General features: G+C 48.3%; 1 protein-coding gene across 11 annotated transcripts; it reads right to left on the reverse strand.

The window, feature by feature from the left end:
- Nucleotides 1–1,356: 1,356 nt before the first annotated feature.
- Nucleotides 1,357–38,301, reverse strand: ANKDD1A (ankyrin repeat and death domain containing 1A). Of its 11 annotated transcripts, none has more exons than XM_032297158.1 (15): nucleotides 37,857–38,301; nucleotides 33,160–33,263; nucleotides 31,242–31,340; nucleotides 25,440–25,538; nucleotides 20,800–20,904; nucleotides 19,997–20,095; nucleotides 16,107–16,205; nucleotides 15,455–15,553; nucleotides 12,503–12,601; nucleotides 11,481–11,579; nucleotides 10,156–10,254; nucleotides 9,039–9,134; nucleotides 5,439–5,643; nucleotides 2,740–2,871; nucleotides 1,357–1,753 (listed from the first exon to the last, which is right to left on the reverse strand). In XM_032297158.1, exons 2-15 carry the CDS (start codon nucleotides 33,205–33,207, stop codon nucleotides 1,692–1,694), a joined length of 1,440 nt encoding a protein of 479 aa, XP_032153049.1. In that variant the 5' UTR covers nucleotides 33,208–33,263; nucleotides 37,857–38,301; the 3' UTR covers nucleotides 1,357–1,691. The 11 variants fall into 11 exon arrangements, with proteins under 11 accessions (XP_032153049.1, XP_032153048.1, XP_032153047.1 ...); XM_032297157.1 differs by lacking the exon at nucleotides 37,857–38,301 and adding an exon at nucleotides 37,530–37,743 and having other exon boundaries at nucleotides 11,481–11,576; XM_032297156.1 differs by lacking the exon at nucleotides 37,857–38,301 and adding an exon at nucleotides 37,530–37,738.
- Between the last annotated feature and the right edge of the window lie 32,707 nt (nucleotides 38,302–71,008).

Here is a 71,008-nt window from a genome sequence, read left to right on the forward strand (position 1 = left end):
TACAGACGTGAGCCACCATGCCTGGCCAATTTTTTGTATTTTTAGTAGAGAGGGGTTTCACCATGTTAGCCAGCAGGATGGTCTCAATCTCCTGACCTTGTGATCTGCCCACCTCGGCCTCCCAAAGTGCTAGGATTACAGGTGTGAGTCACCATGCCCAGCCCCTATATCTTCTTTTTTTTTAAATTGTAATTATTCTTTTAATAAAATTCTTCACTGAGAGCAGGGAGGTCGCTTTACTTTTCCAGAAGTCACACAATACATGGTAGTATCAAAGAAATATCTGCTGAGAGAAATACTATTTTGGGAAATAGTTAATCATTTTACAATACACAGTAGAAGCAGACACATGAACAACTACAACGTGGGATACAAGTTTCGTCAAATAATCAGGAGAAAAAAGAATAAAAATTGCACTGGTAAATGGTTGTCCAAATTTTCCAAGTCCAATTTTATAGTGCTGTGAAGAAAAGTATAAATATGAGACTCTCAGTAAACATTTGTACATCCGTGAACATTTATTTAGGTTTAAAGATAAAATTTTGGAAAACTAAAAATAATTTTTGTAATTTCAAAGTAAAATAACCTTTGAGAAAACACATTGTAATTGTGATAAACTATAGCATTTATTCATATGTGTAAGGTAATAACACACATTATTCTCTTGTTACTTAAGGTGGGAGGAGGAATAATTGTGAAATTATGTTTCAATTTTCCAGCCTGGCCAAAATGCAAAACCCTATCTCTGATACATATACAAAAATTAGCCAGGTGTGATGGTGTGCCCCGTAATCCCAGCTACTCAGGAGGCTGAGGCACAAGAATCACTTGAACCCGGGAGGCGGAGGTTGAAGTGAGCTAAGATCTCGACACTATACTCCAGCCTGGGTGAGAGAGCAAGACGTGGTCTCGAAAAAAAAACAAAACAATTTTCATGCTTAAAGTGTAGCTCAGAAGGATTTAGAGTAAGAGCATATATTTTGCTCACAGCATATATGTTAGGAAACAAAAGATGCTAATTAAATATAAATTAGCGGTAAAGTTGTCTATTTTTTCCCCTATCATGTCTCATGAGGTAATAGATCACAAATATGTTTTAGAATTTTTCTTAAGTTTTAAGAATCCAAAAGATGGCCAAGTACAGTGGCTCACACCTGTAATCGCAGCACTTTGGGAGGCCAAGGCAGGTGGACCACCTGAGGTCAGGAGTTCAAGACCAGCCTGGCCAACATGGTGAAACCCTATCTCTACTGAAAATACAAAATCAGCCGGGCATGGTAGCGCATGCCTTTAATCCCAGCTACTCGGGAGGCTGAGGCAGGAGGATCGCCTGAGCCCAGGAGGCAGAAGTTGCAGTGAGCCGAGATTGCACCACTGTACTCCAGCCTGGCGACAGAGTGAGACTCCTTCTCAAAAAAAAAAAAAGAAGTGAGCCAAGAGCTCCAAAGGACCATACCTGTGTGATGGGATTACCCACGAAACCTGAAACAGCCCCTGGACCCATCCTCATGAAAAATATTACTATACAAAACATTTGCCTGCTTGGCTCTGCATGACTGTGCATTTCAGTAGAATCAGTTGCAGGTCTGTTAACAGTGATTTTTTTTAAAAGCTCTTAAATGGTGGTCATCTTCTGTTCACATGGCTCCACACTCTGAGGTCCCACATCCCTGAAGGTCCGGCCCCTCTGGTTACATGGCTGTGCACCTCTTGGGGGCACTCGGGGCCGCGTTTACTTTCTTCCTGATGTTTTCTGTTAAAAACAAGAATCTTATTGCCTCTGTCACCTAAGCTCTGCCTCACAGGGCTGGTTTTATGTTTTAATTGCCTGCCAGATTTTGTGTTAAAAGAAGATGCAACAACTATATTTAAGAACATTTTGGGAAAAGAAAGGTAGCGTCCCTAATCCCTCTACCCTGAAATGACTCTTAGCTTTTCCACCTTGCCTACAGTAGTTGCAGGGTGGTGGGCGGGGAGGGGGGTTCCTTTTTTCCCTCAATAATATGCTAGAAATATTTCCCTCAGTAATATGCTAGAAATATGTCAGAAATGGTTTTCTTTGTTGCTTCATAACTAATGGAGCCTTCACAACTATCAGTGACTGCCTAGTAGCCCTTCTGTGGTTGCCCCATTATGTACTATGTCAATGGATATCACAGCGTTTAAGGCTTTTTCATCACGAACTGATTTTGTTTTTAGCAAGGGCTTAGTACTAGAACCTTCTATCATGCTTGTCTGATGGTTCCACAGAACACTCTGAATCCCAAATCAGGCTTTTGGGATTGGCATACTCAAATAAGTTTTAATGACCTCAGGAGGTTTATTTGACCAGATTTGACTGGTTCAACTCATGTTAAGTCAGTTTTGGCTCCTATGTCTTGATGTTTGTGAAAAAGAAGTCTGAAGATAGTTCCAGGCTTATTCCAAAATGGAAAAAAAATATCGAGGTATAGAAGGCTAGTAAGGAAGAGATTATGGATAGCCATCACTGGTTCGGGGGCTGTGACGGTCATAGGGTTCAGTTTGGGTCAACACCCTCATTGCACAAATGGGGAAACCAGAGCCAGGAGGCACTGTCACTTGCCCAAGGGAAAAGAGGGCAGGGCTCGGAGGAGGAATCTGGAAGGCCCAGAGCCAACATCACAGCATGCTTGTCTGAGCAGCCCTTGGAGGGCCCTGCTGCATTCCAGTGGGGGCCAGCCAGCTCCTGAGAAGAAGCCCAGCAGAGTACACTCTTACCAGCCAGGCTCCTCCTGCCAATGGCCACAAGGCCCTCGAACAGCGCTTTGCTGGGGTTCTCACCAGCTGTGGCCACGCCATGCAGCCAAATGAGCAGCATTCGGTGGCCATGCTCCTGGTAGCTCCTGGTGCCTGAGGACAATGAGGAAGGAGAGAGAGAGGGGGAGAAGGAGCCCATGGGGCCCCTTAACCAGAGCACCTGTCTATGCCACCCTGTACCACCTCCTGAGCATGCCCAGGTGGGACAGGGGCCAAAAGCCTCCAAGGCCCTTCTCCATGCTCCAGCCAAGCTCAGCCTGGAGATGGGTAAGGGGAGTGGAGGAGCAGCTTCTCAGATAGGGTGGGAAGGGTTTGTGTCTTGGTCCCTAGAACCTCCCCAGCCACAGGCCTTCTCCTGAACACCCACTATACACTCTGTGGGTGTTACTCTGAATGAAGAAAGAACTGACATTCATTGCTGTGACAGCACAAATTGTACACTTCACCTCTCTGGCTGCTCAAAATAATCTGTGCCCTGCATGCTAGTGGCCTAATTTACAGATGAGAATACAGCTTAGTCAGAGACAGAGCTGGCTGCACCAATGGTTCTCAGACTCAGCTGCTCCTTGGAAACACCCAGGGCCCATGTCATTCCCAGAGATTCTGATGTACCTGGGTCTGGGTGCAGCCTAGGCATTTAACGGTTTTAAAGCTTCCCAGATGGTTCCAACATACAACCATGTTTAGAAAATAACTGCCCACACTATTCAGTGTTGACATGGGGTTAACATGGTATTAAATCCTGTGATTCAGCTGGCTCTCCTGTGTTGGGGGAACAGACAGATGCTGGACCACACCCATCAGGTCCAGATCACTCTGTTCGCCCCTCTGACCTTCCGTGTCCCTCTTGGGCCCCTCAGCAGGCATGTCCTCACAGTGCTGCCCCTGGTATGGTGGCACTTCTGCTTGACCCAGCCATCTCAACACCATTTATTCAATATCTCTGCCCCCACCACTGTGTACAAGGGCTTCTTTATCATGTATGAAAGTTCTTATCTATAGCAGGGTTTACTTTTGGACTCTCTGCTCTATTCCACTGATCAATTTGCAAATTTTGGTGTCAGATACCTTTTTTTCTTTTTTCTTTGGGAGACAGAGTCTCACTGTATCCCCCAGGCTGGAGTGCAGTGGCATGATCTCGGCTCACTGCAACCTCCGCCTCCCGGGTTCAAGCCATTCTCATGCCTCAGCCTTCGGAGTAGCTGGGACTACAGGTGTATGCTGCCACGCCCAGCTAATTTTTGGTATTTTTAGTAGAGGCAGGGCTTCGCCATGTTGGCCACGCTGGTCTCAAACTCCTGACCTCACGTGATCCGCCCACCTCGGCCTCCCAAAGTGCTGGGGTTATAGGTGTGAGCCACAGCTCCTGGCCCAGGTATCTCTTTATGTTAATTTTATTTGGGCTTTATAAAAGGCTGAGTCTGCCTGGCTTAGATCCACTTTATTTTTCCCCCCAGAATATTCACTTATATATCCCTGTTTATTGTTTCAGACAAATTATAGAATACTTCAGTCAAGTTTCAAAAACCTCCTATTTCGATTAAAACTGGATCAAAGTTTTAATCTAATTGGGGAAAAACCTGATATCTATATGATAATTTTTCTTGCCATAAATACAGAATGTCATTCCGTTTACACAAATCATCTTTTATAGTTGAACCATTATTGTTTTATTCATATGTGTCATCTATATTTGTCTTTTAGTTTTCCAGATAAAACATACACACCATTGTAAATGGAATCTCTTTTAAAAGATTCTATATCTATATATTTGCCCATTTAGCAATGGTGTGTAGAATTTCTGTGGTGTTAGTATATTTTCTATATTTAGCCATTTCCTTGAATTATTTGATTCTTAGATTTTTTTTTTTTTTTTTAGTTGATTCCTCTGGACGTCCTATGTATATAAGTATACCATGTGAGGCCGGGCGCGGTGGCTCAAGCCTGTAATCCCAGCACTTTGGGAGGCCGAGGCGGGTGGATCACGAGGTCAAGAGATCGAGATCATCCTGGTCAACATGGTGAAACCCCGTCTCTACTAAAAATACAAAAAAAAATTAGCTGGGCATGGTGGTGTGTGCCTGTAATCCCAGCTACTCAGGAGGCTGGGGCAGGAGAATTGCCTGAACCCAGGAGGCGGAGGTTGCGGTGAGCCGAGATTGCGCCATTGCACTCCAGCCTGGGTAACATAAGTGAAACTCCGTCTCAAAAAAATAAAAAATAAAAAAATAAGTATACCATGTGAAATTAATAAGTCTCTCTCTTCCTTTCCAATATTAACCTTCCTTATTTCTATTTCTTTTTCAAACCTTAGTACCAGGGCTAAAATTTCCACATAGATGTTGAATAATAGTGACAACAGCAGGCCCCCTTCTTTTTACCAAGAATGACTTTAGTTTAGGTGTAAACAGTGGGTATCAGTTTGGGCTGATTGGTGAAGAATGTGAAATTCACAATCAGTGGGGAGGGAGGGGCAGAGTGTGCAGCCTGTGCAGAGGCCTGGAGGAGGGACAGAGCACCAGGTGTATTGGACGGTGTGAGAACAGGCTGTGGGTTGCACAGGCTCTTTCCCCAGAAGCACAGAAAACTGAACACACTTCAGGTGCCCCCCCACCCCTCTGCCCACTGGTTGCTTGGGGTGAGGAGAGGCAAGGTGGTACCTGTCCACTGTTGCTCGATGGCATAGACATGCGCCTCTGTGAACTCCCAGGAATATGCCAGCTTCTTCCACTCGTGGGGCTGCAGAAATCTAGAGGCCAGCTGCCACAGCACAGAGCGGAGCTGCTGTGTTTCCTGCCGATGGTCCTGCTTAAAGGACAAGCTCTTCCCAGAGGGGTCACTGGAGTCGTTGCATGAAAGGTGGTCCTGTGGGACAGATCCCAAAAGTGCAGAAGCTGTCCCTCATGATCCTGGACAGAGGCAATGCAGAGCCAAGGCCCTATGACCCTACCACCTCTGCTGGCCTAGGAGCTGGAGTCAGCAAGGGCTGGAGACTTAACATCCTCTCTCCTGGTTTCTCACTCCATGCTCTGCCTTGATCTCTGGAACCCAAGTTGCTGCCACTGTTCTTCCTCCCGGAATTCCTCTGCTCACCTTCCTGACTCTCAACCTCACTGTCATGGTCAAAAGACACCCAAGTGCCACTTCCAGGGAGCCTTTCCAAATTCCTCCAGTCAGGTGCCTCTCTTTCCTGTGTTTTGTTTGTTTGTTTTTGAGATGGAGTTTCGCTCTTATTGCCTGGGCTAGAGTACAGTGGTCTGATCTCAGCTAACTGCAACCTCTGCCTCCCGGGTTCAAGTGATTCTCCTGCCCCAGCCTAGTAGCTGGGATTACAGGAACCTACACCTACACCATGACCGGGTCATTTTTGTGTGTGTGTGTATTTTTTTTTTTTTTTTTTTTTTTTTTGAGACAGAGTTTCACTCTGTTGTCAGGTGCCTGGCTAGAGTGCAGTGGAACAATCTCGGCTCACTGCAACCTCCACCTCCCAGGTTCAAGCAATTCTCCTGCCTCAGCTTCCCGAGTACCTTGGACTACAGGTGCACGCCACCATGCCCAGCTAATTTTTGTATTTTCAGTAGAGACGGGGTTTCACCATGTTGGCCAAGATGGTCTCAATCTCTTGACCTCATGATCTGCCCACCTCGGCCTCCCAAAGTGCTGGGATTACAGGCTTGAGCCACCGCGCCCGGCCTTTTTTTTTGCATTTTTAATAGAGATGGGATTTCATCATGTTGGCCAGGCTTGTTCTTGAACTCCTAACCCCAGGTGATCCACCCGCCTCGGCCTCCCTAAGTGCTACTGGGATTACAGGCATGAACCACTGTGCCCAGCCTCTTTCCTGTGTTCTTTTTTTTTTAATTTTTTATTTTTTAAAGATGGGGTTTCACCATGTTGGTCAGGCTGGTCTTGAACTCCCGACCTCAGGTGATCCACCCGCCTTGGCCTCCAAAGTGCTTGGATTACAGGCATGAGCCACCACGCCTGGCTCCTGTATTCTTATAGCATGGGCATCAGCAGAAGGACTCCGAAGCTTTGGCCAAAACTAGCAGGGCAAGAATCAGATTTGCTGAACTGCAATGGTGAGTAAAGGGTGGGATTACAAAATCCTTTCTAGCAAAGCAGGCAATGAAATTAGAGGTTACGAAGGAATTCTATCATAGCATAAATGAAGCCCACAAAAGCCTAAGCCCATCTAAAGGGAATGGATGCAGAGTTCTGGTTGTTAAATTCAGGGTGAAGAAAATCACCCTGGTGTCTGCAATTTCAAAGTTTACATCATGGTCAACAGTCTCTAGCAATCAATGTGAGGTGAAGCTTGGTCCTCACCTGGGGTATTAAAAACTGGTCCCCTGGGGCAGTGTTTTTAGCCCCGTTTGCACATTGAGATCATCTGGGAGCTTTAAGAACCACTGATGCCTGGCCCCCAGCTCAGAGATTCTACCTGAATTGCTCTGGGGGCCCAGGGGGGATTTGTGATTCTGATATGCAGCCACTGCCTTAGTGGTGAGGAACTGTAAAGCCTGAAGTGGCTTAGTAATCAGCAGAGAGATGAGTCAGTTAGTAAAACCCTCAGTATTAACATTTTGGGATTTTATTTAGGAATAATCTGTTATATATAAAGGGGTTGTAATGTTTAAGAGAATCTAGCATATCAGTGAGAGAACATCTTATGATTCCTAAATTTATCCACCAATTGATTTTGAAACAGTAATTTTTATTTAAAAGGGATAAAAGAAGTTTACTAAGTTTGTAAACCACATTGAAATGTTTAAGATATTTGAGATTATTTATAAGTTTAAATTAATGGTCATATTAGAATAAGAATTTAAGAAGCATTTGAAGTGCTTAAAAAGAAAATCTATTATATTAAATTTATTCGTTCCATTTAAATGTTTAAGGTAGTTTAACTACGTTTAAACACGGGACCCAACATTAATCAAAAGACTTCCTTGAAACTGCCTGGAAAAATTTACTAGTTGTATAAATAGAATAATAAGATTTATAAAATGGATTTTAAAGTTTAAGAAAAACTAGGTTTTAAAATTTGTAATTTACCACATTCAATACAGATGCCCCTCTACTTATGATGGGGTTATGTTTCGATACAAATATAAGTTGGTTGGGTGCAGTGGCTCATACCTGTAATTCCAGCTCTTTGGGAGGCTGAGGCAGGTGGATCACGAGGTCAGGAGATCAAGACCATCCTGGCTAACATGGTGAAACCCTGTCTCTACTAAAAATACAAAAAATTAGCCGGGCTTGGTGGCACGGGCCTGTAGTCCCAGCTACTCAGGAGGCTGAGGCAGAAGAATTGCTTGAACCCAGAAAGCAGAGGTTGTAATGAGCCAAGATTTTGCCACTGCACTCCAGCCTGGGTGACAGAGAGAGACTCCGTTTCAAAAAAAAAAAAAAAAAAAAAAAATCATAAGTTTAAAATGCACTGAATCCCTCTAACCTACAGACCATCATAGCTTAGCTTAACCTACATGTTCTCGGTACACTTACATTAGCTCATAGTGGACCAAATCATCTAACACAAAGCTGATTTTATAATAAAGTGCTGAATATCTCACATAATTTATTGAATACTGAAGTGAAAAGCAGCATGGCTGCATGGGTACTTAAAGTATGGTTTCTATTTAATGTGTATCGCTTTTGTGCCATCATGAAGTACATAAGCCAAACCATTGTGATTGGGGACCATCTGTATTAACTTTGAAAAGTGAAGTAAATACAAACTTATTTTCGGTATATAAAAACAACCCAAGGACACCAAAAAAACTCCCTACCCCCATTTGCTAACTGGATTAGCAAACATTCTGCCAATCTTCTGTCCCAAGTCCACAGCATACATTGCTAATCAATCCCAGCACACTTACTTCTGGCTCAGAAAGTGGCCCGAGCATAACATCCCAAGCAGCAGTTCCAATCACCTGGAGATGGCATGAGATGGAATCTGCCATCTCTTTTTCACACATGTCTGTATATATTCACACATGCATTTTCATCAGCCAGAAGCTACAGCAGTGTCTGGCAGTATCTCCACGCTGGCATGGACCTCAGTCTGCCTTGTTTCAGTGTGTTTGGACACTTGCCCATCACCAGATCCTCACAAACAACTGTGATAGCATACAAGGTGATGATTTTCACCCACATGGAGACTGAGAGACCCAGAATTGGTCAGGGCTGGGGTTCAAATACAGCTCCATCTGGAGCCAGAATCACTCCCTTTAAGATAAAGCATGGGGCCTCCATACCTTCTCCCATCTGTAGAAACGATCAGCTTTTATGATCATGTCCACCAGGCTGATATGGTTGCTGCGGGCGGCCACTGCCAGGGCAGTTTTTCCCTGCTGCAATTAAGAGGCAAGAAGAGAAGCCAGAGTTTCTACAGGAGGGGGTGCACGAGGGCCTCTAATACTAAGGACAAACCCTCCTGCCCACAGGAAGCAGTTTCCAGCAGTCTACGCTGACAGCAGAAAGGTTTTCTGGTTTTCTGGGTATGATGGGGAAATGGAAAAGTTACAAATAGAATAAAGGAACAGCAATACATAATTCCAATGACCACCTCTTGTGTTTCTTTAGAAATTAGGAAGCTTTAGCGCTTATGAAACTCAGCCCTCATTACTTCTTCAACATCCTCTGTGAAAAAGGGGTTCCAACCCACTTTTCAGATAAAGAAACCAGAGCCCAGAGATGGGGGCGTGGGCTGATCATGTCACCTTTGCCCACCTCCAATCAGGCCCCCTTTTCTCCAGGCCTCCACAGACCTGCAGTGAGATGGGAAGCTCCTCTCTACATCTGACCAGCTGCCCAGGGCCTAGCTCAAAGCAGGGAGTCCCCTCCTAGGTCCAGCTTCAGGGTCTGATCCTGGCCCCCAGCTCTACCCACACCATCACAGGCTGACCTCGCTTAGTCACATGTGCAAGTGCCCTTCCCCTCATATGCCTGTGACCTCCCAGCCTCATACCAAGTCTTCGGCTCTTCTGAGACCACCAGCGCCTGCAGAAGTAGCTGTCCCAGAGGTACAATGAGCTGGAAAACTTCCCCAAACCCTGTCTCACATGTGGGGGTTGTTAGGCAGTGCTGTGGTATTCTACTCCCCCACCCCACCAGGTGACTCAGGAGCTTGCAGTCTGATGGGGGCCATAAAGAAGAAAGCAATCATTTCACAGGCCTATACCAGAGACGGGGGGGACCTCAGTAGAGACAGGGGAAGGTGGTAGAGGAGGAGGCTGCATTTGAGCTGGTATAGAAAGGATGGCAGTCCTTGAACACCCTGAGAGGGAGGAGGGAGGAGGCATTTGTAGCAGGGTCTTTGGCAAAGGGGGAGCCATGAAAGCCTGAAGTGAGGTGGGTTGTAAGCAGAGGTACCTTATCTCTCAGGTTTAAGTCAACCCCAGCAATGAGGAGCATCTCTGCTATGTCCTGCCACGCATGCTCTGCAGCCAGGTGAAGGGGCGTCTGCTGCCTCTAGGAGAGAAGCCAAGGGAACAGGTGAGTGAAAAGCATATAGGGGTGGCCTGCCATCCTAAGTCAACCCCCACAATGATCCTAGTATATTTCTTCTACTCTTTTCTTTAACGCAGAATGTTTTTAGCTTGTTGGTTTTACATACATGAGATCATCCTATATGTATGTACATTTTGCATCTTATTTTTTTACCCCAACATAACACTTTTTATGTACTATAAACTCTGATAAACACCATTTTGATAACTCCATAATAGTCTGTTTATGCCATAATTTACCTAACTGCTTCCCTATTTCCCTATGATTAAATATTTAGGCCATTTTCTTTTTTTTTTTTTTTTTTTTTGAGACAGAGTTTTGCTCTTGTTGCCCGGGCTGGAGTGCAGTGGTGCAATCTCGGCTCACTACAGCCTCCACCTCCCAGGTTCAAGCGATTCTCTGCTTCAGCCTCCTGAGTAGCTGGGATTACAGGCGCCCACCATCATGCCCAGCTAATTTTGTATTTTTAGTAGAGACAGGGTTTCTCCATGTTAACCAGGATGGTCTTGATCTCCTGACCTTGTGATCCACCCACCTCAGCCTCCCAAAGTGCTGGGATTACAGGCGTGAGCCACTATGCCTGCCTAGGCCATTTTCAAATTGAAGACTGATAAACAATACTGCAATGAATATCTCTATGCATGAGCTTTTAATATGTTTCTCAAGGCTCAGTTCCCAGCAGTGCTAATGCATATCATTTAAAGATATATGATATATTCTGTCAAATTGCTTTTGACTCCCAGTGGCTCTGTGTGCCATGCCCTTGCTGGTATTGAGAATTATATGGCTGGTGGGTAGATTGTGTAGACAGGATTTAAAAGGGCTCTTTACTGATCACAGCTTCAGGACTCAGAGGCCTCTTGTTACACAAGACTGCCTCCGTCACCCCTGCCCTGGAAATTTTCCCTAAGGAAAAAAAAGCAATGAAAGGAAAAGATTGAACGTAAAAAGATGTTCACTGCAATGTTATAGATCATGGCCAAAACTTGGGAACACCCAAAATATTCAAAAGAGGGGAATGAAGAACAAAATGATATTTCCTTCAACAACTATTCAAATTACCTTTTAAGAGCTAAAAGAGCAATTCCTCAACTCTGGGCCATGCTAGGAGACCACAGCCAAGCCCTGCCAGCCTGGGAGGTTTCCAGAAGCTCCCTGGGGCCCGGATGGTCTCTGTAGCCACTTACATTGTCCATGGCATTCAAGTCACTGTCAGAGTTCATGAAGAGCCGGACCAAGGCAGGGAAGTTGTGCCTGACAGCGAGATGCATAGGAGAGGCGCCCTGCTGTGGGAGGAGATACACGAATCAATCAATGAGTCCGTCCCAGGACTGCCCAGCTGGAGGCTGGTGCTGGAGACAGAAGGAGGGAAGGGTACAGTGTTTCTGGGTTTGGCCCTTTTAGCTTCTTGGATGACATGGGTGGCCTTAGGCAATTATGGTCGCAAAGCTTGAATTCCTCGAGCCCAAAACTGAGCCCCTAGGTGGGTGAGGGTGAGGGTCTGAAGACACAAGGGCAAGACCCCTGCTATGTCAGAAACTCACTATGTGACCTTGGGCAAATCATTTCCCTTCTCTGCTACTCTTCATCTGTCAAGTGACGTTTGCCGTGGTCCCTCCTAGAAACGATACCTTAAGATTCTCAGCCGGCCACCGTGGCTCATGCCTGTAATCCCAGCACTTTGGCAGGCCGAGGCAGGCGGATCACCTGAGGTCAGGAGTTCAAGACCAGCCTGGCCAACATGGAGAAACCCTGTCCCTATTAAAAATACAAAAATGAGCCAGGCATGGTGGCAGGCACCTGTAGTCCCAGCTACTCAGGAGGCTGAGGCAGGAGAATTGCTTGAACCTGGGAGGTGGAGGTTGTAGTAAGCCAAGATCTCGCCACTGCATTCCAGCCTGGGCAAGAGAGCCAGACTCTCTCTCAAAAAAAAACAAAAAACAACAACAACAAAAAAAAAAAACCCCAATGCATAAATGAGCAGAAAACACAAGCTGATAATTCATTTAAGAGGAATTGTGAGCTTAGCTTCTGATCCTATTCCAGCTACAACAGTATTTGACTTTCCTAAGTGCTGCCAGCTCCCCTACTCCTGGCCCGCATCCCAACCCCAAGGGTCTGATGTGCCCATTTCCCCCTGTGCTTCATCAGTGTGCTCATGGAAGGCTTTGCAAAGGAGACTCCCTTCAACCCTTGTACCCACACTTACATGATCAGCTACATTGGTGCAGCCTCCTGCGTGGATGAGGGCCCGAGACACGTCCTCTGAGCCACTGAGGGCTGCATAGTGAAGGCAGCTCAGGTTTTTCTAGAAGGAAACAGGCATCAATGCAATGTCACAAGGACCCCTTCTGCTGAGGTTCGCAAAGCTCTTTGAGATTCATTTTTCCATTTGAGTGTCACAACCCCTCTGGGAGTATCATCCCTATTAAACTAAGGCTGGAAAATCAATTACTTTCCCAGGCCTGGTGACCAGTAAAAGAAACTCACTATGGTCTCAGTCTTTTCCTCACCTCCTATTACAAACACAGGAATGTAGACTAAAGCCTGCCCAATTCCATGGCTGGTAAAGACATGCAGATGATCAACTCTAAGGAATTGGTTTCTTTTTCTTTTCTTTTCTTTTCCTTTTTTTACAAGACAGAGTCTTGCTCTGCCACCTAGACTGGAGTGCAGAGGCATGATCTCAGCTCACTGCAACCTCTACCTCCCAGGTTGAAGCAATTCTGCCTCAGCGTCCTAGGTAGCTGGAATTACAGGTACCCGCCACCACACCTAGCTAATTTTTGTATTTTTAGTAAAGACAGGTTTTCACCATGTTGGCCAGGCTGGTCTTGAACTCCTCACCCTATGATCCACCCGTCTCCGCCTCCCAAAGTGCTGGGATTACAGGTGTGAGCCACTGGGGTGGAGGTGGTTTTCAAAGAGGAAGACAAGTAAGATTTGCCAGTACAGAGCAGACACTACCCAGCATGCACTGCTCAGCACAAGCTGGTCTTGGCGCATCCAAACAGGATCCTGGCAGAGCCAGAATGGACACGTGATCTCGGTGGGCCTCAAAGTCTCTTTCAGTCAAAGCCCAACGTGATCCAGTGATCACCTTACACAAGGTACACACCAGGCAAGTCCTACTAAGGTGATCCACTGTCTCAGTTGCCCTGGATTGAGGAGTTCGTGAGATGTGGGACTTTCCATTTTAAAATCAGGACAGTATGGGTCAAACCAGGACTAGCTAGCCATCCTGCTAAAGTCCCAACCGAGTGAGCACCTGGGTTGTGTGGGACTCAGTCCATCTCATAATGGGAAATGCAGTCACCGTGGGCTTGCCACCTCCTCCCAGACCCTGCAGCATGACATTCTAAGAGGAGTGGGAGTGTTGAAATGGAATGTGGCCTCTGCCAGAAACTGCAATCGGAGGCTGGAGTACAAGCCCTGGCGTGATGAACAGCTCCAGCCCCAACACAGTGGCCACCCAGCTGGGTGCAACCTCCCCAGTCTCTCTTTTATTTTTTTTCTTGAGACAGGGTCTCACTCTGTCGCCCAGGCTGGAGTACAGTGGTGCAATCATAGCTCACTGCAGCCTCAAACTCCTGGCTCAAGCAATCTTCCAGCTTCAGCCTCCCAAAGTGCTGGGATTACAGACATGAGCCACCTTATCTAGCCTACTTTTTTTTTTTTTTAGAAAGCCAGTCAAATTAAGCAGTGGGGAAATAATTTTTTAGCATAACATTTTAATTCTCTGTTTTTGAACTGTTTTTGCTATTTATATTGTTGATTTTTTGGTTTTAATTTTTGAGATGGAGTCTGGCTCTTGTCGCCCAAGCTGGAGTGCAGTGGCGCAATATTGGCTCGCCACAACCTCCGCCTCCTGGGTTCAAGCAAGTCTCCTGCCTCAGCCTCCTGAGCAGCTGCAACTGCAGGTACTTGCCACCATGCCCAGTTTTTTTTTGGATTTTTAGTAGAGATGGGGTTTCACCGTGTTAGCCAGGATGGTCTCGATCTCCTGATCTCATGATCCACCCACCTCAGCCTCCCAAAGTGCTGAGATTACAGGTGTGAGCCACTGTGCTTGGTCATATTATTTATTATTAATATTGCTGCTATACTATTGACATTTAGAACAAAGCAAGAATTACAGAACCTGAAGCCATTCAACCAGCCAGAAAGGTTATTTGTCACTGATTCAAAACTAAAAAGCAAAGCAAAAACACCAACTCATTACATAAAGAAAGGCCACATCCCAGCTTTCCAGGTCATAGAGAAGAATTTCTACCGGCAGAATTGATGAGGACAGTGGGGAGAGAGAGAAGAGGTTCGTCCAGGGTCACACAAGCCCCAGCTTTGTCAGGGGAAAGCTTCACCAGTGGGTGGCACTGTGGAGTCAGGGGAACAGGCTTCGAAACTCAGCTTTGCCTCTTACTAGCTTGTGAACCTGAGAAAGTGCCCTCTAAGCTCCAGTTTTCTCATCTGCAAAATGGGTAGAATTTTTCTGAGGTAACAGTTACAAAGGGGCTTTGTGAACTATCAAGAGCTCAACAAATGGAAGACAGTAACAGGGCCAGGTGCAATGGCTCCCACCTATAATACCAGCACTTTGGGAGGCTGAGGTGGGAGGATCACTTGGGGTCAGGAGTTCAAGACTAACCTGGCCAACATGGTGAAACTCCATCTCTACCAAAAAAATACAAAAATTAGCCGGGTGTGGTGGCATACACCTGTAGTTCCAGCTACTCAGGAGACTGAGGCAGGAAAACGGCTTGAACTCAGGAGGCAGAGGTTACAGTGAGGCAAGATGGCGCCATTGCTCTCCAGCCTGCGTGACAGAGTAACACCCATCTCAAAAAAAAAAAAAAAACACTAACAGGTGTTGAGGTGTTGGGCTGTATTACGTCCTGTGCACTGTGTTAGGTATTTAATCCTCTCCACTATGTAAAAAAGTAAATGTCATCCCACTTTATAGTTGGGAAACAAGGCTCAGAGGGGTTAAGTAACTTGCTCTGGGTCACAGGGCTCAGCAGTGGAGAAGCCAAGATCAGAACCTGGCCTGCTGCCTAGAAGCCTCTATTCACTCAGTGTTCAGGAATCACTGTGGCAGTTACTTCCGACATGGTTATGGCTCAGCAGCCAACAGCAGACGGCAGTCTTAGGAGGGCCTGGCTACCTGGGTGAGTGCGTTCACGCTGCTTCCAGCCCTAAGAAGGAGCTGCACACAGTCAAGGTGGGTCCCCTCAGCAGCCGTATGCAGGGCGGTCAGACCTTCCTGCAACACACAAGGAGAGTGATGAGGATGGCGGGGAGGCCCACCCAAGGGACCCCCAATCCCACAGTGAGAGGACACCTCTTCTGCCTCGGCCCCAGGGCCCCTTGAACGCTCCACTGCCCTGCCCCTGGGAACAACGAGCTTTCTTGTTTGTGGTCACATGAGCCTCACACTGATGTCCTCACTTTGTGGAGCACACACATGGCATAGTCACTCCTGGCTCTACATCTCTGCTCACATTCTTCCCCTATCAGGCTGTCCCAGCTGCTCCCTGCTGTCTATTTCCTCCTATTCCAGGAAGCCCTCCCTGACCATCCTGTCCATGGCGACTTCTCCCTTCCTTGAACAAACACTCTCTGTCTCACTTCTTTGGTGATCCATCATGCCAAGCGCCACCACTAAGCCTGGAGTTCTGTGCTGCCACTTGTCATTCCCTAGTGGACTCTCAGTGTGAGATCATGCCCTCAGCCTCCTCACCATTGGCTGAGGCTTCCTCGAAGGCAGACAGCAAGCCAGAGTCACACATCTCAGCATCCCCCAAGTGGTGACTCACCGCATTCTGCTCCTCCAGGTCCAGCCCGATGTCCACAAGTCGCTGCAGCACAGCTACATGGCCCTGGCCAGCAGCCAGGTGAAGGGCTGTGTTCCCCTCCTGCCAGAAAAAGGGCTCCTGAGAGGCCAGCAGACCACAGAGCCCCAGAATCACAGAGCTGCGATGAGCTGCAGCCATGCACACTGGGTGGGTGCCACCCTGCGCCTAAGAACTGTGCCAAAAACTACAACCAGGGGCATGTTCAAGGGCCAGACCCTGGTCTTTCTTTCGTTACACTTTAAGGCAGGCACGTTGCTTAAAAATTAAACAAAACTAATTCTACTTTCCATGTACCCATCTGAAGTCAGTCCCACCTCGGGTCCCCCAAATCCATCTCTTCTCACTGCTCAAGGTCCCAGCAACTCTCCCCTGAGCTCATGCTGTTCCAGGCAGCTGCTTGGCTCAGTCACCCTCCTCCCTCAAGTCTGTGTGTGAGATGTTGATTTCTCATTGAGTAGCATGGCCTACCCGGCCCACATTCTGAAATTGCAAACCCTTCCTCTGTCCTCCTGAGCCTATTTTCCTGCTCTGCTTTTCCTTTCCCCACCACGCAGATCACCTGCTAACACAGTCACCGACTGTGCGCTTAGTGTTTATTGTCTGACTCTTGTTTTTTTTTTTTTTTTAATTTTACTTTAAGTTCTGGGATACAGGTGCAAAACATGCAGGTTTGTTACATAGGTAAACCTGTGCCATGGTGGTTTGCTGCATCTCTCAACCGGTCACCTAGGTATTAAGCCCCGCATGCATTAGCTATTTGTCCTGATGCTCTCCCTCCTCACCCCCCAACAGGCCCTGGTATTTGATGTGTCTGTGTGGTTCTCGTTGTTCAGCTCCCACTTATGAATGAGATAGTGCAGTGTTTGGTTTTCTGTTCCTGTGTTAAGTTTGCTGAGGATGATGGCTTCCAGCTTCATCCATGTCCCTGCAAAGGACATTATCTCATTCCTTTTTATGGCTGCATAGTATTCCATGGTGTATATATACCACATTTTTTAAATCCAGTCTATCATTGATGGGCATTTGGGTTGGTTCCACATGTCTGACTCTTCTTGCTGGAACATAAGCACCACAGGAGCAGGGCTGTGCATCTATTTTGTTCTCTGAAGTTTCCTTAAGTGCCTAGAATAGGGCCTGGGGCACATGGCCAACACTCAGTAGAGTGTTCAATGAGTCAGTAATGTAGGAGGGTCTTCAGGTGATCATATAGAGAGCTCAACATGTTTCCTCTGGAACTTGAGTTGCTTTGCACTTGGAAAGTCTAAAGATGACAGTGACATAGCCAAGAGAAGCAGCTGCATTGGGCAGGGCAGAGATCCCAACGTACTTTGTATTAGAAGTGGCCCCTGCTGAGGTCTTCCTGCTTGATGTTGTCCTTTAAAGGGATCTCCCTGCCAGGCACAGTGCCTCACACCTGTAATCACAGCACTTTGGGAGGCTGAGATGGGCAGATAGCTTGAGCCCAGGAATTCCAGCCTGGGCAATACAGTGAGACTCTGTCTCTACAAAAAATATAAAAATTAGCAAGATGTGGTGGTGCATGCCTGTAGTCACAGATACTGGAGAGACTGAGGCAGGAGGATTGCTTGAACATGGGGAGTTGAGGCTGCAGTAAGCTGTGATTGCACAACTACACTGTAGCCTGGGCAACAGAGCAAGATCTTGTCTCAAAAAAAAAGTTGAATTCAGCTAAAAATAATAAAAATTTAAAATATTTTTTAAAAGCCCTGAACAGCTTTGTCTTCCCCTCCTTGCCAGCTTCTCTGCAGACACACATAGCGCCTGTAGGCTGGCTGCTGCGCGCCGGGACCCACAGTGGGAAATGCAGTCACAGCGTGAAATCTCTGTGTTCAGAGACACGAAGGAAGCAGGTGAACCAGGAAGGGCCAACACGTGCCCCCAGTTAACAGGGTGAGGAGACCATGGCAGGGCTTTTCTCTTCCTTCTGGGTTATAAATATCCATGTCCTGCCATTTGAAGCTGCAAGTGGTACACGGATGCCTGACGGGCACTTGCACTTTCCTGGGCAGGGCAGGGGGCTCGGAGGCAGGAGCACTGGGCAGAAGTCAGCCTTGGTGTGGGCCTGGGGCCCTCTCGCCTCCACCTTGGGGATGTCCAGCATCTCCACCTCTGTGAGGCCTGGACAGCAACACCTCGCCCTTCCAAGTGGAGTTCATCACTCTCTCTGGGCTCTCTAAGCCTCCCTATCATTCTAGAGCACATGTGGCGTGACCTCTGTTGTTACTGACTCTAAGAGGTCTACCCCCTTAGCAGGTCTTGAAAAACTTACTGTGCCCCCTCCCCAGATGAAAGTGAAAATGAAAACACTCCTATCCTGAAAATGCAAAACTTAATGAGGGTATACAATTTTAAAAGCTTCTTTGCAGAATTTCTGGTTGCAAGATTCTGGAGAAGTTCATCAAAGCTGTATTTTCTTTCTCTGTTCTTGGTGCTCATGCTCTCCTGGGGCCCTGAGGTGTGATCATTTTGCCTCTTGGGTAAGCCAGTCCTGGCAGGTGCTGCCCTCTCCTCTCTCTGTATGCCCAATTCCTGGCTCAATGCCTTGCACACAGCAGGACCTGCTCAGCCCAGCAGGATGAGTGTGGATAGACTCGGTGCAGAACTCAAGGGGGTCAGTGTCCCAGGAGGCAGCCTGGTAAAGGGAGGAGCACAGCTTTATGCATTAGGATAATTGTTCCAAATTGAGCTCTACCTTTGTCTCACTGTGTGACCTTGGCTAAGGCATTTCCCTTTCTGGGTGTGTTTCCACAGCTGTAGAACAAGAAGGCTGAATTCAGATACCTTCCAGTTCCAACACCCTGTAGTGTATTTGCGTGTGAGCTCTCTATCACTTCTGTATACACTGAACTCCCGCTATCCTGGCCAAGCACATTAACCAGAAGATTAATAATGGAGTTCATCTCTTTGTTGGAGGCATCATTTAGAATTTGCTATATCATATTTTGTTAATGATTCACAAGGGTATAATGATAAGAGTCATTGCAGAGTAGACTCTCCGGTCCCCGTCCCTTATCCCCTCTCAGTTGGGTGAAATCCTGCTCATAAGCCCTGAATGATATGCTCCCTCCTCTGTGCTCCCATCCTATTCCTGTCATAACCATAGCAGAGCAGCTGTGTGGCTACCACCCCCAACAGTTCCCCACATCTGCCAACAAACAGACAACCCCAGTAGGTCACAGCCCTGCCCTACCCACTCCAGGCAGCGCTACCAACCACCTAGATCTGCCACCCTAGCCAGCCACGGTGGATCAGAGATCCTTACTATGACTGTGGCACTGAGTTCCTTAAGTAAGAAAGGCTGTGGTCCAGGTGTGGTGGCTCACACCTGCAATCCCAGCACTTTGGGAGGCCGTGGCAGGCGGATCACTAGGTCAGGAGTTCGAGACCAGCCTGACCAACATGGTGAAACCCCATCTCTACTAAAAATACAAAAATTAGCCGGGCATGGTGGTGTGCACCTGTAATCCCAGCTACTAGGGAGGCTGAGACAGGAGAATCACTTGAATCCTGGAGACAGAGGTTGCAGTGTGCCAAGATCATGCCATTGCCTATGCTCAGCCTGGGCAACAGAGCGAGACTCCGTCTCAAAAAAAAAAAAGAGAAATGGTGTCTTGGGCATCTTTATGCCACCAACCTGTAGCACAGGGTTGGCCTATGGCACATGCTGGTGAAGCACCTGCTGGATGAACACTAGATAGCTTCTCATCTTTGGCCCACGTGCCCCTCCAGCACAGTGGGAGTCAGACGTGGACACAGGTGAGAAGCCAGAGCCTAGAAGTTAGCAAGTTTTGCACCCTGGTCAGGATCCCAGAACCTCACAGACACAGTACCTTGTCTTTGACACTGTGGTCACAGCCAGAGCCCACGAGGAAGTCCAGAGCATCCAGCTGCCCGTGCTCAGCTGCCCTGTGAAATGCTGTCCTCCCCAGCTAGCCAGGAGGAAAAGGGGTGTGAACCTCCCTTGCTCTGTCAGTTGGCATACCTGCCTCTGCCCACCTGCCTTCTGTTCCCCAACCACTCTGGCCTTGCAGTGGCCTCTCCTGCCCCAGACACTGTCCTCTCCCTTTGCCTCCCCACACCCTCCCTGGAAAGCCCAGACCCAACTTCCCAGCAAGCGCCACTTGGTGGAGTCCTTTCTTGCTGCCTAATGAATAAACAGATTCCTGAGAATAGGGGTTGAGATCTCCAGAGGGACCCCCAACCACCCATCAGACTTTCCCTCCTAAGATTACAGTCCCTCAAACTCACACTAGAGCCCATTCCTGTCCCTAAAGCTCCCACAAGCCTCACTCTTCCACTTGGTGCCCCCTCCAATCCCTGATTTTCTATCTTACCCACAAATCCAGTTTATTTACCAAATGTTAACTCCTCCAGGAAGCAGAGGCAATGCCTCCCTTTTCTAACCCATCTAATCCTTGATTAGGGCATCTCTGCGGCAGCTGACTGTGTTCTGCTTGTATTTTGCTCATTTGCACCCCAACACCTCTTCCCAACCAATGACTCCCCAGGCCAGGTGCAGTCTGCCCACAGATCAAAGGATACACCCGAGGAATGTGGTAAGCCCAGTAGGCAAGAGTGGCCCCAGGAGCCCTGCCCACAATGGGAATGATGAGTAGCCCTGAGACACTCTCACCTTGTCTACGTGGTCCAGGTCCACATCCTCCAGGTCCTCCATTATGAATGCCAGCACAGGCACGTGGCCTTTTTGGGCTGCACAGTGCAGTAAGGTCAGGCCATCCTGGAAACAAGTGCAGGATGGTCCCTGCAGTCTGCCAAGGGAGGCCCTTCTCACACACTGCTAGTCTCCCAAACAGCGAGTGTTTGAGACCCAGCGCACAGCCTCCCCATGGATTCAACACTGTCAATGATGAATGGGCCCCAAGGATAACCCACTCTGCTGCCCACCCAGCCTAAGAGGGGCTGGCAGGAGTTGGGATGCCAAAGTTCAAATCCCAGCTCCAGCACTCCTCAGCTCTGCAGTCTGGGGTCAGTTACTGCGACCTATCTGAACCTCCATTTTTTTTTTTTTTTTTTGAGACAGAGTCTTGCTGTGGCACAATCTCAGCTCACTGCAACCTCCGCCTCCCAGGTTCAAGCGATTCTCCTGCCTCAGCCTTCCGAGTAATGGGACTTCAGGTGCGTGCCACCACGCCCAGCTGAATTTTGTATTTTTAGTAGAGTCAGGGTTTCACAATGTTGGCCAGGATGGTCTCAATCTCTTGACCTCATGATCCACCCACCTCTGCCTCCCAAAGTGCTAGAATTACAGGCATGAGCCACCATGCTCAGCCTGAGCTTCCATTTTCACACAGGACAAACTAGCATCATAATCCCTGACCACGTCAGTGGGTGGTTGAGAGGACTGGACCTACAGGAAAAGTATTTTATCAACTGAAAATTAAACATGTACGGTATGGTCGTATATAGCACTAGTAGCCTCCAGAACAGTTAAGAAGGTTCTAGGCATCTGCCTCCCTTGATACAGCTGCTAATGAAGAAGCAGGTGACTAAGTGACCAGTGTATGTCACTAGGAAGTGACCTCCTAACTTCTAGGGCAGATTAAGAGCAGATGTGTGCCAGGTGCAGTGGCTCACGCCTGTAATCCCAGCACTTTGGGAGGCTAAGGCGGGCAGATCGCCTGAGGTCAAGAGTTCGAGACCAGCCTGGCCAGCATAGTGAAACCACATCTCTACTAAAAATACAAAAATTGGCCGGGCGTGGTGACAGGTGCCTGTAATCCCAGCTATTCGGGAGGCTGAGGTGGGAGAATTGCTTGAACCCAGGAGGTGGACGTTGCAGTGAGCCAAGATTGTTCCACTGCACTCTAGCCTCGGTGACAGATCGAAACTCCATCAAAAGAAAAAAAGGAAATGTGGTCTGCAGGGAGTAGACGCTCCAAAGTGGCCTGGGTTGGGAGGTAGACAGGAAGAAGGTCTCTGGAGCCTAGAAGCAACAGGAGGGAGGCTTGCAAATCCTGTTTATGTCCCAAAACTTCTACTACCACCTTACATTAAGGTCAGATTATTTGAAGTCCTTTTTGCAACCCATCCATGGGTCATAAAAGTCAGTAGAACAGTGTTTCACATCTTGACAGTGGTCCAATCTCAGTGAGTATAAATTTTCAATATGTGTCTTTCATGTCGGTATCATGGACCCCCTGATATGAAGGGATGAGAAGGGGACTTCCCTCTTGTGTTCTTCCCAGATTTCATAGCCCTGGACTGATGATTTTCATGAGGAAAACATGAGACAAACCCAAACTGAAGGACATTACACAAAATACTTGGCTACTACTCTCCAAAAGGGTTAAGTCATAGAAAACAAGGAAAAACTAAGAAAGCATCACAAAATTAAAAGAGACTAAGGAGACAAGATAACTAAAGCATTGTAGAATATGAATGGAAAAACTGCTGAAATCTTTTTTTTTTTTTTGAAGCAGTCTTTTCCTGTCACCCAGGATGGAGTGCAGTGGCGTGATCTTGGCTCACTGCAACTTCTGCCTCCTGGGTCCAAGCGATTCTCCTGCCTCAGCCTCCCAAGTAGCTAGGACAACAGGTGTGTGCCACCACGCCCAGCTAATTTTTGTATTTTTAAGAGACAGGGTTTCACCATGTTGACCAGGATAGTCTCGATCTCTTGACCTAGTGATCCGCCTGCCTCAGCCTCCCAACGTGGTGGGATTATAGGCTTGAGCCACAGCACCCGGCCTGGTATCTTACTATAGTCTGTAGTTTAGTAAAACTGTAAATATCACCAATGCCTGGCAAGGTAGAGCTATGTGAACAGGAGGAGGGAAAGGCGAAAGCTTCAGGGCAGAAGCAGGACTGGGCCTGTGACATCTACATGTGGGGTAAATCCCTTTGGGCAAGACCTTGAACAAGAGATTGAAAGGAAGAATGGGGTCTATAATTTGCAAAGCTGGCTTCATCTATTCCCCCTGCCCTTAGAACTGCACCCCAGGATTGTGCTACTCTTCTTACCAAGAATCTACTGGTCCTGTGACAGGCTTTTGAATGCAATGGGAGTGATACCACATGGCTTTCCAGCCTTGGCCTCTAGAGCCCTTGCCAATTCCACTCTGGCTCTTTTGCTGCCCTGAGGCAGCCAAGTAAGGAAGTCTGTGCTAGCCTCCCCAAGGATTAGTGGCCACCTGGAGAAACCAGCCACACCATCCCAGACGTTCCAACCCTTCCTGCAGAGGCTCCAGACACATGAGTGAGACCCTCCAGGGCCAGCCAGCCCCCAGCCCAACCACCTGCTGACTGCAGCCTTGTAGGTGAGCCCAGGTAAAGCCAGAGGAACTGCCAGACAACCACAGAATTGTGGAAAATAATATATAGTTACTTTCAGATTCGATACTTTTAAGTTTTAGAGTAATTTGTTACTGAAAACAGAAAACAAATATAGAGGGAATCTGCTTACCTAGAAGAGTCCATGACTTAGAACCTCACCCGCCATATACACCCAAGACCCCGCCTCCCTCATTCTAGAACATGGAGGCTCATTCACACTCCGTTTACAGCATATTCCATGAGGACAGCCACTGGATTCCCCAGGGCCACTGAGCTCTTCCAAGGACAAGCCAGGCCAGGCCGGCAGGACCAGACAGCAGAACCCTGGGCTTGAACCTGGGTGTGTTCACAGGGCGCCCTCCTGCTGGCCCCTCTTCCCACACTCCAGCTCAGATCTTATGACCCATGGCATAGGGGCATGCTTCTCTGGGATGGATTTTCCAACTCAAACGCTTTCAGGGGCACTCCCACCACTGCCAGCAGGATCCCAACAATGGTGTGAGACAGACCTCTTACATGCCACAACCCTTTTACATCTGATGAAACCTATAGGCCCCTTCTTGGAATATTTACTTAAATACAAAAAATAAATTATACAGGAAAAAATTATTAATCAAATACACAGGCTTACAATGGCGTTATTAGTTTCGTATTGCTGCTTTAACAAATTACCGTAAACTTCATGGCATAAAAGAGCACAAGTTGATTATTTTACAATACTGGAGGTCAGAAGTCTAAATTGGGTTGGCTTTCTTCTAGACGCTTTTGGGGAGAATCTGTTTCCTGGTGTTAGATTCTAGAAGCTGCCCAAATTCCTTGGCTAGTGGCTCACATCACTCCAACCCTGGCTTCCTGCATCACACCTCACACACATCCCATCATACCCAACAAACTCCTGTTGGCATATTAGGTTCTGGAGGTTCAGAGGTTTTAGGGATTAGGATATGGATATCTTTGGTGTTCCATTATTCTCCCTACCATAAAAGGAAACCAATTATATTGAAATTAAGTTATCAAAATACTACAAACCAAGTTTTCAGTCCAGTAACACATGTACTTCCTTACTGACCAGTTAAACAACAAGATCTAGTGAAGGATCTAGTAACCTCCATAATTTCAAAGTAATGATAAGTATAAGGAGTATTTTAAGATAACTGCAAAAACTTCCATGTGATATAAAAATAGCTACATTTTCTATTAGTGACCAAGTCACAAGTACTAATACAACCGACATTCATCATTGAAAAAATGCTAAATTTTCAAGAAGTTAGCGAAAATAAATATGCACTTTTTTTCCAATCCAGTTCATAGGTCCCCTGAATTTTCTCCAAGAACCCAAGTGAGAACTCCTCGCTGAAGGGATTTGGCCCAGAAATGTTTGCATTTTCCTATGGGCCACCGACACCCTAAAAGGTGAGACACCTGTGGAGGGATTCCGGGCACTCTCACTTGCTGGGACCCTGCTCCTTCAAACCACAGTGCACACTGGTGAGCAGCAAGCAGATGTCAGGCTCCTAATGTGCCCTTGTTCTCCCATAGCTCTGAGGTGGGTACCAGCATCCCCCTTTCCACAGGGGAACACTGAGGCTCAGGGTGATGGAGTAATTCGCCCACCATACCACACTGGGTAAATGATGCTTTGCTCCTTTTACCCCACCTCACTGAGCACCAGGCATGCAGGGTCTGGCAGGAGGGTGGAGGAGATCTCACCTCCTGCTCATTTAATTTTCCTAACTACCCTCTGAGGGAGTTACTTTGATTCCTCTCTTGTCAATAAGGAGGCTGGCCAGAGGGCTGGGGACTGTCCCAACTCACCAAGTAGTAAAGGGAGGTGGGAGAGAGCAGAAGAAAAATGGACAGGCAGAGGCAGGTGGGGAGGCTGGAGGGGCAAGCTGGGGTGGGATACAGAGGTGGAGGCAGACCTGTGCATCCGGGGCCGGGGCAGCTGAGGGGACAGGGGGCTGCCAGCAGAGGCCTTACCTTGCTCTCACAGTGGATCTTGGCCCCCGAGTTGACCAGGATCTGGAGGATCCGTAAGTGGCCGAACCAGGCAGACAGGAGAAGCGCATTCATCCCAAACTGGGGGAGAGGACAAAGAGGAAGTGAGAAGAATGTGGGGAGGTGTGGCCGTGCCAGCTAGGCCTGTGCCTTATGACTAAACCACACAACCAGAAGGGACTGTAAGTACCACTCAGTCCAGGGAGCTCCAAGCTTTAGGAATTTAAAGACGAGCACTTTTTTTTTTTTTTTTTTTAAATAGAGGCTGATGTACTACTGCAAACTTTGTGAATTTATTTTTTGCTAAATGGAACTTAAAAATAAAACAGGTGCCAGCTGTGCTCGGTGGCTCACATCTGTAATCCCAGCACTTTGGGAGGCTGAGATGGGAGGATCAGATGAGGTCAGGAGTTCGAGAGCAGCCTGGCCAATATGGTGAAACCCTGTCTCTACTAAAAACACAAAAATTAGCCGGGCATGGTAGTGCATGCCTGTAATCCCAGCTACTTGGGAGGTTGAGGCAGGAGAACTGCTTGAATCCAGGAGACAGAGGTTGCAGTGAGTCAAGATCGTGCCACTGCACTCCAGCCTGAGCGACAAAGCCAGACTTTGTATCAAAAAATTTTATTTAATATTTTAAGAAATGTCTGCCATTTACTCTCATCATCATTTCATACAGAAAGGCCATTTTAAAAGAAAAAATTTGTAAGGAACCAATCTTAGAATATTTTCTTGACAAATAAAACTTCATAACTGGGCATGGTGGTTCACAACTATAATCCCAACACTCTGAAATGAGAATCACTTGAGCCCAGGAGTTTGAAACCAGTCTGGGCAAAATACAGGGACTCTATCTCTACAGACATTTAAAAAAAAATAAGCCAGGCATGGTGGCACACCCCTGCGGTCGCAGCTACTTGGGAGGCTGAGGTGGAAGGATCACTTGAGTCCAGAAGGTAGAGGTTGCAATCAGCTGTGATCCTACCACTGTACTCCAGCCTTGGTGACAGAGCAAAACCCTGTTTCAAAAACAAACCAAAAAACAAATGTAGCTTCATGAAAGATACCTTGTCTTTGTTTTCTGGTTTGCTATGACTGGTGAAGACCTTATCCTGGACTGGTGTTTAAGAGTGGACTATTTAAATCTCCCATAGAGGCCAGGCATGGTGGCTCATGCCTGTAATCGCAACACTTTGGGAGGGGCCAATGTGGGAGGATTGTTTAAGCAGGAGTTCAAGACCAGCCTGGGCAGCACAGTAAGACCTATCACTACAAAAACATTAGCTGGGCATGGTGGTTCGTGCCTGTAGTCCCAACTACTTGGGAGGCTGAGGTGAGAGATCATTTGAACCCGGGAGGCAAAGGTTGCAGTGAGCCAAAATTGCACAATTGCACCACTGCACTCCAGCCTGGGCAACAGAGCAAAAGCCTATCTCAAAAATAAATAAATATCCCATAGAATATCTTCAAGGCAGATAGCTTAAATCTGCAGCACCATACCACCTCACAAGACACCACTGCACAGTCAAACACTGGCTTCTGTTAGAAATGCCTCCTCAGCCAGGTGCAGTGGCTCACACCTGTAATCCCAGCACTTTGGGAGGCTGAGGCAAGCGGATCACCTGAGGTCAGGAGTTCGAGACCAGCCTGGCCAACATAGAGAAATCCTGTCTCTACAAAAATACAAAATTAGCTGAGTGTGATGGCATGCACCTGTAATCCCAGCTACTCAGGAAGTTAAGGCAGGAGAATCACTGGAACCCAGGAGGCAGAAGTTGCGGTGAGCCGAGATTGTGCCATTCCACTCCAGCCTGGGGAACAAGAATGAAACTCCGCCTCAAAAAAGAAAAACAAATGCCTCCTTGACCTCTATTGAAATCTGAACTCCTGTAATTTCCATCCCAACAACCCTCTGGAGCAACTGAAAATATATTGATGCCTCCACTAAGGGCAGTCCCATGCCTGTCTGCAGGATGCTCCTCCTCGACATCTGCACGGTGTTCCAGGGTCCCCAGAGCCCCTTCAATGACCTTCACTGTAGGAGGGCTCTGCACTTGCCCCCCACCTCCCTGGAGTCTTTTCTTCTCTGTAAATAGCACCCCCAGGCCTCCAAACTCAGCTCCAGGGATACATCAAGAGTCAGCCAGATCCTGGAAATGGTTTTTTGCAGTGCCTCCTTGGGTGCGGCTCCACTAGAAGCCTTTGTGAGGGGTACCAGGAAAAGAGGTCTTACTGGCTGGCACCTGAATTCCTCTTAGGGAGGGAACATTGTTTGGGTAAAGGCCTTGACAAAGGGTTGAGATAAAAGGTGAAACCCAGGCCGGGCGTGGTGGTTCAAGCCTGTAATCCCAGCACTTTGGGAGGCCAAGGCAGGTGGATCACGAGGTCAAGAGATCGAGACCATCCTGGTCAACATGGTGAAACCCTGTCTCTACTAAAAATACAAAACATTAGCTGGGCATGGTGGCGCGTGCCTGTAATCCCAGCTACTCAGGAGGTTGAGGCAGGAGAATTGCCTGAACCCGGGAGGCGGAGGTTGCGGTGAGCCGAGATCGCGCCATTGCACTCCAGCCTGGGTAACAAGAGTGAAACTCCATCTCGGAAAAAAAAAAAAAAAAAAAAAAAAAAAGGTGAAACCCAGAGGGGACTCACTGATCAGCAGGCTCCCAAGCATCCAAAGAGAATTTCACTGCTCTGCTTTAGAAATAGGTGGGAATTTAGGCCAGGCATGGTGGCTCACGACTGTAATCCCAGCACTCTGGGAGGCCGAGGCAGGCGGATCACCGGAGGTTGGGAGTTCAAGACCAGCTTGATCAACATGAAGAAACCCTGTCTCTAACAAAAAAAAAAAAAAAAAAAGAAATACAAAAATTTTTTTTAAAAAGGCGGGAATTTGGAGGCAGGAGGGAGGCAGTGTAGACAAGGACAGCACTGGAGAGAGGAGGGGAGCAGAGGCTGGGGCCAAGACAAGGAAATGACCAAGGGCCTTTAAAGAACAGAATGTCAAAGAAGGGATTTTAGGATTTTTACACTGTTTTCGTGTGTGACGTAGGTCCCCTCTATTTCCCAGTTTGGAAAACCATCCCACACCACAAGCCTTGTGTAAATGGAGTCCCTGGAAACCATGTTTGGGATGACACCAGGTACCATGTTTGGGATGACGCCAGGGTGGAGTCAAAGGACAATCTGCAAAGTTTCAAGAGGACACCAAAAGTTGACCAGAAGCTGGAAGGCAGAGGCAGCAGGGACCACAAGAATTTAAGAATTTCTTCCTCCTGAAATCCTAGGGAAGGTGTCAGACCCAGCATACAGCCTCAAATAAGGGTCTATCACCCAAGATGGGAGCATGTATTTTTTTAATTAAAAATAATATAACAACAACAAAAAAAAAATGAGAGTCTACAGCTGGCCTTAAGAAGAGCCAAAGAGGCCAGGAGACCCGGCACTGGCTCAGAGCTCAGCTCCTGGTAGAAAATCAGCAACTGTGGGCTGGGTGCAGGAGGGAGGAAAAAGAACCAGCACAGACAGAGTCCAGAGGGAGGAAAATAAAAAAAGTGAAGGCTCAGGACTCGGGGAGGGAGAGCCATGGGAGCCAGAGCCTCCTGACAGCGGGGTCTCCTGGGATACATCACAGTCCTAAACCAGCTTTCCCCACATACCTAGTTCCTAGGAAGTGTCCAGGCCAGAGTCCTGCAGCGTATCACTAGAGACCTTCCTCCAACAACAGGATGTCCCTTCTCCAGCATCTCCCGAACCCCGTGACTACAGCAGGCAAGCCCACCAGGCTGTCTTATTTTTCAAAATGTTATTGATTGCCATTTGCAAAAGAAACAGAGAGGATTCTTATTTTTTTGTTTGTTTGTTTTTTGTTTTTTTTTGAGATGGAGTCTCGCTCTGTAGCCCAGGCTAGAGTGCAGTGACACAATCTCAGCTTACTTCAACCTCCACCTCCGGGGTCCTGGTTCAAGCGATTCTCCTACCTCAGCCTCCCAAGTAGCTGGGGTTATAGGCATGAGCCACCATGCCTAGCTAATTTTTGTATTTTTTTTAGTAGAGATGGGGTTTCACCATGTTGGCCAGTCTGGTCTTAAACTCCTGACCTTGTGATCTGCCCACTTCAGCCTCCCAAAGTGCTGGGATTACAGGCGTGTACCACCACACCCAGCTAATTTTTGTATTTTTAGTAGAGATGGGGTTTCACCATGTTAGCCAGGTTGGTCTTGAACTCTTGACCTCAGGTGATCCTCCCGCCTTGGCCTCCCAAAATGCTGGGATTACTGGTGTGAGCCACCACGCCCAGCCAACAGAGAGGGTTTCTCAAAGGGCCCCCTCTTACTGTTCTCCCTCATAGCATCTTTTCTTACTAAACCCCTGAAGGAAGACATAACAGCACAGTGGTGATAGTGAGGGTCTTTGTGGGTATAAATAGTTGATGCAAGAGGCTCTAGTGTTTCACCAGGGAGCTCAGACTAAGGATCCTAGACGTCTGCTCCTAAAGGCATCCCTAAATGAGGCCTAAGCAGGTACAGGAAGGAGACAGGATTGAGGAATGGGGAGGTAAGGGTTGCTGCCTCACCTCAACCCCAACTAGTAATCAAGCCCCCACATGGTGGGGCCTGGGAGCAGAGAGAAGCCAGAACAAAGAAAACTGTTTCCATGGACCATTAAGTCACTGCAGGGAGGTTTATCTATTTATTTATTTACTATTTATTTTTGAGATGGAGTCTTGCTCTGTGCCCCAAGCTGGAGTGCAGTGGCACAATCTCAGCTCACTGCAACGTCCACTTCCCGGGTTCAAGCAATTCTCCTGCCTCAGCCTCCCAAGTAGCTGGGACTACCGGCACATGCCACCATGCCTGTCTAATTTTTTGTATTTTTAGTAGAGACAGGGTTTCACTGTGTTAGCCAGGATGGTCTTGATCTCCCAACCTCGTGATGTGTCCGCCTCGGCCTCCCAAAGTGCTGGGATTACAGGCGTAAGCCACCGAACCTGGCCAGTTTTTTTTTTATTTTAAAATTTTTGTCTATTTATTTATTTAGACACCAGGTTATAAGACTGGCTAATTTTTGTATTTTTCGTAGAGACAGAGTTTGGCTATGTTGCCCAGGCTTGTCTCAAACTCTTGGGCTCAAGTGTTCCACCTACTTGGCCTCCCAAAGTGCTGAGATTACAGGCGTGAGCCACAGGACCCAGCCTTTTTTAAATTTAAATTTAGTCAAAGCTGTAAGTGTATCCCTTTCAAATGTCATTATTAGATTCAGCCCATTTCCCAAACCTGTAGAAATAATTTTGTAGACCCCATTACTCTTCAGTGCTCTCTCTCAGCAATACACTGCCTGCCAATTGGTTAACTAAAACTGTTAGTCTTTATCCAAGACTTTGATTGAAGTGTTAGCCAGGGCAGAGCCCCGTGGCATATCATGAGAGACTTTCCTCCTGGAGCCTTTGCTAATCAGGCCTCTGTCAATCCACCCAATTATCTGTTCTACAGCCCTCCCCCTGTTCACATGGCATCATGAGGGACTGAAAAGGCTCTCAGATAACCAGAAGGCCCTTGAGAGTGGAAAGCTCTTCATTACTGTATAGGAGGAAAACGGAATCAGTGCGGTGTCCCTGGTGCCCGAACCCTTTGACTCCCTGCCACTCTGCACCTGAATGTCTGCATCTTAGCAGCAATCTCAGCAACCGGCTCATAGACCCAGAGAGATCTCCAGTGGCCCCCACCACCCTGAGACAGACAGAAAGACATAAACACACAGATGTGCCTCCATGAGGGCCCCTACCGCATCCTCCTCGTCCACAGCAGCCTCATGCTCCAGGAGCAGACGCACAGCCTGCTCGTGCCCTGAACCTGCAGCCCAGTGCAGGGCCACCCTGCCAACCTGCCCGGAGAGAAATGACACTTGTCAGGTGCAGCTGCCACCTGGCTGCCTGGACCACCTCCCACACCCTCCCCCAGGACAGCTGCTCCGCAGGCTGGAAGGGTCTTTGCTGGCTCTGGTGACCAGCTGGCTGGGGACCCAGCCCCATTCTGCCCTATGCTCCTCTCCTACCTGGCCACCAAAGTCAGCATAGTAAAATGACTGGACCCATCTGTCCCCACCTCAAACTCTTCACAGTTTCCCATGGCTCTCAGGATAAACTCTTAACCCGGGGGATGATGAGGCTCTGCATGCTCTGGTGCTGCCCGCCACTGCTTCACAGAAATGCCAAGCAGCTTCCCACCTCTAGGTGTTTTCCTGCTGTTCTCCCTGCTGGGCAGCCAGCCCCGTGTGTCCAAGGATTATCCTCCAAGTCCCTGAGAGGCACCAGAGTGCCTGGGTTCTGTCCCCTTCTGTCTCTCAGAATAGGGCTGAAGGGGCCTGATGCCCCACCTCATTCTCAGGCAGTTCATCACGTCATCCAAGTAGGCCTGGGGGAAGCCGACCTGTGTCCCCTGTGCCCGCTTCTCCTGTCTGTAGTTTTCAGCTTATGAGGGGACAATGAAAGGAAGCACTAGTTTTCTGTGTGGTCTCAGGCAAGCCACATCCCCTCTCTGGAGCCCAGCTCTTCCTTCCTTCCTCAGGGCTTCTGCCCATGCCATTCCCTCTGCCTGGAACACCACCCTTTACCTGGCTCCTCAAAAATGCCACTTCCAGCAGGGTGAGGTGGCTCACGCCTGTAATCCCAGCACTTTGGGAAGCCGAGGTGGGAGGACCACTTGAGTCCAGGAGTTTGACACCAGCCCAAGGAACATAGCAAGACCCCTATCTCTAGGAAAAATACAAAAATTAGCCTGGCATGGTGGTGCGTGCCTGTAGTCTCAGCTACTGGGGAGGCTGAGGTAGGAGGATCACCTGAGCCCTGAAAGGTCAAGGCTGCAGTATGCTGTGATTGCTCCACTGCACTCCAGCCTGGGCGATGTGAGTTCCTGTCTCAAAAAAAAAAGAAAAAAAGCCACTTTCTGCTGAGCGCGGTGGCTCACGCCTATAATCCCAACACTTTGGGAGGCTGAGGCAAGTGGATCACCTGTGGTCTGGATTTTGAGACCAGCCTGACCAACATGGGGAAACCCCGTCTCTACTAAAATTCAAAATTAGCCAGGCATGGTGGCACATGCCTGTAATCCCAGCTATTCGGGAGGCTGAGGCAGGAGAATTGCTTGAACCTGTGAGGCAGAGGTTGTGGTGAGCCGAGATCACACCATTGCACCCCAGCCTGGGCAACAAGGGCAAAACTCCGTCTCAAAAAAAAAAGGAAAAAAAGCCACTTCCTTGGGAGGCTTTTCCTCACCTTCCTGCACACACTCTTATGACAACTTATCACAGAGGGAATGAATTGTGTGTGGGATGCTTTGTGTAATGCCTCTCCTCCTATTTTGCCCATCTGCCAGCTTCTGGCTGCTGATCTTTGACCCTGGCCCTCCTGTCTCTAACCTCCCTTCCTTGGGTATACCTCTCAGATGGGTCTCAGAAGTTAATAGTTTGACCTCTGGAATTGCTGAAGCCTGGCTTAGAATCCTGACCCTGACCTTGGGTGGGGCCCAACCACTCTAAGCCTCAGATTCCTGGAGACAATGCAGGCCCTGAGGACAGAGCCTGAGCCTCCGTCCAAGTTAACACAGCCAACGTGCCTGCCTGTAGCTCAAATGAACTGTTCCGTGTACTGGTATTATCATGACACTATCCCAGGTGCCAGGAATCAGAGGAGCCCATTACGCACGTGGTTTCTGGCCCTGGTGTTAACCCTTCTCCCAATCAACTCCTGCATCCTGCTGATGTTGTTCCGGCGGGCGGCCTCATGGAGCTGCCTCTCCAGAGGAAGCACTAGGGGGAGAAAATGGGGTGCAGGATGAGGGGAAGGATCCCCCACACTGCAGACAGGAGAGGTAAACAGTCCATTCCCACTCCTGAACGTTTCCGGGGTAGGGGTCTTTCAGCTGGGAACAGGGGCAGAGCAGCATGGCTCTCCTGTCTCTCAAGGTCAGGGTCCTCCCCAGACAGGCTGCTTTTCCTCATTAACTCACCCCGCAGCCACGCAACCAGGACGTGATAAAACCCTGAAGATGAGAGAGGAGAGCAAGGCCATCCACAGCAGCCTAAATATGTGCCCCATTATCCAAGTTTCATGTGCCCTCTCGAGAGCTGTTCTTGGGGAAGGAATAAAATGAACTCCCTCTGGAGTCAGTAACCACCTTCTCCACGGTGCAGTCTAGTGTAGAAAACAGCCAGGATTTACTGAGCTACCTACTGCATGCCAGCGCTGAGTGAGGTATGTTTACCCTACTTCTGTGCCTTCCATCTCCTTGTTCCTCTACCCCTTCTTCCAACCCCTCTATCACCCAGGCAGGAGTGCAGTGGCACACTCTTGTCTCACTGCAACCTCTGCCTCCCGGGTTCACAGGATTCTCCCACCTCAGGCTCCTCAGTAGCTGGGATTACAACCATACGCCAGCACGCCTGGTTAATTTTTATATTTTTAGCAGAGACAGGGTTTCACCATGTTGGCCAGGCTGGTCCCCAACTCCTGACCTCAAGTGATCTGCCTGCCTCAGCCTCCCAACATGCTGGGAGGCTCTTCCAACCTCTCTTGCTCAAATCCTAACCAGTTTTCACCTCCCCACGCTGAAGCTACCCTGATTTTCCTTCTCTGTGGTCTCTCTCTTCTCTGTGCTCCTCTCACCCCCATCACTGTACCTTTAGCACACACTGTCAGACTAAAGGGAACCTCAGAGCTCCCCCTGCTAACCCCTATCACACATAGCTGGGGGCTCAAGGTCAGACTGCAGGTTAGTGTCTGAGCCAGAAGGACCCAGGCCAGATGGCATCCCACAGGAGCCCCATGCTACCGTCATCCTGACGGCTCTTGATTGTGAGGATGTCTAGTCTTCATCCTCATATCTTTTCATGTCTCATTTCTAATCATTATGTTAGAATGTTGGGGTCTAGCCCAACCGTCTTGGAGGCCCTGACCATACTTGACACTTCCTGATCCACCCACAGCTCACAGCAGGCCCAAAGGTGGGCACAGGGAGAAACCCACAAAACTCTGCTTCTGAGCCAGGCATAGTGGCTCATGCATGCAATCCCAGCACTTTGGGAGGCCAAGATGGGAGGATTGCTTGAAGCCAGGAGTTCGAGACCAGCCTGCGCTACAAAGCAAAGCCCCATCTCTACAAAAAAAAGTTTAAAAAAAAAATTAGCCAGGTGTGGTGGCACTCACCTGTAGTCCCAGCTACTCAGGAGGCTGAAGCAAAACTGCTTGAGCCCAGGAGTTTGAGGCTGCCAATAAGCTATAATTGCACAACTGTGCTCCAGCCTGGGCAACAGAAAGAGACCCTGTCTCTAGAAAGAAAACAAAAACAGGCCGAGCACAGTGGCTCATGCCTGTAATCCCAACACTTTGGGAGGCCAAGATGGGCGAATCACCTGAGGTCAGGAGTTTGAGACCAGCCTAACCAACACGGAGAAATCCCGTCTCTACTAAAAATACAAAATTAGCTAGGTGTGGTGATGCATGCCTGTAATCCCAAGTAGCTGGGGTTACAGGCATGCACCACCACAGGGGAGGCAGGCTGAGGAAGGAGAATCGCTTGAACCAGGGAGGCAGAGGCTGTGGTGAGCCGAGATCACGCCATTGCACTCCAGCCTGGTGACAGAGCAAGACTCCATCTCAAAAAAAAAAAAAAAAGAAAAGAAAAAGACGAAAGAAAGAAAGAAAACAAAAACAAAAAAATCTCTGCTTGTATGAGTGACACCAACAATCCCCAGATGAATAGACGCCTGTCCTCTCTCCCAAAGGGCTCACACATACTAGCACAGAGGACAAATATTTGCTGGCCCTTTGCATAGTCACTGCAGGGCAAGTGACTCCACAGCCTGCATGTTTGGTCCAGTAGGAATGTCTGAACCCAGCCCCTTTGTGTATCCAGGGACAGGTGACAAGCATCTTGGTAGGGAAGGCTAAGAGGCACTGAGGTGACAGACAGCCTGCCATGCGGTTTGTTTTTCGGGATAAATTCCACACAGCCTTCTCCGGGTGTGAAAGAGGATCTTGGTCTTTCTGGGGCTTCACGGATACAACCTGTGGACTTCGGAGTTGCTACCCCAGAGGGCAATCACACAGTCCTGGGTTCAACTCTGGCTGAACCATTTCCTAGCTGTGTGACTTAGGCAGTTTCCTCATCTTCAAAACAGGGGTGTGAGCTTCCCTACAAGATTAACATAATGATTAGAAATGAGATGTGAAAAGCCCCTGGCACGGTGTCTGGCACATAATGACCACACCACCACCAGCAGCACCATCACCATCACTATTATTCCTCCAAGGCAAAGGGTCAAATTCTGGTAGCCAAAAAGAGCTGCCAATCCAAGTGTGTGCTTATAGAGGCCTGGGTTCTAGCACCTGCCCCACCACTTTCCAGCAGCAGGATCCTGGGCTAGTCACATCCCCCTTGCAGGTCTGTTTCTTCCATTGTAAAATTGGGGAGGGTGAAGAAAGAGATCTGTATAGGTCCCTTCCTATCTGGCACCCTCTATCTTAGTGGCAGCTTAGGGGGACTGGCCTGATGCATATTGCCAAACAGCCAGGTGTCCCAGTAGGAAGCCAGCAGACACTGTGGAAAGCCAGGCCAGAGAAGGTCAAGTTAGAGTGAAATCAAGTCCAGTCTCATCTCTTCCATCCACCTCGCCCGATGTACCCTCTTTCCAGCCACATCTGATACCACTGAGCTGACTGAGCCTTTGCCCATGCTGGGTCCTCTGCCCAGAATTCCCTGCTTCACACTGCAATGCTCCATTGCTACACTTTCTTTTTTTTTTTTTTTTTTTTCCGAGACGGAGTTTCGCTGTTGTTACCCAGGCTGGAGTGCAATGGTGTGATCTCGGCTCACCGCAACCTCCGTCTCCTGGGTTCAAGCAATTCTCCTGCCTCAGCCTCCTGAGTAGCTGGGACTACAGGCGTGCGCCACCATGCCCAGCTAATTTTTGTATTTTTAGTAGAGACGGGGTTTCACCATGTTGACCAGGATGGTCTCGATCTCTTGACCTCGTGATCCACCCGCCTCGGCCTCCCAAAGTGCTGGGATTACAAGCGTGAGCCACCGCGCCCAGCCACTACACTTTCTTTACAGGCCCCCCGCAAGTGATCCTCTGCCCCAGGCAGAACCATGTACCTACTTTGAAATAATTAGCATCTTGATGGAGCACCCCCACCCCCAACACATCCCTCAGCTGAGTAGATGCAGTGTGCCATTATTTTGAACATTATAGGACTCAAGGGAATCCAGTGAGCTGCACTATAGGCATTTGAGGGAGAGCCCTGGGATTCAGCTGTCCGGGCTCAGCCAGGGTTCCGAATCAAGGACTCACAGTGCGTTCACCGACACAGTCCTTCTCTCCCCTCTCCCAGACAGTGCAGCCAAATCTGCCCCAGGCCAGCTGATACCCACATAGACGCTGCTGCCCGGCCTAGAGGCCCTGGCACTGGGCACACTCCTTGAGGGAGGCTCAGAGGCGCCCTCATCCCACCTGTGGCCAGTCAGGCTCCTCTCTGAGAATGTGCCCCATCCCATGTGGTCTCCACCCGCACTCCGGCCCCAGCCTTCCCGGGGAGCTGGGGCCTTCAGCACATCTACCACTCAATGGCTGTGTGGCCTGGCACAACTCATTTAAACACCCTGTGCCTCAGTTTCTCATCTGCAAAATGAAGATAACAAACTATCCTATCCATATGGCCGCAGCGAAGATCAAATGATGTGCCTCTCCTGGGTCAAGGCCTGGCGCACAAACTACAGCACGCAGTCAAGGATCGCTATTACCTTTATTATTTGTAGCTAACCTCTCCTCAGCTGTTGCCCCTCCCCTCGAGCGCCCCGCTCACTTGGCGGGTGGCACCCCCGACTCCCAGACGCACAGGCTAGGTCCCCTCGCCCCGGGGCGCGGACCAGTGACCATTCAGCTCAGAACCACACAGACACCCAAGTCGGAGGTGGCCATTTGGAGGGCGCCAATCTTATCCCTGGCACTACCCGAACGGATGCGGGAGTCCTCTCAGCCTCGGCCCGCCCACATCCCCCGGCCCAACGGACTCACAGCAGTCTGTCTCATACGCCAGCTCCTCCTGCATCCCGCCGCTACGCAGCCCCTGCGCGCTCTGGTGCCGCGGCGGGAGGCGCACGTCCGCGGGGGCGGGGCCCGGGGAGCAGAGGGGAGGGGGCGGTCGCTCCTCCAGACCCCTCACCCTGCCTGCTAGGAGCGCAGCGGCAGCGGCCACCCCAGTCCTGAACCAGGATGCAGGTCCCTCCTCCTGCTCCCTTAACCTGCCCACCGCTCCGCGGCCGACGCCGAGTTCTGCTGGTGGTCCTGACCCAGTCTCCCAGACCCTGGAGATAAATGTGGCAAGGCATCCGACAGGCTCACCTTCCTCGCCCCGCTTGGGGCAGAGGGACGAGCCTTGGGCCCGCCGCCCTCTGGCGCAGAAAGTCAGACCCCAAGGACGTGAGCTGGGGTTTGAGGAACCACAAATTCAGCAGGTCTGCAAGCATGTGAAGAGATGGTGGGATTTATCAGTGTTCCGAAAGATGACAATGAGATATCACACCCATTAAGACTGGCAAAAATTAAAAAGCCTGATAATGCCAAATGTCAGCGGACAATATGGAGCTGTCGAGCTGGGGTGAGTAGCCTGTGGCTGTTCACGGGCTACTAGAAAATAATCTAGAAAACAGTCTGACAGTAATGAGGGAAATTACGGTGAACCGTAAAATCCAGCTCCTTGATATAGATCTCTGAAATTCTCTTGCAGGCCCACAAAGGAACATGTGGGAAGATGTCAGCTGCTGCGTGGCTGTGGGACCTGGAGGCAATCTAAGCGCCCTTCATTGTGAGCGCAGGTGGATAAAATGTAGCACTGTGAAGCTCTCCAAACTAGGGACCCGGTGTATTCATGGCAGTATGGATTTAAACACCTAGTGCTAGGCAGAAAAAGTAAACAACCAAACCAAATAAGACCTAGAAGACAATATTAATAAAAATAGTACAAATGCATTTACATCAAACAACAGACTCGCAAAGACACGTAGAACCAAAAAGATACACATTAAATACACCAGAATGTGTTGTACTTCAGACCCTTGGGGAATGTCCATGGCCTTTTTGCCTTAAAGGCATTTATAGCATCTTTAAGTTTAGGGTGCTCCTGACCCTAGTGATAGTGGGGCCTCAGACATCACTATCCCAGGGCAAGAAGCCAGCAAAACCATGATAGGTGTAGTTACTACTTTGTGGATCAAAGGAGGAAGAGCACCTTTCAGTCATTAGTCCTTAGGATATAGTTCAGGAAGTCTTCCTGAAGAAGGAGGTATTTGGAATGAAAAATAACATAATGACAACAGATAACAATTAATGAGCCCTGAGCCAACTGCTCAAAATGGTCTCAAAATAACAATTGCAACATAATAATCAAAGACATAGGCCAGAAGCCGTGACTCACGCCTGTAATCCCAGCATTTTGGGAGGCCGAGGCCTACGGATCTTGAGATCAGGTGATGGAGACCATCCTGACTAACACAGTGAAACCCTGTCTTTACTAAAAATACAAAAAATTAGCAGGGTGTGGTGGTGCGCACCTGTCATCCCAGCTACTCGGGAGGCTGAGGCAGCAGAATCACCTGAACCCAGGAGGTGGAGGTTGCAGTGAGCCGGGATCATGCCACTGCTCTCCAGCCTGGGCTATGGAGCAAGTCTCCAAAAAAATAAAAAATAAATATATATATAAAGATATGATTCCTCAGGGAGGGATCCAAGATGGCCGAGTAGGAGCAGCTCTGGATTGCAGCTCCCACTGAGAGGGCGGAGAGTGAGCGGTTGCCGCATTTCCAGACAGATTTTTATTGCCCACAGACCAGGAGATTCCTGGGTGGAGGAGCGCCATGGGTCTCCAGCGTGGCTGTTTCGGCCAGCACGGCTGTTTGGGCTGGCAGCGGGTCCCCACAGGTCTCCGCACAAAATACTCACACGGGTCTGGGCACCCTTTCAGCTGATGACTGGAACGCCTGGGGAACAGAGTCGCCCATTCAACTGACAAAAAAGGGGTCTGAGGCTGGGATCCAGGTGATCAGGCACAGCCGGTCCCACCCCCACAAAGACCAGGAATCTGAAACGCTCTGGACTGGGAGTTTCACAGCAAGCACAGCTGAACCTGGGAAGGTCCAGCTCTGTTGGGGAGGGGCGTCCGCCATTATCGAGGTAGTCCGCCATTGCTAAGGCAGTCCACCATTGCCGAGGCAGTCCGCCATTACCCAGGCAACCAGCCATTACCCAGGCAGCCTGCCACTGCCGGGGCAGTACACCATTACAGAGAGAGTCTATCATTACAGAGGCCAGCCGCCATTGCTGAAGCAGTTCTAACTATACCCCTATAAACAGAACTGCAGGGAAATTCACACAGCAGCTGGGCAGAGCCCACAGCAGCTCAGCAATGCCTCTGCTGGCAGACTGTGACTAGGCTGCCTCCTCGCTGGGCAGGGCAGCCCTCAAAAAAGGCAGCAGCATGACAGAAACTTATAAATAAAGCCCTACCTTCCCAGGAGAGAGCACCTGGGAAAAGAAAGCCTGTTATGAGTTCTGCTGCAGCAGACTTAAATGTACCTGCCCAGCAGCTCTGAATGGAAGAACGGGGCTCACAGCTCAGCACTTGAGCAAAGGACAGACTGTCTCCTCAAGCAGCTCCCTGACCCCCATATATCCAAAGAGTCACCTCATAAAGGAGAGCTCAGACTGATACTTGGTGGGTATCCTTCTTGGACAAAGATAGCAGAAGAAGAAACTGGCAGCAACCCTTACTGTTCTGCAGCCACTGCAGGTGAGCCCCAGGCAAGCAGGGTCTGGAGTGGACCTCCAACAGTCCTACAGCAGAGGAGCCTGACTGTTAGAAGGAAAACTAAGAAACAGAAAGAAATAACTTCATCATCAACAAACAGGACATCCACTCAGAGACCCCATCTGAAAGTCAACAACTACAAAGACCACAGGTAAATAAATCCACAAAGATGGGAAGAAACCAGCACAAAAAGGATGAAAACACCCAAAACCAGAACGCCTCTCCTCCTCCAAAGGATCAGAACTCCTCACCAGCAAGGGAACAAAGCTGGATGAAGAATGAGTCTAATGAATTGACAGAAAGAGGCTTCAGAAGGTGGGTAATAAGAAATTTCTCTGAGCTAAAAGAGCATGTTCTAACCCAATGCAAAGAAACTAAGAACTTTGAAAAAATGTTTGACAAAATGCTAACAAGAATAAACAGCTTAGAGAGGAACATAAATGAATTGATGGAGCTGAAGAACACAACATGAGAACTTCGTGAAGCATACACAAGTTTCAATAGCCAAACTGACCAAGCAGAAGAAAGGATATCAGAGGTCAAAGATCAACTCAATGAAGTAAAACAAGAAGGCAAGATTAGAGAAAAAAGAGTAAAAAGAAACGAACAAAGCCTCCAAGAAATATGGGATTACGTTTGATAGGTGTACCTGAATTTGATGGAGAGAATGAATCCAAGCTGGAAAACACTCTTCAGGATACTACCCAGGTAAACTTCCCCAACCTAGCAAGGCAGGCTAATATTCAAGTCTAGGAAATACAGAGAACACCACAAAGATATTCCTCAAGAAGAGCAAACCCAAGGCACTAATCATCAGATTCACCAGGGTTGAAATGAAGGAGAAAATGCTAAGGACAGCCAGAGAGAAAGGTCAGGTCACCCACAAAGGAAGCCCATCAGACTCACAGCAGATCTCTCAGCAGAAACCCTACAAGCCAGAAGAGAGTGGGGACCAATATTTAACATCCTTAAAGAAAAGAATTTTCAACCCAGAATTTCATATCCAGCCAAACTAAGTTTCATAAGCGAAGGAGAAATAAAATCCTTTACAAACAAGCAATTACTCAGAGATTTCGTCACCACTAGGCCTGCTTTACAAGACCTCCTGAAAGAGGCTTTACACATAGAAAGGAACAACCAGTACCAGCCACTCCAAAAACGTACCAAATGGTAAAGAGCAGCAACACAATGAAGAAACTGCATCAACTAATGGGCAAAACAGCCAGCTAGGGTCAAAATGGCAGGATCAAATTCATACATAATATTAACCCTAAAAGTAAATGGGCTAAACACCCCAATCAAAAGATACAGACTGCCAAATTGGATAAAAAGCCAAAACCCATCAGTGTGCTGTATCCAGGAAACCCATCTCACATTCAAAGATACACATAGGCTCAAAATAAAGGGATGGAGGAAGATCTACCAAGCAAATGGGGAGCAAAAAAAAGCAGGAGTTGCAACCCTAGTCTCTGATAAAATAGACTTTAAACCAACAAAAATCAAGAGATAAAGAAGGACATTACATAATGGTAAAAGGATCAATGCAACAAGAAGAGCTAATGATCCTAAATATATACGCACCCAATACAGGAGCACCCAGATACATAAAGCAAGTTCTTAATGACTTACAAAGAGACAGACTCCCACACAATAGTAGTGGGAGACTTTAACACTCCACTGTCAATATTAGACAGATCAAAGAGACAGAAAATTAACAAGGATATCCAAGACTTGAACTCAGACCTGGACCAAGCAAACCTAAGAGACATTTACAGAACTCTCCACCCCAAATCCACAGAATATACATTCTTCTCGACACCACATCACACCTACTCTGAAATTGACCACATAATTGGAAGTAAATCACTCCTCAGCAAATGCAAAAGGAGGACCAATGCCCTATCCCATAAGCTCAGCGTGATTCTGCTTCCTCAGTGCATCCTGACTGACAAAATAACATTTGTGTTGTATATTCTCCATTTACCGCAGTAGCATACTATATACCATCTTCTCACTTTGCCCTCCCCCTTAAAATTCACCCACTTAAGTGTATAATTCAACAGTTTTTAGTACAGTATTATTCAGAGTTGTTTAACTATCACCACTAACTTTTTTTTTTTTGAGATGGAGTTTCGCTCTGCCACCCAGGCTGGAGTGCAATGGTGTGATCTCAACTCACTGCAACTCCTGCCTCCTGGGTTCAAGCAATTCTCCTGCCTCAGCCTCCTGAGTAGCTGGGATTACAGGTGCCTGCCACTACTCCCGGTTGACTTTTGTATTTTTAGTAGAGACGGGGTTTCACTATATTGGCCAGGCTGGTCTCGTACTCCTGACCTCAGGTGATCCACCCACCTCGGCCTCCCAAAGTGCTGGGTTTACAAATGTGAGCTACCAAGCCCGGTCGCAATCTATTCTTATAAATGGGATTGCTGAGCCAGGCACGGTGGTTCACGCCTGTAATCCTAGCTCTTTGGGAGTCCGAGGCAGGCAGATCACCAGGTCAGGAGTTCGAGACCAAAAATTAGCGGGTCATAGTGGCGCATGCCTGTAGTCCCAGCTACTCAGAAGGATGAGGCAGGAGAATCGCTTGAACCTGGGAGGCGGAGGTTGCAGTGAGCCGAGATTGTGCCACTGCACTCCAACCTGGGTGACAAAGTGAGACTTTGTCTCAAAAATAAATAAATAAATAAATAAATTGAATTGCTTAGTCAAAGGGTAGATGCATATGTAACTTTGCTAGCTATTGCCAAATTCTCCTCCATAAGGTCCAGAAATATTTTGCATTTCCATTACCAATGTATGCGAGTGAGTGCCTGTTTCCCAGGAGAACATGCTGTAAAACTTGGATTTTTGCCTATCTAATAAGTAAGAAATAGTAATTCATTATAATCTTAATTTGCATTTCTATCATTACAAGCAAAGTTGGTTATCTGTTTCTATGTTTAAAAGTCATTTTCTTGTTTTTTTCTTGAGAACAATCTGTTCAGGCCGGGCGCGGTGGCTCAAGCCTGTAATCCCAGCACTTTGGGATGCCGAGGCGGGTGGATCACGAGGTCAAGAGATCGAGACCATCCTGGTCAACATGGTGAAACCCCGTCTCTACTAAAAATACAAAAAATTAGCTGGGCATGGTGGTGAGTGCCTGTAATCCCAGCTACTCAGCAGGCTGAGGCAGGAGAATTGCCTGAACCCAGGAGGCGGAGGTTGCGGTGAGCCGAGATCACGCCATTGCACTCCAGCCTGGGTAATATGAGTGAAACTCCGTCTCAAAAAAAAAAAAAAAAAAGAGAACAATCTGTTCTTATCCAGCTCATTTTTTAAATGATTGTTGGCCTTTTGCTTAAGGGAAAATTCAAAACAGCTTTTTATTTCTTGTCTTACTAATAATGTTTGTTCATTACTGAAGAAATTTTAAAATCCAAAGAAGAAACAAAATACTCACAATCCATCTACCAAAGATTCAATATATGTGAATCACATAGACTGCACTAGCCTTTTTCTAACAAAAGAAAAAAAAATAGAGAGAGAGAGAGAATGGTAAATATTTGCTGGTCTTGCACCAGCACTTGGGAGCCAGAATAGCACTGGTTTCCTCTCTGCTTAGAGCAATCAGCTGCTTGAGAGGAGAGGGAGAGTGGCAGAAGGTCCCAGCCAAGTGGGATCAGGGGTAGCCAGTGAGCAGCTCCTGGAGAGGTGCTCCAACTGAGTGGGCAGTTTGATTGTGGGTGGGAGCGGTAGCCCCCTACAGAATTGATCACCCGGGTGGCGGGCAGCAGGAGGCAGGACTAGGAAACCTGATCTCCAATCTGGACCTGCCCTGCCCAGCTGTGTAACTGGACAGGTCCCTTCTCTCTCTCCATAAGGAAATAGACCTGGATGGTCTTTTAGGTCCCTGGCCCCTCAAACATTGTATTGAGAGATGACGAATGATCCATTAGAGGAAGAAAGCATTAACCAAAGGGAGGCAGGGCCAGGTTATTTTCAGGCCCCTCTGTACCCTCTAAACCAGTGGTTTCCAATCTTTTTGACACCAGGGACCAGTTTTCTGGAAGATAATTTTTCCACGGGCTGGAATGGGGCATTAGAATGGTTTCAGGATGAAACTGTCCCAACTCAGATCAGGCATTAGATTCTTATAAGGAGTGCAGCAACCTGTCACATGTGGGGACAACAAGGTTCACGCTCCTATGATAATCTAATGCCTCTGCTGATCTGACAAGAGGCAGAGCTCAGGCGGTAATGCCTGCTGGTCACCTCCCGCTGTGCAGCCTGGTTTCTAACAGGCCCGGTTCTTAACAGGCCACAAACCTGTACAGGTCCCGCCTGCGGGTTGGGGATCCCTGCTCTAAACTCACAGACCTTAGACTCCACCCACATCTCCCAGCACTTGTGTATCCACGTCTTTCTGAGTCCAGTCCTAGCTCTGCTGTGTGCCCCCATGCAGTCACTAAATCTCTCTGACCTTCAATTTATTCATCTGTGGATGATCCTTTTTTTTTTTTTTTTTTTGAGACAGAGTCTAGCTCTGTTGCCCAGGCTGGAGTGCAGTGGCATGATCTCGGCTCACTGCAACCTCTGCCTCCTGGGTTCAAGCAATTCTCCTGCCTCAGCCTCCTGAGTAGCTGGGATTGCAGGCACATGCCACCATGCCCAGCTAATTTTTATATTTTTAATAGAGACGGGGTTTCCCTGTGTTGGCCAGGCTGGTCTTGAAATCCTGCTCTCCTGATCTGCCCACCTCGGCCTCCCAAAGTGCTGAGATTACAAGCGTGAGCCACCGCGAGCGGCTGGATGATCCGTTTTTAAAAGGGTTATTTCAAAATGCCTAGAGCAGTCCCAGGCACACAACGGGTGGGTGCCCTAGTGTCGTTGTGATGATTATCCTCTGGCTCTCCACCTGCAACCTGTATTATCCCATGTAATCATACTGACAACTCTGTGATGCAAATGCTAGAATATGAAAGCTCCATTTTAAAGAGGAGGCACGTGAGGCTCAGAGAGGTTAGATTTTACTCAGAGACATACAGCAATGTGTGGAGAATTGAGAATGGCATCCAGGTGTGACTCTCTCCGAAGGAGAAACAGGTGATTTCCATGGCGCTGAACCCCGTGCTGGGTCCCGGGTCAGGCCACGGCTGCAGGTGAGGTCCAATAACCGGGCCAGTCCGCTGAGACACCCCGATTCTAGGGAGCAACTTTCTCACCAGGAAAAAAAGGAATTTGGCAGCAAGCCTCAGAAAACAGCGCAAACTGGCTGGGCGTGGTGGCTCGCGTCTGTAGTCCCAGCTCTTTGGGAGACCAAGGCAGGTGGATCGCTTGAGCCCAATAGTTCGAGACCAGCGTGGGCAAAATGGTGAGACACCCTCACGCACACATACGCACGAACACCCACTGTCTCTACAAAAAAAAATTTAAAGAAAGAAAAGAAAAAATAGCGCAAGCACGTAATCTGACGCAGAGGACCCAGGTGAGAGGGACTAGGAGTGGGAGTAGCCGCTTCCCTTGAGCCTGGCTTCTCACGTTTACAGTCCTCCCGGAACTCCGAAGGGAGTGGGCAGAGGCCTCTGGGCCTCGCTGCAGTTCCGGTTGTCGACACGCGAGGGAGCCAGAGCCAGGGAAGGGCAGCTGTCGGTCAATACCGTAATTCCCTCCGGTGTGCGCATCCACGATCTGTCCCCACTAAGGGCATGACAGTGACGAAGGCCAGAAGGGAGCGAGGAGGGAAGAGGCTAGGGGTTACAGACTGTACTCTAACCTGGGATGGGCTGGATCGCCGATGACAGAGGAGGTTCCGCGCAGGGAAGCAGAGTGCCCACACGCTGAGTCTCCCAACTGGCTCCTCCACGCTGGGCTTTCTGCCGTACTATTTTCGGAGACCCCCCCACCAAAGATTGCCAGTGAGGGTACTTGAATGCTAGACTAAGGACTTGTGCCATGGGAGCAGGGTGAGAGAGGAAGAGGCGCGGTGGCAAGGATGTAAGTAAATGTGGGGTTAAGCGGCAGTTTACTTTCCAGACAGCCTCGGGCCTTTCTGATGAGGGAAAAGATGCAATAACTTTCGCAAAGAAAAGTAGGGAGTTTCTATGGATTCCCATTAGAGGAATGAGCATTTTGAAAAGCTGCAGGAAGGGGTCAATGTTTAACCCAAATGAACTTCTAAAGGCCTTTTTTTTTTTTTTTTTTGCAACTGAAAGACGGAATCTTGCTCTGTCTCCAGGATGGAGTGCAGTGGCGTGATCTCGGCCCACCGCAACCTCCGCCTCCCCGGTTCAAGCTATTCCCCTGCCTCAGCCTCCTGAGTAGCTGGGACTATAGGCACGTGCCACCACGCCCAGCTAATTTTTTTTTTTTTTTTTTTGAAATGGAGCCTAGCTGTATCACCAGGCTGAAGTGCACTGGTGGGATCTGGGCTCACTGCAACCTCCGCCTCCTGGGTTCAAGCAATTCTCCTGCCTCAGCCTCCCAAGTAGCTGGGATTACAAGCACACACCACCATGCCCAGCTAATTTTTGTATTTTTAGTAGAGACGGGTTTTCACCATTTTGGTCAGGCTGGTTTGGAACTACTGACATTGTGATCCGCCCACCTCGGCCTCCCAAAGTGCTTAGATTACAAACGTGAGCCACAGTGCCTGGCCACGCCCAGCTAATTTTTGTATTTTTAGTAGAAACAGGATTTCACCATGTTGTCCGGGATGGTCTCCACCTCCTGACCTTGTGATCCGCCTGCCTCGGCCTCCCAAAGTGCTGGGATTACAGGCCTGAGCCACCACACCTGGTACCCCCCCTTTTTTTTTTTTTTTTGAGACAGAGTCTCACTCTGTCGTTTAGGCTGAAGTGCAGTCACATGATCTCAGTTCACTGCAACCTCGGCCCCCCAGGTTCAAGTGATTCTCCTGCCTGAGCCTCCTGACTATCTGGGATTACAGGCACATGCCACCACGACCAGCTAGTTTTTGTATTTTTAGTAGAGACAGGCTTTCACCATGTTGGTCAGGCTGTTCTCAAACTCCTGACCTCAAGTGATCCACCTGCTTCGGCCTCCCAAAGTGCTCAGATTACAGGTGTGAGCCACCATGCCAGGCCCTTTTTTAACTTTTGTTTTAGGTTCAGGGGCATATGTGCAGATTTGTTACATAGGTAAACTTGTATCATGGGGGTTTGTTGTACAGGTTATTTCGTCACCCAGGTACTAAGCCTAGTACCCAGTAGAGATATTTCCTGCTCCTCTCCCACCTCCTACCCTCCACCCTCTAGTAGGCCCCAGTGTGTATTGTTTCCTTCTTTGTGTCCATGAGTTCTCATCATTTAGCTTACACTTATAAGTGAGAACACGAGGTATTTGGTTTTCTCTTCCTGTGGTTTTTTTTTAGATTAACAGGCAGATGGGAGAGAGGTGTTTGCCTGGAGAAGGATGGGATGACCTGGCATTGCTGAATTGAGGGGTGAGGCAGCTTCTATGATATGGGTCCCAGACCAGGGACAGGGTCCAGCCTGTTGTGAAAGCCCGATGCACCAGATGTGTGACCTCTGTAAGAAGGTAGCACAGCCATGTGCAGTGTCCTTGAGCATGCCCCCTGCCCAAGACTCTGCCGGCCCAGCCAGTGAGGCTCAAGGTAGTGGACAGGAGGTTGGGGATCAGGGAGAGATGCTTGGGAAGCAAGGAAAAGAAAAATGGAAATGACACTTAAGAGCTGGGAGGCTGGAGTTGGGCAAAACCTTCATCCTCCAGACTTGTTTCCTCATCTGGAAGGTGCAGATAATAACACTACCTAAAGCAAAGGGCTATTGTGAGAATTAAATCAGTTGTTGTTCTAGAAAGTGCTCTGTAAGCACTACAAAGACTAGGCAGGAAACCTCTTCTGTAGAGGCCTCCCAGATTGCTTCAAACTCAAAATGCCCCTTTCCTGAGGGTTTCCAGAACCCATGGTCAAGCCTTCTGCGGTATCCCTGGCCCAGATGCAAGTAACTGTTTTGCAGCTGTCATCCCCTCCTCCAGCCCCAACTAAAGCATTCTCCTGACCCCAATCCCTGCCACTCTGTGAACTTTTTTATTTATTTATTTTTGAGACAAGGTCTTACTGTGTCACCCAGGCTAGAATGCAGTACAGTGGCAAGATCATGGCTTATCACAGACTTATCTCTAGGACTCAAGTGATCCTCCCACCTCAGGCTCCCAGGTAGCTGGGACCACAGGCATGTGCCAACACACGCTCAGCTAATCGTTTTTTTGTTTGTTTTTTGTTTTTTTGTTTTTCAGAAATGAGGGTTTCCTATGTTGCCCAGGCTGGTCTCGAACTCCTGGGCTCAAATGATCCTCTCACATCAGCCTCCCAAAGTGTTAGGGTTACAGGTGTGAGCCACAGTGCCTGGCCAACTGTGAACTTTTCAAGGCAGATGTGGTAGCTAATTCGTCCCTGTACTCATTCAAAACTCAGCCTGTTAAGATTTGGCAAAATGGGCCGGGCGCGGTGGCTCACGCCTGTAATCCCAGCACTTTGGGAGGCCGAGGCGGGTGGATCACGAGGTCAAGAGATCGAGACCATCCTGGTCAACATAGTGAAACCCCGTCTCTACTAAAAATACAAAAAAATCAGCTGGGCATGGTGGTGCATGCCTGTAATCCCAGCTACTCAGGAGGCTGAGGCAGGAGAATTGCCTGAACCCAGGAGGCGGAGGTTGCGGTGAGCCGAGATCGCGCCATTGCACTCCAGCCTGGGTAAAAAAAGGAAAACCCCTTCTAAAAAAAAAAAAAAAAAAGAAAAAAAAAGATTTGGCAAAATGATACCAACGTTAAAAAAAAAAAAAAAAAAGTAAAAATAGACAACAATGTTATGAAAACAAAAAGCAATGGAGGGAAAGGTGGGACCAGATATTGAAACAATTTGACAATAGCTATCAGAATTTCAGATTTTTTTTTTTTTTTAGATAGAATTTTGCTCTCGTTGCCCAGGCTGGAATGCAATGGCGAGATCTCAGTTCACCACAATCTTTGCCTTCCAAGTTCAAGGGATTTTCCTGCCTCCACCTTCCCGGATTAGCTGGGATTACAGGTCTAATTTTTTTTGTATTTTTAGTAGAGACAGGGTTTCTCCATGTTGGTCAAGCTGAGAATTTTTTAAATGTACATACCTTTCATGTCAACGATGCTAATTTTTTTTGTATTTTTAGTAGAGACAAGGTTTCTCTATGTTGGTCAGGCTGAGAATTTTTTAAATGTACATACCTTTCATGTGAACAACTCCATTTCTAGGAATCTATACCATAGAAATAATTGCAGTAATTATGTAAAGATGCAAGGATATCTACTGCGATTTGTTTTGTAACTACAGCAAACTACTGGAAACAGCCCAAGGGCCCATCAATAGGGAATAACAAAATAAACTGTGATGCGTGATTATAAAATCATACAATCCTCCAGGCGGGGTGGCTCACGCCTGTAATACCAGCACTTTGGGAGGCTGAGGTGGGTGGATCAAGAGGTCGAGAGATTGAGACCATCCTAGTCAACATGGTGAAACCCCGTCTCTACTAAAAATACAAAAAATTAGCTGGGCATGGTGGCGCATGCCTGTATTCCCAGCTACTCAGGAGGCTGAGGCAGGAGAATTGCCTGAACCCAGGAGGCGGAGGTTGTGGTGAGCCGAGATCGCGCCATTGCACTCCCCCGGGGTAAAAAAACGAAACCCCTGCTTTAAAAAAAAAAAAAAAAAAAAAAAAATCATACAATCCAATGCTGAGCAGCTGTTAAAAAGAAATGAGTAGGTCTGCATTTGCTGAGGTAGGAAAGAATCTCTAAGAGACAGCAAGAGTCAGAACAGGAAGAACAGTATGAGTCCATTTCTTTAAAAACATTCTCCTGTCACTATCTTCACATCTTTATCAGTTAAGTTTTCCTTTCTGTCTTCAGATGATAATCTGGCAGATACTGTGCTTTGCAATCATTTTAAGATATTAAAAGTCTGGTCCAACTCAATGTAAAAATCCCAAAAAATAAAAATATAAAAATCCCAAGCCCTTCAAATCTTCAAAATACATATAGCACAGATATATATCATATTGTCATATTAACTTGTTTTTTTTTCACCAAGGCCCTCTGAAGTAGGTATTATGATTATCCTCCACAGCTTACAGATGACAAAATTGTGGTATAGAGAGATGATTTTCCCAAAGTCACATAGATCATAAATGGCAAAGCCAGGTTCTATGCCATTAACCACTGTGTTATATCACCCTAGGCTCACAGGACCTCAGATGGGACTTTTTCTTGTCTCAGAATTTCAGCTGGCATACTGTATATCATCAGCTAGATATATTAGAATTCATTTATCTCTCACCCTAATGATAGACATAGCGACTGTGTCCAGTCTTATGCTATTATAAATAGTGCTGTAATGAACTGTGCGTGTGTGTGTGTGTGTGTGTGCACATGTACAACTATTTCAGTAGCTTAGATTCATAAAAGTGCAATTGCTGTTAAATGGGTAAATTTAAATTTGAATAGGTATTCAAGATATCTATTGCTATATAACTAACTACCTCAAAATTTAGTGCTCCAAACAACCATTTTATTTTGTTCATGATTTTGTGGGTCAGGGATTTGGGAAGGGCTCAGCTGGATGGTTCATCTGTGATTCTCTTCCAAAATGGCTTCATCATTCACATGACTGGGCCTCAGTGCTCTTTGACTGCTCTTTCAACATGTGGTGTCACATCCTGCAGGGATTCCCCACATGGTTTGGGCTTTTCACAGCATGTGAATGTCAGCTAATGCAGGTCATGTAACCAGGGAGTTGGCTTCCAAGAGGGAGGATATGGAAACTGCTGGACAATCTAAGGGATACACTTGCAACTGGGACGGTATCACTTGCTGTATTTTATTGACCAAAGAACTCAGGGTCCAACCCAAATTCAAGAAAAGGGGACATAGACCCTACCTCTCCATGGAAGGCATATCAGAGAACTTGTGACCACTTTTACTCTACCATAATAATTATTTCCAAATTGCCCCCCAAAATGTTGTTCAATTTACATTCCTACCAATGATGCACTAGATTATCTTTTCCCACACCCTCACCAACACTATACATTGTAAAACACTTCAATTCATGCTGATCTGGCAGCTGAAAATTGTACTGTATTTCATTGTTATTTTGCCATGCATTTCTTTAGTTACGGGTGAAGGTAAGTACCTTTTTATGTATTTGCTGTTCATTAAATCTTTTTTTCTTGTGAATTGTCTATATATTTTATCCATTTTAAATTTGACTGGACTTTTTAATATTGATTTATAAAATGTATATATTAAAAAGATAAAAAATATTTATCTGATATTATGTTACAAATAGTTTTCCACAGTGTGTGGCCTTTTGACTTTGTTTTTTTGACAGTTTTCTCAATTTAGGTTTTAAATTTGTACATGTCCAAATTATCAACCTTTTACTTTAAGACTTCTGGATTTTAGGTGGTGTGTTCCTGTCATTTTTCAGAATTTTCCTGCTATTCTTTAATGTTTATTTTTCCATATTAAGATTAATATCATTTTCCAAGGCTCTCTCCTCAAATCCTATTTTTTTTTATTTAAATCACTTTCAGTTTATAGATCCATTAAAGAAAATCCACAACATTACAATTGGAGTACAATTGCGTTGCCTTGCGTTGTTTTGGGTCTTCACTCCCACAGGACATTGAGGCTTAGTGAAGGGATGATGGTGTGCCATCTCAGGGAGTCCCCAGCATTCCTGGGGACTTTTGAGGGAAGGAGCCCAAGAGTGCACCAAGGGCAGCCCTGGGGTCAGACAAGCTCCACAATGCCCTGTACCTGGGAACCCAAGGCCTCATCAGGGAGGCCTAGAACACAGCCCCCAAGACTACAACTCCTGGATTTTTCATTACAGGGTGAGTCCAGGACTCCTTGAAGAAAACATTCCTTAGAAGCACAGGAGAGGAGCCAGATGTGCTTCAAGGAACTAATTCATGAGGTAGGAGATTTCACAGAGCGGTGCCTTGTTGGAGAGACTGAGCAGAATGATGCATTTGCCAAGGAAAATCCTACCAGTCTCAAAGTCACAGCCTTAGGAAGCGGCAGGGATCTGCAGTGGGAGCCACAAGAATGGGAGGCTGTGGGCACAGCCCTGCAGCTCTCCTTCCTTCCCAGCTAGGTCACTGCTGGCTTCTCTCCAATCCTGGAACCCCAGTCTGCAGCACCAACCCACTCCTTCCCCAGGCAGGGGCCCTGTTTGGCACCAAAGGCTTTCCCTAAAGTACCCAGAGAGATTGAGTAGGCATTCGTTTATTCAACAATTACTGATTGTCATCAATGCGCCAGTAAGTGTTCTAGATACTTGGGGCACAATAAAAAATAAAAGAGACAAAATTTTACGATCCTGGAGCTTACAAACAATAAAAATAACCATACTAAATATGTAAATATGTTACAAGATAAGTGCCATGGGGAAAAAATAGGGCAAGGTAAGAAGACTTGGGAGTTGGGGGTGGGGAGCAGTCACATTTCCCAAGAAAGCAACTGTGCTAGGGAACTTCCATTTGCCCTCCAGATCCCCAGGGAAGGCTGACCTGAAGGACTACATCCTGGCTCTAGCTGGATTCAGCCAGTGAGCTTCGCAGGAGAGCTGAGACAGGCCAGGGAGGCGTATATCCCCCTGGCTCCCTCCTTGTGGGTCACAGCTCCTGTCAGGTGGCCCTCTCCCACAATTCCCTCCTTCCTATTCCACCAGCCAGGTCTTTCCCTCCTCCTCGCCCTCCTGCCAGACCTGGGAGTAGCAAAGATGCCCCATGCTACTGGGTCTGGGCACTGCACTCTCCCTTGGGGTTTCCTTACAGCCTGTCCATACCTTTGAAAATCGTCCTCAAATAACGCTGATTTGACTGCTGAGAAATACAGTGACATCTGGACAGGCTGGAAGACAGTAAGATGGTATGCCATGCAGATATCTAAGAGAAGAGTGTTCAGGGCAGAGGGAACTGCCAGTGCAAAGGCCTGGAGGTAGGAGGGTACACCTGAGCTATTTGAAGAAAAACAAGAAAGCCAGAGTGGCTGTTGCAGAGGGAGGAAGGGGGAAAGGAGTAGGAAATAGTGTCCAAGAGGTATGTCTTGGCATTTGCTCTGAGTGAAGTTGGAGTGGATGAGGGTACACTGGAAGGCTTTGAACCCAGAAGTGTTATGATCTTTAACACTATCACTCTGGCTGCTGTGTTGAGAACAGACTATGGGTCTAGGGTAGAAGCAGGGAGGCTGATGAAGGGGAAGACTCAAAAGACAGTGGGAAAGGAACCAGAAGAGGCTGGTGCTGCGGAGCTGGAGCCAACAGGGCTGACTGACGACTTGGGGTGTAGGGGAGAAGAGCATGGGTAGCTTCAAGGCTTCCCTGCATCTGCCCAGCCTGACCCTTACATCCTGTCCCTCTGGGTGCTGTGTGTACACATGTCCAGTCCCGGGGGCTGTGCACTACAGGCCTATCTCCTCTGGCTGGCCTAGAGGTCTGCCAGCTTCTGCCAAGAAGGGTCCTTTGAGCAAATCACAGCTTTCTCTGCTTGGGACCATCTGCCTGAGGTCACTGGTAGGGGTGGGGAAGTGGATTCAGCCCCTGGAGCACTGGGAAGGGAGGTTATGCCTAATCCCCAGAGGCAGTCCAGTAAATTAGGACTGTACCCATATCAGTGAGATATTTTCTGGGGCACTCCCAGACCTATGTCCTTCAGCCCGGATCCTGTGAGTCAGCCAGACCTGAATGTGACCGGCTTCCTCCTCCACTGCTCTCTTGGCTGGCTTCTTCTTAGGCTCCAGCCTTCTGTAGGGTCAGCTGAGGCCACAAGTAAAGAGGCTGCCCTGGGGTTAGCCCACACCCCTTCGTCAGGGCAGCCCTGGTCCCTCCTATTGGACGTGTTCTTTCAGATTCCCAGTTTGAAGGGCCTCCTCCCCTGGCATCCTATGTGGGGCTGGACTCTCATTACTCCACACCCTGAATTCAGGCTTCGAGCTCCTTCCAGGCCAGCTGGGCCTGGCCTCCACTGAGAATAGCACCACCACAGAGCAGTCTTCCCCAGCTGACTCCGTGCTGAGCTCTCCACTGGCCTGTCGTCTCGGGCCTGCTGGGGCCGTCCAATACAGAGGGCTCGTTATACGAGTAGACTCTGGAGGCCAGGTGCGATGGCTTACGCCTGTAATCCCAGCACTTTGGGAGGCCAAGGCGGGCAGATCACCTGAGGTCGAGAGTTTGAGACCAGCCTGACCTACATGAAGAAATCCTATCTCTACTAAAAATACAAAATTAGCTGGGCGTGGTGGCATATGCCTGCAATCCCAGGTACTCAGGAGGCTGAGGCAGGAGAACTGCTTGAACCCAGGAGGTGGTGGTTATGGTGAGCCAAGATTGCACCACTGCACTCCAGCCTGGGCGACAGAGCAAGACTCCATCTCAAAAAAAAAAAAAAAAAAATGAGTGGATTCTGGGGTACAAGTTCTGCCACTCCTTCACCTGCATGTGACCTTGGCCAGTCACCTATCTTCTTCAAGCCTCTCCTTCTGACGCTGTGGTGTTCCTTACACCTTGGAGGCCCTCATAAATGCTTTCTGAATAAGTCTGCATGCAATACGCTTAATGCAGTGCCTGACCCAGAGAACATGATTGGTAAAAGTCAGCTATTTAAATCATCCCCATTTGTGGATGAAGAAACCAAGGCTCAGAAATGTAACTTGTCCAAGGCCTCAGGGCTGGGAAATTGGTGGAGCCAGGTTCCTATGTGCCCTGACCCATCAGTTCACCTCCCCCTGCATGCTCCCCATTCTTCCCTGCCTCTGTGAGGCCAGCACAGGTATGTCAACCCTCAGAGGGATGAATGGAGAAGCCAGAAACTTATACTCTGAGACCTTCTGAGGGGACGGGAGGCACCTGTCATCATGGGAGATACAAAGATGAATTAAACACAGTTTCAGCTGCTCAAAGGGCTGCCAATCCGGAACTGAGAGCCACAGCCCCTGGGAGCAGAGTCTATCCCTACACAGGACCCAGCAAGCCTCAAGGGAGGGTGGCATCTCGGTTCCCAGTACACAATTGGCTCATTGAATCAAAAAGTTCACAACAAATAGTGGCCATACAATCTGAATTTCAAAAGACAAGTCCAGAGCCGGGCACAGTAGCTCACGCCGGTAATCCCAGCACTTTGGGAGGCCAAGGCAGGTGGATCACCTGAGGTCTGGAGTTCGAGACCAGCCTGACCAACATGGAGAAACCCCGTCTATAAAACTGACTGATTCTCCTTCCTTCACGGGTTGCCATGGAGCATGGCTGAGCCTGTGGCCTACTTCATAGAAAATGCTTAATAGGCCGGGCGTGGTGGCTCACGCCTGTAATCCCAGCACTTGGGGAGGCTGAGGTGGGCGGATCACCTGAAGTTGGGAGTTCGAGACCAGCCTGGCCAACATGGAGAAATCTCGTCTCTACTAAAAATACAAAATTAGCCAGGCGTGGTGGCACATGCCTGTAATCCCACCTACTTGGGAGGCTGAGGCAGGAGAATCACTTCAACCCAGGAGGCGGAGGTTGCAGTCAGCCAAGATCAGGCCACTGCACTCCAGCCTGGGCAACAAGAGCAAAACTCTGTCTCCAAAAACAAACAAAAAACGACAAGTCCAGGTTGCAAACGTTTTGTCCCACTGTTGTAATAGAGTATGATGCGCCCCAAAGAGTCCAATATTGTGGTACCTAAATGACCTCTCACAGCCAGGTGGATTACAAAATCTATGTTACTCCACATGTCCTAAGTTTGACTTGGGGAAAGAGGGTCCCCATTATGCTGGGCACACAGATGCCACCTACCACTAGCCTTGCCTCGTGGGCATGTGCACGTCCACACAGACTAATGCCAGCCAAGATGAAAGGTCACCCAGTCTCGGGCTATTAGATGACTTGATGACTTGAGTTAGTGCCCCTTCCACTTTCCAGTAATGATCCTAACAGCAGTGCTGGGCACTGTAAGGTCTGGAGGGGGCTTTGGTATCCCCAGAGAAAACAGACTGTGGCTTTGCATGCTCCTTGTCAGCATGAAAGGCAAGGCCTGGTCTAGGTGACACCAAGGTTGCAGCCAGGGTGTCTCTGACCGGGGCTGCTGTCCTCAGATGTGAAGGCTTTGTTGTCAGCCTTTTGCTACAGACCTGCCTCTTACATTAACTCTTGCCAGGACTTTTGGTTTCGGTTTCTGAGAGCAGAAATAGGGCGCGGTGGCTCACGCCTGTAATCCCAGCACTTTGGGAGGCCGAGGCGGGTGGATCACGAGGTCAAGAGATCGAGACCATCCTGGTCAACATGGTGAAACCCCGTCTCTACTAAAAATACAAAACATTAGCTGGGCATGGTGGCGCGTGCCTGTAATCCCAGCTACTCAGGAGGCTGAGGCAGGAGAATTGCCTGAACCCAGGAAGCGGAGGCTGCGGTGAGCCGAGATTGCGCCATTGCACTCCAGCCTGGGTAACATGAGTGAAACTCCGTCTCAAAAAAAAAAAAAAAAAAAAAGAAATAGGTTCTACCCTTTCCCTCTGTTGTCCTCCACACACCCCCTCCTCCTACCCTACTTCCTTCCCCACTCTTTCTCCCACCCTGGTAGGAAATCCCCTTCCCGCCAACCCCCGGTCCCTGACTCTGTGAGAGGACAAGAAGAAGAAGAGAAAGACAGAGAAGGGAGGGAGATACGGAGTTGCCAGAGACCTCACTCCATCTTCGGGGCTGGGTGATCACTCACAGATCTGCAAATTGTGCCCTGCACAACCCTAGAGGACACCAGTCCCAAGTCACCAAAATTTTCATATTTATTAGCATACTTTTCAGGCAGATGGCAATAAAGTGTCTTGAGAAGGAACAGTCTGAAGCCCTGGAGTGGGGTTAAAGGGCTGAGTGCTTTCAGGTTCTGACCTCCTAGAAGCCCCAAGGCACCCCCAGTCCTTGAACTGTAACCCATTTATCCCTCTTTGCTCAACTTCCCAGCTGGGCTGGAACCCCAGTGAGAGACTCTGGCTCAAAAGAGGCTGACCAATCACCTCTAGGTCCATTTGTGGGGCCCCAAGCAAGTCTCTTCCTTTCTAGGCCTCAGTTTCCCCATCTGTAGTATGTAAAGAGGACAAAATGATCTCTAAGGGGCTATCCATATTTAACATCTAAGTCTGTGCTGAGGGTACCTGGAGGCAGATGATTACAGCTGGGTTGCAGCCTTGGGGTCCCTGTTTCTCTGAAGGAGGTTGTTGGTTGCTCACTTGACTGACAGCAGGGCTCAGTGGGGATTCTTTCGTTGAAGAGTGTGGAGAGGGGCTGTGTGACCTGGGGCAGCTCCTCTAACCTCTCTAAACCTGTTTCCCCCCCATGAAATGGAGGTGGTAATAATCACCTTGCAGATGACTGTGAGGATTTAAGGAAGTACTGTTTTCAAAAGTGCTGGCACCTGAAGGAGGCGGCAGAGGAGGGTGGCGGTGGGGCACGGCAGCCACCGCCTGAGCTCAAGCTCCGGGGCAGGAAACCCACCTGATAGGCCACGCCTTCCGCTCGCCTCCCCATGTGGGCTCCCTCCCCTCTCTCTGCAGGGCCACACCTCTGGGAGGATACCCAGGGCCCGCACAGCTCTGAGGGAACAGCAAGGAGCCCACACCCCTTAGCCTGTCATGCTAGGCCCTCCCCTACCTATGCCCCGCAGCCTCGCCCCGCCCAGCACCCCGACCTACTCGACACCCCCAAACGAGCCATGCACACCGCCCTGCCTTTGCCCACGCTGCATCCCTTCCGGGTCACGTGCCCTTCCCTCTCCCCCTCCTCAAGACAGCTAAATCCTGTTCATTGTTTAGGGCCCAGCTCAAATGTCACCTTCTAAGGGAAGACTTTCCCTGCCCTTCCAGTAAAGAGAATACTCATTCTTCCTGTTGCCTCCCTCAGCCCTGCACCCAGTCCCGTCAGGAGTGCAGCGGGCTCCAGTCCGCCAATCCCCTCGCGGAGCCCCCAGTGCCCTATCTAGAAAATGGAGGTAAATTGTCTCTACTTGGGGGGCAGAAAGAGTTCAATAAAATGGCACAAGTAGGGCTTTTAAACACAGCATGGGGCGCACAGTAGAACCCAGCGAGTGCAGCCAGCCAGTCCGCACTGAGGCGGAAGCGCGCGCGGAGCCCCCTTTCCAGCCTCCTCGAAATCTTCCAGGAGGACCCGCTCACAGCTCATTGGAAGATCAGCCCTGATTGACAGGCTCCCAACCCAATGGCTGGCCGAGCCCTAGAACGGCTCGGAAGCAGGTGGTCGGCCCCTTACCCTCTCTGGGGCCTCTACCTGCGGAAGGCCGGGCTCGGGCCTGGTTTCCACACGCTGCCTGTGTCAGCCTGTGGGACCAACCGCCCCGCTGATGACTCAGGTCTCCTCCCCACCCTTCCCCTTCAGGAAGAGGCCCTGTCATAATCGCAGTTGTACTACATAAAAATAGCTTCGGCTTACAGCCACATGAGCACAGCCCTTTCCACTGAGGGAAGAGGAAGACAGTTTCCCCCTACGCATCCCCCTGGGTCCCTCTTCAAAAGCGGATCCTGTGGGGCGGGGTCTTCACTGTTCTCCGCAATAGATTCACCAGCGGTTTCCTCCTGGGCTTCGGTGCTGAAGGCTTTTTTTTTTTTTTTTTTTTTAAGACAGAGTCTCACTTGTTGCCCAGCTTGGAGAGCAACGGCCGGTCTCAGCTCACTGCAACCTCTGCCTCCCGGATTCAAGCGATTCTCCCGCCTCAGCCTCCAGAGTAGCGGGATTATAGGCGCACGCCACCTCACTGGGCTCATTTTTTTTTTATTTTTAGTAGGGACAGGGTTTCACCATGTTGGTAAGGCTGGTCTCGAACTCCTGACCTCAGGTGATCCGCCCACCTCGGCCTCCCAAAATGTTGGGATTACAGGCGTGAGCCACCGCGCCCGGCCTTTGAAGGCCTTTTTTTTAACTGCTTTGATACCAGCTTCTCGCCTTTTCTCATTTGGCCCTCATGTCAGAGGCAAGGCAGCTGAGGTTACTGTACCCATGTGCAGGTGTGGAAACCCAGGCCAGGAGAGGGGAGGTGACTGGCCTGAGGTCACACAGCAAACTCACGGGAGCCGAGTTGGGGGCACTGACTCCTTCACAGAGTTCCTTCTGCGCCAGCATAGGCCTCCTCCTAGGAAAGTTCTGTGGCCACAGCCAGGGCACCAAGAAGAAGGAGAGGTGAGGAAGGCTGGGTGGATGTGAGGGGCAAGACATTCATGCAACAAACTTTTGTCTGGCTGGGTGTGGTGGCTCATGCCTGTAATCCCAGAGCTTTGGGAGGCCGAGGTGGGCAGATCACCTGAGGTCAGGAGTTTGAGACCAGCCTGGCCAACAAGGTGAAACCCTATCTCTACTAAAAATACAAAACAAATTAGCCAGGCGTGGTGGTGCGCACCTGTAATCGCAGCTACTCGGGATTGGGCCCCAAGGACACATTGGTGGTTTCCCTGTCAAGTCAGTCCTGTTGGACGGAGAGTGGCCTCTCTAGGCCCGAAACTGATGGGTCTCAGCCATGAGGCCCACCCTAGGAGGTGGAGGCCTTTGCCGCGCATTGAATCCCTGCAGTGCAGCCATTGGAGGAGACACCTGCCTGGTATGGTGGCTTCTGCTCCTCCCCCTCAAATCCATCCTTTGCTATCAAAATGTAAAGCAGGTCAGAGGGCACAAGCTGGAAACTTCCAAATGGGTATCTCCCTCCAAATGAGTAGAGAGAAATGCACACTGTGTTCCCAGCTGGGTGCCTGAATGTGTAGGAGTATGGGCAGGTGACTCTGTGTGTGCACATGGTTGTGCACAAACTTCGGGTGTGTCTTCGTCTGTTTTCTGTTATTTGCAACAGAATACCTAAAACTGGGTATTTATAAAGAAAAGGAATTCTTTCTTACAGCGGTGGAGGCTGAGACATCCAAGGTTGAAGGACTGCACCTCGTGGGGTCCTTCTTGCTGGTGGGGACTCTGCACAGTCCTAAGGCCCGGCAGGGCATCACATGGTAAGGGGGCTGAGCATGTTAGCTCCAATCTCTCTTCTTCTTCTCATAAAGCCAACAGCCCCATTCCCTAAATAACCCATTAATCCATGAACCCATTAATCCATGAATGAATGAATCTATTCATGAGGGCAGAGTCCTCATGACCCAATCACCGCTTGAAGGTCCCACCTTTCACTACTGCCACATTGGGGATTAAGCTTCAACTTGAGTTTCAGAGGGGACAGATATTTAAACCATAACACTGTGTGTGTGTGTGTGTGTGTGTGTGTGTGTGTGTGTGTGTGTGTGTGTGTGTGTAGCTGCTGTGGTTGTCAACTCAAAGTGAAAAAGCCCTCACTTCCTGTTAAGAATCAATTAGAGCATTTCTTTACAGATGCTCTAGATCTCCCTGTGAGGAACAGAGGAGCCTGGGAGGAGAAGTGGGAAGGCAGAGCAGGAAGAATGTCTTTCCTGAGCATTGCAGGGAGCAAGGTCGGGACTGCACATTCAGGACTCCAAGTTCATGTCCCACTGTGTTGTCAACTCGCTGCATGACATAAGCAAGTCACCATAGGTCTCTGGTTTCCCTTCTCTAAAAGCAGGAGGGAAGATGAGACCAAATGACCCCTGACCCTTCTTCCTTTTTGGAGACTCAGATTAGTATCCAGAGTGCACTCTCCAGAGGGAGAAACCAGGTATGTCACCCACCCTACGTTGGTCTAGCCCTTCCCACACCACTGTGGAAACACCTAGGCCCTTTCCTGAGATTGTCTGGGGGAGGGGACAGGGATGGAGTTTCCAGTGGGGAAGGGCTTAGTGGCAGCCAGTCTCCCACTTTCATCAGCAACTTCCTCTTCTCCACCATCCCACACTGCCCCACTCCCTCCCAGTTCCCACATTCTTGACCAGAAGAGAAACACAAATTAGTTGCTCAATAGGAAAAGGCAGGAGCCCCTGCCCCTTCTACCCATCCCATCTGCAGTGGGAGAGGGGAAGTGGGGAAGAGGGCTGGGTTCACAGTCAAAACTGGCCTCCTCATTTTACAGATGAGCAAACCCACACCCAGAGAGAGTCATTGACTACTTACTCAAGGGCATACAGCAACACAGTGGCAGTGCTGGGATTGAACCTAGCATCCTAAAAGCCTTTCCACATCATCAGGCTGCCCCTCTGAGGATAGTCTCTAATTAATTCCCACATCCACTGAGGACAGAACACAAGAGCAGGAGCTGACACTGCAGCAACAGGACTTAGGCTGGACACCAGGAGGCACTTCCCCCTGGGCTTGGTCGACTCCAGGACAGGTAGCAAAGAAGTACTCACCTCCTCCCAGCATGGCTTTAGAGTTAGATACTCTGAAAGGCAATCACTCCATGTGGTTAGGAAGAGAGCTAGGAAGAACAGGCTTCCAGGCAAAATTACTCTGCTGGGTGGAGGGATGATCTAGGAGGAGGAAAGCTACCATGGCCAGGGCCATCCCCACTACTCACTCCCATTCCCACCACAGCTGCAAAAGGATCCCATTGTACAGAAGAGAAAATTGAAGCCCAGAGAGGTAAATTACTTTCTCAAGGTAACACAGCTAGAAAGTAGTGAGACCTATACGGTATAATCTTCAAAATCTTCATTCTCTCCACTGAATAGTTTCCCAAAATGTGGACCACAAGATGAATTTAAAAACCTAGAGCCAGACTACAGTAGCCCATGCCTATAGTCCCAGCTACTTGGGAGGCTAAGACAGAATTGCTCAAGCCCAGGAGATCAAGGCCAGCCTGAGCAACATAGAGAGACCCCATTAAAAATTTAAAAATTAGGCTGGACACAGTGCCTCATGCCTGTAATCCCAGCACTTTGGGAGGCCAAAGTGGGTGGATCACCTGAGGTCAGGAGTTCGAGACCAGCCTGGCCAACACAATGAAACCCCATCTCTACTAAAAATACAAAAATTAGCCAGGCATGGTGGCACATGCCTGTAATCCTAACTACTCAGGAGGCTGAGGCAAGAGAATTGCTTGAACCCGAGAGGTGGAGGTTTCAGTGAGCTGAGATCACGCCACTGCACTCCAGCCTAGGCAACCGAGGGAGACTGTCTTAAAAAAAAAATTTTTTTTAACACAAATTTCTAATTGAAAAAAAAAATACGCAATCCACAAGGTGAGTTTAGGTGGTATGTGGTTGAATTGGTTTTAAGATTATTATTACGGCCGAGCATGGTGACTCACACCTATAATCCCAACACTTTGGGGAAGCCAAGGCAGAAGGACTGCTTGAGATCAGAACCTTATCTCTACAAAAGTATTCTAAAACTTAGCCGGGTATGGTGGAATATGCCTGTAGTCCCAGCTACTTGGGAGGCTGAGATGAGAGAATTGCTTGAGCTCAGGAGTGCAAGGCTGCAGTAAACTGTGATTGCACCACTGCACACCAGCTCTGGCAACAGAGCAAGCTCCTGTCTCTAAAATAAATAAATACATAAAATTTTTAAAAATAAAATTATTATCATTACTTTAATAATATATTGATCCAAATATAAGTCAGGACAAAAATAATTAACTCATCAAATTCATGATTTCACAGAAATTATGCCCTGTGACCAGGCTTTTTGTTTGTTTTTTAGTTATTTTTATTTTTTATTTTTTTGTGTCAGCATTTTCGCAAGCATATTTTTATTTTTTGAAACAGAGTCTTGCTCTGTCACCCAGGCACAAGATTGTGGCTCACTGCAACCTCAGGGTTTAAGCGATTCTCCTGCTCAATCTCCTAAGTAGCTGGAATTACAGGTGCTTGCCACCATGCCCAGCTAATTTTTGTATTTTTAGTAGAGATAGGGTTTTGCCATGTTGACCAGACTGGTCTCAAACTCCTGACCTCAAGTGATCTGCCCTCCTTGGCCTCCCAAAGTACTGAGATTCAGGGGTGAGCCACCACATCCGGCCTGTTTATTTCTTTATTGTTATTATTGTTATTTTTTTTTTTTTTTTTTGAGACGGTCTTGTTCTGTCACCTAGGCTGGAGTGCAATGGTGCAATCACAGCTCACTGCAGCCTCAACTTCCCAGGCTCCAGCGATCCTCCTGCTTCAGTCTCCCAAGTAGCTGGGACCACAGGCATGCACCATCACGCCCAGTTAATTTTTGAATTTTTGTTAGAGACCAGGTTTTGCCATGTTGCCCAGGTTGGTCTCAAACTCTTGAGCTCAAGCAATCCACCCACCTTGGCCTCCCAAAGTGCTGGGATTATAGACGTCAGCAACCATATCTGGACACAGCTAGGCTAAGTTTTAAAAGGAGTTGATTTAAAGAAAAATATTAAGTGGATAATAGTTTAAATAGCAAAAACCTGGAAAGTGATGCTGAATGTTTGAAACTTTAGAAACAGTACTAGAAGCCCCTTGGTCAGCAGCAATAAATAGGAACCTCTGGCCACCTTGGTTTGCAAACACAGGGTGATTCCTGAGGTGGCCCCTCCTATCTGGTCCCTCTACAGCAGGGGTCCCCAAACCCCATGCTGCACAGCAGGAGATGAGCGTCCAGCTAATGATCATTACTGCCTGAGTTCCGCCTCCTGTCAGATCAGCAGCTGCCTTAGATTTTCATAGGAGTGGGAACCCTATTGTGAACTGCACTTGTGAGGGATCTAGGTTTTATGCACTCCTATTTTTTTTTTTTTTTTTTTTTTTTTGAGATGGTGTTTCGCTCTCGTTGCCCAGGCTGGAGTGCAATGGTGCGATCTCGGCTCACCGCAACCTCTGCCTCCCAGGTTCAAGCAATTCTCCTGCCTCAGCCTCCTGAGTAGCTGGGATTACAGGCATACACCACCACACCCGGCTAATTTTTATATTTTTAGTAGAGATAGGGTTGCACCATGTTGGCCAGGATGGTCTTGCTCTCTTGACCTTGGCCTCCCAAAGTGCTGGCATTATAGGCATGAGACACTGCGCCAGGCCTGTGCACTCCTTAGGAGAATCGAATGCCTGAGGAAACCATACCCCGCCCCTGACCCTCAGGTCCATGGAAAAAGTAGAAACCAGTCTCTGGTGCCAAAAAGTTTGGGGACCACTGTTCTAGGGGTCATGCAACTCTGGGCCATGGTGTGTGTGTATGCGTGTCAGAAAGAGGAAGGGCAGCCCTGTGGGGGGCTCAGAAGTGTGAGCTGCAGCCCCTGGACACCTGCAGTCAGCTCTGAGGAGGTCTTGAAGCTCCCCACTTGGCCTGCATGGGTACCCTTCCTCTCAGTTTTAGCTCCTTGTTTTAGGTCCCGGTTCCTATTCTCCTCTGTCCAGCTCAGTTTCAGCCTTGCTCATTGTCTGAGGAGCCATTGTCTGACAGGAGGGAGACTCTGGGGCTCCCTGAGGAGGCAGCTATACTCTGGAGCCTTCCCTCCTGGACCCCCAGGCCTGGCCAAGAGGGCCAGTACCATGCAGCTGAGCATCAGGCCTGGCAGCCAGCCAGCTTCTTGGGCCCAGGGACTGAAAGAGGTCACAGAGCCTAGTCAGGGCTCTTGCCAGCTGACCCTGCAGTCTGGGGTCAGCTCCAAAAGGGGAAGCCATTATGGAGGTCAAATGCACCCACTCTAAGGCCTGAGACAAAGAGCCTGTGGGGCAGTGTCTTCCCTGTCAAGAGGAACCCTGTGGTGGGGGAAGAGTTTGGAGGGGGCTCCATCTACCTGCAGCCCCCTTACTACACTAGCCCTTGGGGCCGCCCAGCCCATCTTATTACTCATGGCCCATTCACTCACTCAGTAGGACTTGGATCTTGAGTAATCATGATCATATTCGTCAATAACCTCTTTTTTTTTTTTTTTTTTTTGAGACAGAGTCTTGCTCTGTCACCCAGGCTGGGGTGCAGTGGCAATATCATGGCTCACTATAGCCTCAACCTCCTATGCTCAAGCAATCCTCCTGCCTCAACCTCCTGAGCAGCTGGAACTACAGGCATGCACCACCATGCCTGGCTCTTTTTTTTTTTTTTTTTTTTTTTTTTTTTTTTTTTTTTTTTTTACTTTTTATAGAGATGGGTTGCCCAGGCCAGTTTCAAACTCCTGGGCTCAAGCAGTCCTCCTGCCTTGGCCCCACAAAGTGTTGGGATTATAGGTGTGAACCACCACGCCTGGCCTAATAAACATTTTTGAGGTGTTTGTTTCCATACCTCTAGGCTGACAGCTCTTCACACAGGATTTATTTAATCTTCGCAGCAGCACTGGGGGTGTGTCCTGTTATTATCCCCACTTAACAGATGATAAAGTGAGTCTCAAAGAAGTGAACCATCTTGCTTAAGGCCAGATGTAGGGCATGGAGGAGCCAGGATTCAATCTGTGGGAAGTAGAAAAGTCCCTTTTTAAAGTTCCCTTTCTTATAAACTTTGTTAAGCCCTATTCTACGTAGCTGTTAAACATGCCATGCTTACAGGCACGTAGTATATTTTATGCCCTTGTACTTTAACCAAAATATCTGTGCTGGACATGCTCACAGGCATGTCCCAGCTCTCCATTGCTTTTACTTGTTTAGAAAAGTCTTAAGTTGTTAGCCAATCACGTTTTAGTTTATATTGTAAGGTCTGGCACCAGCCAATGGAGATCAAACACAGCAGTAAGGACAATCCCAAATGTATAAGGAATAAATTTGTGTGTTTTCCTTTGTTCATTGTACTCTCATGGCAAAATGGCTAGTAAAAGTACCCTTCCTGAAGTCCAGGAAGTAAAAATTACATTGCTGAAAGATCCTTTGTCTCAGTCCTAATTTTTCTTTGTGGCACCAAGCATCTCTTTCAAAAAATTACAGCAGTGTTTGATTCTGAACCTGCGCTATTTCTTCTATCCACACGAAGGTGGAGTTCACCACTAGAAAAGAAAGTTGGTCCCTTGACCTAGACTTGATCCCTAATTTGCATAGAAATCGTTTTTTGGGGTTTTTTTGTTTTTGTTTTTGTTTTTTTGTTTTGTTTTTTTACAGATTCTCACTGTGTTGCCCAGGCTGGAGTGCAGTGGTGCGATCTCAGCTTACTGCAACCTCCACCTCCCAGGTTCAAGCAATTCTCCTACCTCAGCCTCCTGAGTAACTGGCACTAAAGGTGCATGCCACCATGCCTGGCTAATTTTTTTTGTATTTTTAGTAGTGATGGGGTTTCACTATATTAGCCACGATGGTCTCAATCTCCTGACCTTGTGATCTTGCCTCGTCAGCCTCCCAAAGTGTTGGGATTACAGGCGTAAGCCACCCCACTCAGTCTAGAAATAGTTATTTCTATTTACATAGCTTAGCCTCCTGGGAAAAACTACACTTGAAGCATTATTGGTCACCTGCACCTAAGTGTGAGTGAGTTTTTGATCCTTCTGACCTTGTACCACAAGTATTTTCTCATTTACCATCTCATTTAGGTCCCTGCCAACTAAGAGCAGATATCATTGTCCCCATTTTATAGCTGAGGAGACTGAGACTCAGGTGGGTGTGGCGATGGGTCCTCAGCCACACTTGTGGGCAGTGCCCTGGCCAGCATCTCAACCAGCTTCGCTTTGGGTCAGCCACGCTGTCCTCACCAGCAGCTCCTTTCTCATGGCCTTTCTCCCAGAGCACATCTCCATAGGAGGGTGGGGAGCCAGCAGGAGGACCCAGGGCCCCGTAAGAAGAGGCTGAAAGAGAGAAGAGAGGTATATGGACTTTCGCCTGGAGCCCTGATTCCAACCATGAGTGCTTGTTGGGTTTCCAGATCTGCGCACAGGAATATAAGGGCCGCCCTTCGTAAAAACAAGACCACTGTCTTGTGTCCTCTCCCGCAGCCCTCTACTGCCAGCTTTTTTTTCTGGCCAAAAGACCCTTGGCCAGAATAGTCCTTTAACCATTCTTCTTATGACTTTGTCTAATTATGATGATTAGACATAAGTATGAAGAAAAGCATGCAGGTTTTAAGTTAAACAAAGCACATGCCTCTTGAAAGGGAACACTTTTCAACTGAGGAGTTGTGGATTGCTCACTGTCCAGGGATGTCACAGAGCTGAATTCTATGCAATTAAGTGAAATAATCAGATCAGCACTCAACTTTCTGATGTGACTGGGAAATGGTCTTTAAAAAAAATCAGAACCCTGCCGGGCATGTTGGCTTATGCCTATAATCATAGCACTTTGGGAGGCCAAGACAGGCAGATCACAAGGTCAGGAGTTTGAGACTAGCCTGGCCAATATGGTGAAATCGTATCTCTACTAAAAATACACAAATTAGCTAGGCATGGTGGCGGGCGCCTGTAGTCCCAGCTACTCAGGAGGCTGAGGCAGAAGAATCACTTGAACCTGGGAGGTGGAGGTTGCAGTGAACCAAGATCATGCCACTGCACTCCAGCCTGGGCGACAGAATGAGACTCTGTCTCATAAAAAAAAAAAAAAAAGGGCCGGGCGCGGTGGCTCAAGCCTGTAATCCCAGCACTTTGGGAGGCCGAGGCGGGTGGATCACGAGGTCAAGAGATCGAGACCATCCTGGTCAACATGTGAAACCCCGTCTCTACTAAAAATACAAAAAATTAGCTGGGCATGGTGGTGCGTGCCTGTAATCCCAGCTACTCAGGAGGCTGAGGCAGGGGAATTGCCTGAACCCAGGAGGCGGAGGTTGCGGTGAGCCGAGATCGTGCCATTGCACTCCAGCCTGGGTAACGAGAGCGAAACTCCGTCTCAAAAAAAAAAAAAAAAAAAAAAAAAAAAAAATCAGAATCCTTTTTTCGTGTGTCAGGGTCTCACTCTGTCACCCAGGCTGGAGTGCAGTGGGATGATCATGGCCCACTGCAGCCTCAACTTCATGGGCTCGAGGCAATCCTCTCACCCCAGTCTCCTGAGTAACTGGGACTACAGGTACATGCCACCATGCCTAGCTAATCTTTTATAATTTTTGGAGAGATAAGGTTTTGCCATGTCGCCCAGGCTGGTCTCAAACTCCTGGGCTAAAGCAATCCGTCTGCCTTGGCCTCCCAAAGTGATGGGATTATAGGTTTAAGCCATTGCACCCAGCCAGAATCCATTTTTTAAATGTCCATATGTCCTAAAATACTGCTGGGAAGACCTAGATCAGAGTTCTTAATCTCTTTTGTGTATGCCATGGCCTCCTTTGTCATCTGGTAAAACTTGCACACCACTTCTCAGAATAATGTTCTGAAATGCACAAAATAAACTAGCATAGGCTTACAAAGAAACCAGTGGTCATCAAACAATTAAAAAAAATAAATTTTTGACATAGTACTAGATAGTGCTTCCTAATTAATGCATGAAAGATCAAGAGCTAACAATAGGTCCAATAGCTGCTGTAATTTTGAAATGTGATAAGTGTAAACAATATTTTGAAATACCTTCAAAAACTGTAATATGATTTGAAAATATCTGTAATTGTTAGTGACATCATCATGAGTCCTGCTAATACTGCTGTGGTTTGTTGCCTACATTCATCATTGAAGAGAATGCTAAAATTCAGGTAGAAATTAGTGAAAATAAAGATGTATTTTTTTTTCTTCCAAATTTTTAGACTCCTTGAACTCTATCCTTTGATCTTTAGGGTTCCCTTAGATACCAGATTAAGAACTCTTGGTCTAGTTCTCTTTTCTTTTATAGCATGTATATGTAATTATTTCCAACAATTATAACAAATACAACAATCCAATTGTATCCAGATTTTGTAGTTTTCAAAATTCAATTAAATTTACCAATAAATAAAGTGCCTGGCAGGTAGTAGTCTTGATAAAGCGGTGTCTCTGTGCTTGGGGCCTGGGGGTCTTGCTGTGGTTATGCTGCTCATTCTTCTAGGGCCACCCACAGCCTGCTTAGCACTGGGCCGGGCCTTTCCCCACTGTCAGCAGCCTTTATGCCCCAATGCCACACTGCTGCCACTTGGCAGGTGAGAAATCACATTGGGTTTGAGGATATTTTGACTGTGCCTTGACATTGGGAGGAGGGTGGCTTCACAGCCCAGCCTTGAAGAGCCTCAGACTCTTTCCCCTAGGGCCCCAAGCTGTCTGCATCCTGGGAATCCCCCGGAAGCCTTTCTTGCCTGCTTCCCCTCCTGACTCATCTGAGGTCGCATGAGGAGCAGTCATGATCCTCATGACAAGGTCAGTGCTGACAGGCTCACAAGATGCCCTGAGCGCCTCCCAGGACTGCTGGCAGGCCCTTAGAGAGGAAAGGGCAGACCAAGCCTAGGGGGAGAAGTCCACTCCAGCCCCTCAGGCTTCAGGACAGGGCCTGAAGAGAACTCAGGCTCTGGCTCCCAGAGCTCAGCCTCCACATCTCCCTGCTGCCAGGTCACCCTTTCCCCCACCCAGATCCTTGATGCCCTGGGGACTCCTGCTCCCCTCTAGCCAAGCTCTGCCATCCACCTCCTTCTTCAGAACCTTTCCCCATCATCCATCTGCCTTCCTATCAAAATCTGCCTGTTCTGTGTTCCATCAGCAACTGCTCCCAAGGCAATTTCCAGTTATCAGGGGTAAATGGAATGAACTGTATTCAAGCGTGGGCTCTGATTTGCTATGGAATTCCTCTGTCTCTCTGATCGTCAGTCAGTGTCCTCATCTATTCCATGGACACATTTAAATTGCTGCCCTAACTTTCATAGTTGTTATGAGGAACAAGCTCATTTTTCGCTATGAAATCACTTTATAAACTGTAAAGCACTTTCATAGCTGTGATTTGGGACTCATGGTTGGCAAGTTGTTTGGTGTTTCTCAATTATCAAGATCCCTCTGAGCTGGTCTCGGTGGCTCACGCCTGTAATCCCAGCACTTTGGGACGCTGAGGCAGGCGGATCACATGTGGTCGGGAGTTCGAGACCAGCCTGACCAACATGGAGAAACCCCATCTCTACTAAAAATATAAAAATTAGCCGGGCATGGTGACACATGCCTGTAATCTCAGCTACTCAGGAGGCAGAGGCAGGAGAATCACTTGAGCCCAGCCAGGTTTCGGTGAGCCAAGATCATGCCACTGCACACCAGCCTGGACAACTAGAGTAAAACTCCGTCTCAGGAAGGAAAAAAAGATCCCTCTGGGCCGGGCGCGGTGGCTCAAGCCTGTAATCTCAGCACTTTGGGAGGCCAAGGCGGGTGGATCACGAGGTCAGGAGATCGAGACCATCCTGGTCAACATGGTGAAACCCCGTCTCTACTAAAAATACGAAAAATTAGCTGGGCATGGTGGCGCGTGCCTGTAATCCCAGCTACTCAGGAGGCTGAGGCAGGAGAATTGCCTGAACCCAGGAGGCGGAGGTTGCGGTGAGCCGAGATCACGCCATTGCACTCCAGCCTGAATAACAAGAGCGAAACTCCGTCTAAAAAAAAAAAAAAAAAAATCCCTCTGGGAAAATGATACAAAGGAATGGCTTTAGTGGTGGGGTTTCCAGCAGACAAGGAGAGCCATGTGGCCAGAGAGCCCTGCCACAGATTCCTACCTCCTCCCCTAAACCACGTCCCAAGACGTGGCCTTGGAGGCAGAGTCTTGTCTTGAATATGGTGGGAGTTTGAAATGACCCCTCTAAATCCAACACAGGAAATTGACTGGGGAAGTATTGGGGTTCATGAAGACTTGCTTCTGCTTTAGATGTGATTCACCCAGTTTGTCTTAGCAACAACTGTGGAGCCAAGAGAACAACGGGAGAATGAAACATCTGTTTCCGAGGAAGAAAGCCAGGACAGGTGGATACCCCACTACAGGG

Source organism: Sapajus apella, unplaced genomic scaffold, assembly GCF_009761245.1.
Source record: "Sapajus apella isolate SASKATOON/1434 unplaced genomic scaffold, GSC_monkey_1.0 scaffold37, whole genome shotgun sequence".
In the NCBI taxonomy this organism is placed as follows: domain Eukaryota; kingdom Metazoa; phylum Chordata; class Mammalia; order Primates; family Cebidae; genus Sapajus; species Sapajus apella.

What these genes read in the sequence shown, in the direction of transcription:
- ANKDD1A (XM_032297156.1), bottom strand. Translation starts at nt 37,563, where the DNA reads ATGCAGGAGGAGCTGGCGTATGAGACAGACTGCT. An exon ending in ACACCAGGGCCAGAAACCAC is followed by an intron (nt 31,341 to 33,159) that starts GTGCGTAATGGG and finishes CTCTCCGGGCAG; the next exon opens with GTTGGCAGGGTGGCCCTGCA. An exon ending in ACCACAGTGTCAAAGACAAG is followed by an intron (nt 16,206 to 19,996) that starts GTACTGTGTCTG and finishes TTTTTCTGGCAG; the next exon opens with GAGGGGAACACAGCCCTTCA.